Source organism: Nicotiana tabacum, chromosome 17 (assembly GCF_000715075.1).
Source record: "Nicotiana tabacum cultivar K326 chromosome 17, ASM71507v2, whole genome shotgun sequence".
Taxonomy (NCBI): domain Eukaryota; kingdom Viridiplantae; phylum Streptophyta; class Magnoliopsida; order Solanales; family Solanaceae; genus Nicotiana; species Nicotiana tabacum.
In genome coordinates this window covers 51,786,151-51,851,211 of record NC_134096.1, presented here as the reverse complement: position 1 = coordinate 51,851,211, position 65,061 = coordinate 51,786,151, and the positions used below count along the sequence as shown (strand labels likewise).

The window sequence follows — 65,061 nt, the reverse complement described above, 5'->3', positions numbered from 1 at the left end:
TCAAAGAGAAGGAAAACAAGTAATAACAATGGTTATTCGACTTTACAGTCTCACAGGACGGACCAAGTCACGATCCCTCATGGTGCACGCTCGCACGCACGTCACCTAGCATGTGCGTCACCTCCAAATATTCACATGATACAAATTCTCGGGGTTTCATGCCCTCAAAACCAGATTTAAGACTGTTACTTACCTCAAACCAAGTAAATCTCTACTTCTAAATGCCTTTGCCTCACAAATCGGTATCCATACGTCTCGAATCTAGCCACAAGTAGAACAATACAATCAATATAGGCTAAAGGGATCAATTCCCCAAGAAAAGTACTAAATTAAAGCCAAACATCCGAAATTGGCTCGAACCCGCCCCCCGGGTCCACGTCTCGAAATCCGACAAAAGTCATAAAACCCAAAAGCCCATTCACTCACGAGTCTAACCATACCAAATTTACTCAAATCCGATAACAAAATTCCATTCAAAATCTCAAAAATCCCACTCAAGAGTTCTTCCTCTTTTTCCCCAAATTTCTCACCCCAAATCACAAATTAGATGATAAAATTAAAGATGAAATCATGGGAGTTAACCAAAACCAAGTAAGAATCACTTACCCCAATCAACTCTACGAAAATCCCTTCAAGAATCGTCCAATTCTGTGATCTCTAGTTCAAAATATGCAAAATGGGTTCAAACCCTCGTTTTAGAAACTTTAATACTGCCCACACATTTCCTTAATCACCATCGCGGAAATAGCTTCGCGATCGCAAAGAACAGCTTCGTTGCCCCAGGATTTTTACCCTACGCGATCGTGGAATCAACCACATGATCGCGGATCACTGCCTCTCATACCTACGCGATTGCATCATGCCTCACGCGATCCCGTAGAGCATTGGCCACACCTCCCCTCCTGCTCAAATCCTTCTATGCGAACGCGACCTTAGCCACACGTTCGCGAAGCACAACTTCGTACGCATACACGATTGCGTTCCTAACTCTGTGATCGCATAGAGCAAATTCACCTCTACCCCGAATAAGCTTACGCGATCGCGTACAAGGAAAACAGAACATACAACAACCAGACTTCAGTTATCAAGCCAAGTCCAAAAATAATCCGTTAACCACCCGAAATTCACCCGAGGCCTCCGGGACCTGAATCAAACATACCAACACATCCCAAAACACCATAAGAACTTAGTCGAGCTTTCGAATCACTCAAAACAACATCAAAACACCAATTACACCTGATTCAAGCCTAAAGAACTTCTAAACTTTCAAATTTCACAAACGACGCCGAAACCTACCAAACCATGTCCGAATGACCTCAAATTTTTCACACAAGTCATATTCAACATTACAGACCTACTTCAACTTCCGAAATTAGAATCTTTCCCTGATATAAAAAAGGTAACTCCCCGATCAAACTTCCCAAAACTTCGACTTTCACCATTTCCAGCCTAAATTAGCTACAGACCTCAAATTCATAATCTGGACATGCTCCTAAGTCCAAAATCATCCAACAGAGCTAACAGAACCGACAGAACTCCATTCCGGAGTCCTCTTCACACACTTCTAACTACGGTAAAAATCCTAGGACTTAAGCTTCCATTTAGGGACTAAGTGTCCCAAAACACTCCAAAAATCAAAACGAAACCTCCCGGCAAGTCACAATAGCAGAAATAGATATGGGAGAAGCAGTAAATAGGGGATCAGGGATATTACTCTAAAAACGATTGGCCGGGTCGTTACATCCTCCCCCTCTTAAAATAATTGTTCGTCCTCGAACGAGCATAAAGCCATACCTGAAGTGGTGAAAATATGAGGATAACGGCTGCACATATCATGCTCGGTCTCCCATGTCACCTCCTCGACCGGCTGACCCCTCCACTGAACCTTTACAGAAGCAACACTCTTCGACCTCAGCTTTCAAACCTGCCTATCTAAGATCGCCACTGGCTCCTCAACATAAGATAAATCCTTGTCCAACTGGACTGAGCTGAAATCCAACATGTGAGACGGATCGCCGTGATACTTCCGGAGAATAGAAACATGAAATGCTGGGTGAACTCCTGCTAGACTAGGAGGCAAGGCAAGCTCATAAGCAACCTCCCCAACATGTCGCAATACCTCAAATGGACCAATAAACTTCGGGCTCAGCTTGCCCTTCTTTCCGAACCTCATAACACCCTTCATGGGTGACACCCGGAGCAATCTCTGCTCTCCAACCACGAATGCAACATCGCGAACCTTTCGATCCGCATAACTCTACTGTCTGGACTGAACTGTGCGTAGTCTATCCTGAATTACCCTAACCTTCTCCAGAGCATCCTAAACCAAGTCCGTGCCCAATAATCTAGCCTCGCCTGACTCGAACCAACCCACTGAGACCTACACCGCCTCTATCTTCTTCAGATCCACCTGAATACCCTCATTGGACACCACGTGTCCCAAGAACGCAACTGAACTTAGCCAAAACTCACACTTAGAGAACTTTGCATAAAGCTTCTCCCCCATCAATCGCTGTAACACAATCCTCAGATGTTGGGCATGCACCTCCTGGCTACGAGAGTACACCAGGATGTCATCAATAAGTACAATGATGAACGAGTCCAAATACGGATGAAACACACTGTTCATCAGATGCATGAACGTTGATGGGGACCCCATTGGCCTCTAGAATACCTGATCTACAGAGTATCCTCTGACACCTGTCCAAGAAACATTATGCATCATCTCCCTCTGCACCACTGAAAGATGGAGGCTAGAGTCTCCCAAATCTCTCCAATCTACGCTGCTCATCCTCAGGCATAGCAGGAACCACATAGTCTTGAGCAACTGCAACCGGCTGGGCTAGGGATGCCCCCGGTGTATGGAATCCCTATACCACCTGCTCTGGTGTGTGGGCAGTGGGAGTTTGAGCACCTCTCCCGGCCTGAGAAGTGGCTGATGTGGCCATAATAGAGGCCACCTGAGCAAGGCAGGTACACGCGGTCAGAATCTGAGTTAAGGCCTCCTGAACGCCTGGAATCAGAATAGGCACAGGTGGTGCTTGAGCTGGTCCCACCGGCTCATCCACAACTAGAGCTTGCTCTTGAAATGGGGAAACTGGTGAATCTACAGGTGCTGCCCTAGCTGAGGTGTGAGCTACACCTCTGCCCCTACCACGGCCTCTACCGCGACCTCGGCCTCTCGCGGCCCTGACTGGTGATTGCCATCTTGTCCCGTAGTACGCGTCCTCACCATCTGTGAGAGAATGAAACAACAGATGTTTAGTTACTAGAATTAACAGATTCGCACGACAAGAATTCAAGAATGTGGAGTTTCCTAAGGGTTCTACAGCCTCTCGAATATAAGTACAGACGTCTTCGTACTAATCCGCAAGACTCTACTAAACCTGCTCATGACTCATGAGACATATGTAACCTAGGCTCTGATACCAATTTGTCACGACCCAAAACCTAACCCGTCGTGATGGCCAGAACCGTACACACCTGGATCTGCACATGAAGTGCAGGGTGTAGCATGAGTACAACCAACTCAGCAAGTAACAGAATTAAATAAGGAACTGAGAAGCAGTGACGAGCTATAAAAATACAGTTCATTTCAAAAGTTTTCAGTAAATAGTGAACGTGCTTTCAAATCTGGTGGTGTAAGTCAAATCAGTTCGAGCTCAAGTAAAACAGATATGAATCTTCCAAAAATTTCACCACAACAACAGATAACAACTAAGTGCAATAATAAATAAAAGCAAGTACAGCCTCTCAAGGCAGCAGTCACTCAACTCATCTCAACAGCTCATACCCTCGGCTCTCAGCCCTCAATACACACTCTCGATAGGTACTTGCGCTCACTGGGGGTGTACAAACTCCGGAGGGACTCCTTCAGCCCAAGCGCTATATTGTTGCGGCGTGTAGCCCGATCCAATATTGTTGCGGCGTGCACCCGATCCAATATTGTTGCGGCGTGTAACCCGATCCAATATTATTGCGGCGTGCAACCCGATCCAATATCGTTGCGGCGTGCAACTCGATCCAAATATATATATATCCCGAAGGCTTGTTACGCCGTGTAACCTGATCCATATACCTCACACCTCGCAACTCGACACTCAGGCCCTATCTCAGTCACTAATATCTCCAGCCCCTCGGGCTCATAAACTATCATAATAACCACCCCAAACAGAAAATACAACAAGTATCAACAAGAAATGAGAGGAAACAGAGATATAACACACAAGTAAGACTGTGACTGAGTAAGAGTCAACAATTAGCAGTCAATTTAACATGTATACGACCGTTGCGGGTCCCAACAGTGATATCATATAGCCTAAGCATGGTTTCTAACATGAAAGGCAGTCAATTGCTCAAAGACAAGGAAAACAAGTAATAACAATGGCTATTCGACTTTACAGTCTCACGGGACGGACCAAGTCATGATCCCTCATAGTGCATACTTGCATGCCCGTCACCTAGCATGTGTGTCATCTCCAAATATTCACATGATACATATTCTCGAGGTTTCATACCCTTAAAACCAGATTTAAGACTGTTACTTACCTCAAACCAAGCAAATCTCTACTCTGAAATGCCTTATGCCTCTCAAATTTGTCTCCAAATATCCCGAATCTAGCCACAAGTAGAAAAATACAATCAATATAAGCTAAAGGGATCTATTTCCCAAGAAAAGTACTAAATTAAAGCCAAAAATCCGAAATTCGCCCGAACCCGGCCCCCGGGCCCACATCTCGAAATCCAACAAAGGTCACAAAATCCGAAAACCCATTCACTCAAGAGTCTAACCATACCAAATTTACTCAAATCCGATAACAAAATCCCATTCAAAACATCAAAAATCCCACTCAAGTGTTCTTCCTCTTTCCCCCCAAATCAAAAATTAGATGATACAATTAAAGATGAAATCATGGGATTTAACCAAAACCAAGTAAGAATCACTTACCCCAATCAACTCCACGAAAATCCCTTCAAGAATCGTCCAATTCCGTGTTCTCTAGCTCAAAATATGCAAAATGGGTTCAAACCCTTGTTTTGGAAATTTTAATACTGCCCAGACATTTCCTTAATCGCGATTGCGAAAATATCCTCGCGATCGCGAAGAACAACTTCGCTGCCCCAGGATTTTTACCTTACGCGATCGCGGAATCACCCACGCGATCATAGATCACTGCCTCTCATACCTACGCGATCGCATCCTACGTCACACGATCGCGTAGAGCATTGGCCACACCTCCCCTCCTACTCAAATCCTTGTACGTGAACGCGACCTTAGCCACGTGTTCACGAAGCACAACTTCGCACATATATGCGATCGCGTTCCTAACTCTGCGATCGCGTAGAGCAAATTCACCTCTGCCCCGAATTAGCTTACGCGGTCGCGAGTAAATCACCGCGATCGCGTACAAGGGAACCATAACCTACAACAACCAGACTTCAGCTATCAAGCGAAGTCCAAAAATGATCCGTTAACCACCCGAAACTCACCCGAGGCCCCCGAGACCTCAACCAAATATACCAACATATCCCAAAACACCATACGAACTTAGTCGAGCCTTCAAATCACTCAAAACAACATCAAAACACCAATTACACCCGGATTCAAGCCTAAAGAACTTCTAAACTTTCAAATTCCACAAACGACGTCGAAACCTACCAAACCACGTCCGATTGACCTCAAATTTTGCACACAAGTCGTATTCAACATTACAGACCTACTCCAACTTCCTTAATCAGAATCCGGACCCGATATCAAAAAATCAACCCCACGGTCAAACTTTTCAAAAATTCGACTTTCACCATTTCAAGCCTAAATTAGCTACAGACATCAAATTCACAGTCTAGATACGCTCCGAAGTCCAAAAAACCCAACGGAGCTAACGGAACCGACGAAACTCCATTCCGGAGTTTTCTTCACATACTTCCAACTACCGCCAAAATTCTAAGACTTAAGCTTCCATTTAGGGACTAAGTATTCCAAAACACTCCAAAAACCAAAACGAAACCTCCCGGCAAGTCACAATAGCAGAAATAGATGTGGGAGAAGCAGTATATAGAGGATATGGGCTATTAATCTCAAAACGATCGGCCGGGTCATTACAGATCATTTCATAAATTCAGTTAGAGTTCGTAACTCAGTATTACCAGTCTTGGAAGATTTTTAAAAAAACATTCCGTTGTTGGTTTCGATACATGTATTAAATTAAATCTTTATTAAAAAAAGTCTTGAATTGTATTATAATCAGCTTATCTAGTCTTCACGATGCATGTGGTAGGATTTTGGGTCGTGACAAGTTGGTATCAGAGCTCTAGGTTTATAGGTTCTACAAGTCACGAACAAGTTTAGTAGAGTCTTCCGGATCGGTACAGAGATGTCTGTACTTATATTCGAGAGGCTACATAGCTAGTAGGAAAAAATTTCACTTCTTTCATTCCTTATCGTGCGGTATTTATTCAATTTGAAGCATATATCTTATGTTCTTTTGCATCCACTCGTGCATGAAATTGCGCACTCGGTATCAACTATGCGTCAATGGTTCGTGATATTACAAAGGGGTTATAACGGAGCCAGGGTTGCTCAACCATTGTTACCACGTATTGTCCGGATCGAGGATGTGGAAGTATTGAGAGATCATTCAGTTGTGCACATGGGGGTGCAGCAGGTTCTGACATCTGGTTGATAAGTATGATCTTAAGAAGTTTTAATTAGTTGCCTAGTCGTCACAATCGTGGTAGGGTCATGAGGTAGATGTAGTTCTGAAGATAGTTGGTGGTATTAGAGACTATGTGGTTCGTATGGGATTTCTATTTAGTGAAGGGTACATACTAGCAGTCAAGGCATTGGAGGAAGCGAGTTTAACTGTCACGAGGATGACATACGCCAAATAAATTACTTGAAGTGTCTTATGACTGGTGTCGTACGAGCGGTGAAGGTTAGTATTGTTGATCATCAGATTGTGTCCTATGGCTTCGCGCCAAGTGAAGGGAGTCCACTATCAACGATCAGATTGCGGGATCATGTGTTATATGAGTTTTGGCCTGAGATGTATTTATGTGGTATTGAAAGGTTCTCCGAACCTTGTATATTATTAAGAGCTGAGATTTGTATGGGATGATGCTGGGACTTGCGGTATTCCCACGTCCTTAATAATTCTACATTTCAGTATCAACAGGGTCATGGAAACAATTTTAGAATACTCGGGGTGTTCCAGTAAGTTTTTTTAATGCACCACCGGTACGGGGTTCCTATAATGGTTATTCTAGTTATCCGGCACAGACTCAGTATGAGCAGCAGAACCCGTAGAGGGGTTGTTATGAGTGTGGTGATACTAGACACATCAAGAGAAAGTGTCCCAGACTTGGGAGAGGTGGATTTCATCAGAGCACTCAAGCTACAAGCTTTATTCCAGTTAATACTCCACGTGCACAACCAGTTAGAGGTGGAGAACAGGCGGGTAAAGAGCACCCTAGAGGGGGAGGCCCAGCCCGTTGATATATTTGATATGGTGTGGCTGAAGCCGCTACACCAGATGGTGTCGTTACAGGTATGATCCTGATATGTTATAAAAGAATATTTTTCCTTAATTTGATTCGGTTCTGAATATTGAGGCGAGTCCTTCTATTATGCTCCGTTTATGGGCGAGCTTCGTAACTTTGTGACCCACTTATATGTTTATCCATGTTGGGAGATTTGATTATGTTAGCCCGTGTATATCATTTTTATTTTTGTACACCATTGAGGGCTATAAGTCCAAAAGTGATTTTTATTACTCATTACAGTAGATTTGGTTGTGATTTCGGAATAATTGATTTTAATTTTATGAATTTTATGCCCTATTGGAATGAGGGGTTCATTATGTGTTTAGAAAATTATTTACGACATTTATTGAAAAGAAGAAAGAAAGGAAATTGAAAATTTTAGTTGGCACAATGTGCAAAATACTTGTGATTCGGAGTTGAGGACAAGATCCTCGCATTTTTATATGATGTGAAATATTTAAACTGGGCTACAAGCCGCGATGGAAGTTATATAAGGACGAGGTCCTTGTGGTGAAAAATTTATGAGCTTAAATTCTCTCTTTGTGAAATTAAATTTGAACTATTATATTAATGGGGAGTCATGCTTGTTAGGCTTATTTGATAATTCTTCTATATGTTTCTATGCATATTTATCCATATTCGTGCTATAAATATTGTGTTTTAGCCTATAAGGTGAGTGTCCAGGTAGTGTTAAATGCGACTCGTTGATTCGGATAAATAATTATGAGGTATTCATGCCTCGCGTGTTGCTGTCAGTGTTGCGAAAATTTGAAATGAGATTTTAGTTAATATGAGATTAATTGAGGAAGCTGGAATTAATTATAAACAGCTATTATGACCAGAGATGTGGCTATTGGCATACGTTGATGTGTGCGTAGGCACGAGTTGCAATAGCTTGTTGAAACTAATATCGTGTGTTGATGTGACAATAAGGCCTTTTGAAATTAATTGGAGTGTAAGAAGTTAGCTTTAAAGTTTATAAATGAGGATAAAAGAAATAATCTCAACTGGGATGGTGTTGTCGGACCCATGCTAAATTGTGGTGACGTAGAATCAACCACGAGTATGTGTGTAATAATACACTCAGAAATTTAATGTCCTCCGAATAATTCTTGGCACGTTCGAGGACGAACGTATGTTTTAAGAGGGGGAGGATGTAACGACCCGACTTGTCATTTTAAGAATTTACGTTCCGTTCGGTAGCTTAAGGTCTCGAGCAGCTTTGAAATGTGTATTAGGACTTGCGAGGGTGGTCAAGTTTGGTTTTCGGATGATTCAGGATTTAATGGAAAGAACAATTCTTGTTTTGGAAGTTTAAGTTGAAATAATTATCCGGATGGTGAATTATATGTAAACGACCCCGAAATAGAGTTTTGATGATTCCAATAGACTTAGGAGCGTGTCCGGAAAACTTTTTGCAACTCCGTAGTGGAATTTTGCTTGAAATAGCAAAAGTTGAATTTTTGAAAAGTTTGACCGGGGAGTTGACTTTTTGATATTAGAGTCGGAATCATAGATCTGTTATGTCATTTATGAATTGTGTGCAAAATTTGAGGTTAATCGAAATTGATTTGATACGTTTAGCCGCAAAATATAGAAGTCGGAAGATTTGAAAACTCATATTTCGATTCGATGCGCAATTCGTAATTTCGGCGTTGTTTGGCATGGTTTGAAGCCTCAACTAAGTTCGTATTGTATTTTAAGACATGTTGGTATATTTGGTTAAGGTCCCGAGGGCCTCGAGTGGATTTCGGAAGGTTAACGGAATGGATTTCAGACAAAAGGAGTTGCTAGAATTTTTCTTTTGAAGAAGCTATTTTTGGATAGCAACTAGTACAATCGCAGAGCTGAATTTGGAAGCTTATATCTCGAATTTTTTAAGGAATATGAAAATTTTCAAAACATAAAAGTTGTAGCTCTTTGGTTCTAGTTTCGAGAATGACAACCCATTTATCATTCGGGCAATTGTATAAAAAGTTATGATTGAATGGCTGAAGCTGGTACTGCAGTTTTTGGCTACAGCAGTGTGCATCGCCAGAAATTTCTGTTGCACAGGGCTAACTTTGGGAGCTTATATCTCGCAATCTATAAGGAGATTGTCAATGAGAAAAACATGAAATTGTAGCCCTTTGTATCTAGTTTGCAGAAATTTAAATCGTTTGGCAGTTGGAGTTGAGTACAAGAAGTTATGGTTGATATACTACAGGCTGTCGGGGAAGAGTTTGATGTTTTCAGCATAAGCATGTAATGATCCAAAGGTCTATTTTTAGTTCTAGAGATTGAAATTTTATTTCGAGAATTTTGGGATTTTGAAAATGAATTATAGGAGTGATCTAGAAAGTTTGGTCTAATTTCATCAAATCGCGATTGGGTTTTTAGCGCAAAACATGAGTTAATTGTTTAACGAGCAAAATTGGTATCGCATTGAGCAAATGAGCTCCGAAGTGAGTTTCAGTTAAAAGACTAGGTTCGTATTATTATTTGTGACTCATAAGAATAAGAATCATCGAATTCCGAGTTCGTATGATGGAGTTAGAGCCTTTTTAGTGAAAAGAATAATTGTTGGTGCAAGTTGTATTTTGTTGTGATATTTAGGCACTTGAGGTGCGATTTGTGAAATATTATGATATTGATACGCATGTGGTGGTATAAGGTTAGGGTGTTGAAACACATGCGGTGAGATAAGAGTGGCTTGTAACGCGTGGCTAGTTGGAGAACAACTAGAAGTCATGCGGTGTGATAAGGGTGGCTAAGACGCGGGATGCTATTTCGGAAAAAATAATTTCTTTAAATTAAATGTGAAGGCTCGCGCGGTGATATAAGAAAATGAGATATTGTCAATTTATTTATGATTTGGGACTACGAGGCGGTATCTCGGGAGTGCCCTGTTGATATTTCTTTATTTATGTTCTTGTCTTGGGTGATTTTGTTTCATTTAATATGTAAATTCTTGTCTTCTTTCGTGATGTACTAGTTGACTTTATTATTATGTGTTTTGTGCTTCTAGTTGTATTGTATTGTGTTGGCTTTGGCTTTTTAGCACGAGACTCTGAAGAAGTATATTTCTGGTTGTTTTTCTTACTAATTTTCGATGATTGAGTTGATTTAAATAAAAAAAATTATTATTGTATTTTAAATTAAATAGTTTTACATCCAAATCAGTAGTTTATATGATGCTTTAATTTAAGTGCAATCTTATTTTCTTCACCCAAATGATTTCTAAAATAAATTCATTTCTTTGTTGATTTCTTACTTAATTTAAAAATTGTAAACTCACTTTAGTGGAAATAAATTAATTGTGTGGATCTTATATATATTGATATTATTGGCACGTGAGTTGTCCGTGCAGTTATGATAGAAATATGGACACGAGGTACCGTAAAAATATAGAAATGGGTTGAGACCCAATTTATTTTATGATTATGAAATGAGGTGTCACAAGGTGACTTTTAATTGAAGGAATTATATTTCAAAAATATTATTTGAAAGAATTATAGTTGAAAGAAATTTATTTGAAGGGAGTATATTCTAAATATATATTTATTTGACAAGGTTATATTTTAAGGATTTTTATTTTTAAAAAAAACTTATATTTGGAAGATTTATACCTGAAGTACTTACATTGAAAAGACGTATATTTGATTGATTGGTTGTATTTGTGTTCCTTATTCGTTTGAGAAATATTTATGATGTTCTTGTTGCCTTGTTTACATCATTTATTTATTCTTGTTTCCATCATTGCCATTTGTTTCTATTATTATTATTATATACTGCTACACTGCACATGTTAATTGATTAGTGAGTGTCTTGACTGTACCTCGTCACTACTCCACCGAGGTTAGTCTTGATACTTACTAGGTACCGACCGTGGTGTACTCATACTACACTTCTGCACATTTTTGTGCAGAGCTAGGTATTAGAGATATCAGACTCGGGCAGAGTTAGTGTGTTGATCGCAAGGATTCAAGGTAGGGCTGCTTGATTGTCGCAGTCCCTTGGAGTCTTTCCATTTTATTGTACTGTTAATTATTATTCAAATAATATTGTATATTCGATCCTTGAGATCATTTCATAAATTCAGTTAGAGTACGTGACTCTGTATTACCAGTCTTGGGAGGTTTTTAAAAATAAATTTCCGTTGTTGATTTCTACACGTGTATTAAATTATATCTTTATCAAAAAAAGGGCTTGAATTGTAATTGTAATCGGCTTACCTAGTCTTAGAGACTAAGTGTCATCACGACGCCTGTGGTGGGATTTTGGGTCGTGACAATTAAAAATATTTTCTTTGTGTTATTATTGAAGTTGATCATCTTACAGATTGTGGCTACACGTACAGCATATACTGTGATGTATGACTCTTTCGACACAGCCAATGTTCTTCTCCATTATATTGTTGTTACTTCTTCAAGTGTTTTGTATAAATTATTATATTGGAAATTCTTCTTTCAAAATTTCCTCATACTTGTATTCTTGCAGGTTGAGCTCAACTTATATGATGCTCACAGCTCATCAACTGCATCTCTCATCTCTTGTTCATACCCAATGTGTGCTTCGATTGAGTGTTGGCTATTATGTGTCATATTTATTATATTCTGACACAGTCCTCGCGACCTCACTGATTGTCAACTCTTCAACACAAAAATCCAACTGAAATTATGTACCTATTTCAATTCTATGATGTTAAAAGCTATATTGTGGTACTAAACAACAAATGTATGTTCCAGCAGAATATCCAAAAAGCTGGAAAACCACCAGACAATAATAATGACAGAAACACGAATTGTAAGTATCAATTCCAACAAAAAATAAGTAATTTTCTTCTCTCTTTTTTGGTTTCTAATTGAGCAAATACCACAGTTTTTTCCTTCTCAATACTTTTATCTTTTGCTTTGCAAATTCATGAAATCCATCCAAGAAGTTGGTCAGGGAGAATCAGTGGAATTGTCCAGATAAAGTGATATGAATAAGCATCTCATATGAGCAGCTTATGCGGCAAAACAACATGGACTGGTAGAAGAGCTTTGTAGACAGAGTTGAGCAGTATGAAAGTTTTAAATACATCCTAAGGATGATTTCCACACAATTGAAGTGCAAGGATTACTTCAATAAAAAACAAAAAAATCCATGAAATGAATGATCAATGGAAATATTAATTTGATACATATATTCTTTATAATTAACTCAATTTATTTGTGACTACCGCAACAAATAGATACAACTTTAGAATTGTTGGGCCCATACGAAGCATGGCCAAGATTGTCTATTCTAGATTGATGTGCTTCTAATTTCTCGCATCTTTACCAGTGAAGTTTTGTTTAGTTACAAACTAGTATATATGTATGTGTGTGTTTATTTTAAAAATAGTTGTATAAATACTTGGTTTCCTGAACAATTAAAGTCTTCACAGTGCATTACTTGGGCTATTTGCTCAAATTTCCTTACTCTAAGAGTGTTCATATGTCGGTTTGATACGGTTTTGAAAGTTTTCGACTCAATATCTTTTTATTTTTAATATTAATGATATTATATCAATATTCTACTAAAATATATTCGAAATTATTTGGTTGGTTACTGTTCGATTTCGCTTTGTGTGGTTCAGTAACTTCAGTATTACTCTTTATTCTATTAACCAAACTTGTAATCGTGATCCTTGAAACAGATTTTCAAATTCAAGAAAAAAAAAATCACTAAATGAGATCAAATTGAATCAAAATATTAGTAATTATATTTTATTCAAAAATAGGACCATTGTTTTTTGCTTAGAAGAAAAGTAAAGAAAAAAACACCATACATAATATTATTAGAAGACAAATGTTATGGACTAACATGCTCCAGCTGTCTAAAACAAGGCCTACAACAAAGATACAACTAAAATAGTGAATCTTCTACGCATGGCTCATTCTCTCTCGACGCATGATAATTGTTACGCGGCGCTTTCCTGAAATTCCTTGGAAGGGCGACGTAAGGCTAAGCAACTGATGTCAGTGTGATTGATGTCCGCCAACTGAGGTCCCCTCCGTACGCTAGACTAGATTGTCAGTGTCGTACGGGAAAACCAATATCTTGATCAATTGAAAGAGATAGCCGAAAAGAGAATTGAGAATGAAAGAAAGGTTGATTGCATTGAATGAAAGATATTACAGAAAAATAACACGGTATCGGGGGGGAGAGACACCAGTACAGAGAACTGTTTGCTTGCTTGAAAGTTTGAGTCTTGGTCCCCCTTAATAATGCTTAAAAAAAATAAACCAAAGTTACATGACTAGACCTATGAAAGCTGGAAAATCACACTTAAAGAAAATGTAGCAAAACTATTCTATATTTACAATGAAAAGGACTTAGTCTTCTACAAAGCAGAAACAAGTCCGTTGGCAGCAACTTTGTCTTTAGCATCAGGGTCTGCGCACGCGGCTTTGTCTACGCGCGCGGCGCTGGCGATGGCTATCGGTGGGGTGACAGAGGCACATGCGCGCTTGTCACTTGGAGCTGCCAAGACCACGGGGCTGACCGTGGCGACGAGCATTGGGAAGCTTGGCGCGTCCAAGGGGTCATGGGGCATAGTTGGAAAGCCGCCCATGACATTCTCCCCTACCTGAGTTGGCGACGTCCTCGGCGCCTTCCTTGCAAGGTAATCATCAATCAGGCTCTTGTAGGCTTTGAGGTTTGTTCCCCTCTCCCAAGTATTTTCATCTGCATCACATCCCTGCCATTTCACCAAGAACTCATGGTGATTTTTTCTTAAGGCGTGAATCACTCGATCATCAAGAATAGCTTCAGCACGCCTTTTTTCGGTTGAATTGGGACCTCGAATACTTGGTATTGTGAGTTGGCTTCGTGAAGGATCCTCCATATCTTCCCGAAAAGGTTTCAGGAGACTAACATGGAAAACAGGATGGATTTTTCACCAAGCTGGGGTATCCACCCGGTATGTAACTTTCTCAATGTGCCTTTCAATGGACAAGGGTCCAATATATTTTTGTAATAGGCGAGGGTCATGGACCCCTGCAAACAAGTACCGCTTTGGGATTTTGACCATCACTTTGTCTCCCACTTGGTATTCAACAAAGCGGCGATTCTGATCAGCAAGCCTCTTCATCCGCTTTTGGGCTTTGACAAGATAGCTCCGCACTATTTCCAAATTTTGCTTCCATTCTTTTAAGAAGCTAGCAGCCCGAGGAGATTTTGACATGTTTGGTGCGTTCACTGTGTGTGGGAGTAGCGGCTGCTATCCGGTAATAATTTCAAAAGCACTTTTGTTGGTACTTGAGCTCTTTTGTGAATTAAAACACAGTTGAGCAGCATCCAGAAGCTTCACCCAGTTCTTCTGCGATCCGGTCATAAAGTGCCGGAGATATTCCTCTTAATGCCATTGAATCGCTCTGTTTGGCCATCACATTGCGGATGAAAACTTGAGCTATGACTCAATTTTGACCCGAGACACTTAAAGAGTTGGGTCCAAAAATTGCCAGTGAAGCGTGAGTCACGATCACTAATAATGTCTTTAGATAGGCCCCAATATTTGACAACATGAGAGAAGAATAGTCGAGTTGTATCTTCTGTTGATATATATTGTAGGGCTGCTATAAAGGTAGCATACTTGGAAAATTGATCCACCACAACCAAGATAGTTGTGAGATCTCCGACCTTGGGCAATCCGGTGATGAAGTCCAGGGAAACGCTTTCCCAAGGTCTTTTGGGGACAGCTAGTGGTTCCAAGAGCCTTGCCTACGTCAAGCGGTCTGACTTATCCTTCTGGCATACTAGACAAGTCTTCACATACCGAGCGAGGTCATCGGCCATTTGAGGCCAATAATATGCACGGCGAAGCAATGCCATGGTGCGTTCCTCACCGGGATGACCGGCCCACAAAGTATCGTGGCATTCCTCCAGAAGAGCCCTTCGCGTCGGTTCTCTTTCACTTTCAGGAAACCATCTTCGGTGTAGAACTGGCGAGTCTTGCCTTGTCCTACCAAATCAAACAAATACTGTGCAGCAAGATCCTTGATGAGTAGATTTTGTATCTGGTCTTTTATGGTGGTGGTTACTTCGCTTCCCTTTAGGGCGGCGAGTACACATACCGATGCTAGATCAGCTCTCCGACTGAGTGCATCAGCAACATGATTGGTCTTCCCACTTCGGTACTCCAGGTTGAAGTGAAATTCCGCTAGGAGTTCCTACCACCTAGCCTGTCGACCATTCAGCTTTGGATGGGTCATGAAATGTCTAATGGTTGTGTTGTCTGTCTTGACCATGAATGGGGCTCCCAGTAGATAATGCCTCCAAAGGCGTAAGCAATGAACGACAACCAATAATTCTTTCTCATGGGTGGCATAGCGTCGCTCTACATCCTTCAGTTTTCGGCTCTCGTACGCTACGGGATGCCCTTCTCGTAGCAATACTCCACCAAGTGCATAGTCGGAGGCATCCGTTTGCACTTCAAATGGCTTGTCCAAGTCAGGGAAGGCCAAGACTGGGCTACTAGACATAGCCATTTTCAATGCGTCGAAGGCCTCTGCCCGTTTGGGTCCCCAATCCCACGGGGTGGCCTTCTTGAGAAGTTCTGTCAGCGGCACTGCAATGAGGGAGTAACTTTTCACAAAACGTCGATAGAAGTTGCATAGGCCAAGGAACGACCTCAAGGCATGGATATCCTTAGGAGGCGGCCATTCTGTAATGGCCTGAATCTTCTGCTGGTCCATCTTGATCCTCCCTTCCTTGATGACATGTCCGAGGAAGTCAATTTGTTTCTGAGCAAAAGAGCACTTGGATAGCTTCGCATATAATTCGTGCTCCCGCAATCGTGCTAGGACCTTCCGCAAATGCTCCAGGTATTCTTCCAGTGTCTAGCTATATACCACAATGTCATCCAAATAAACCACGATGAATTCATCAATGTATTCTCGGAAGACTTGGTTCATCAAGGTGCAAAATGTGGTTGGCGCATTAGTCAAGCCAAAAGGGCATAACCAGGAAGTCGTACGACCCATATCTTGTCACACATGTCATCTTGTGCTCATCACCCTCTACAATCCGAACTTGCCAATAACATGTCCTCAGGTCTATTTTGGTGAATACCGTCGCACCACCCAGTCTATCAAACAAGTCTGCCATTAGCGGAATAGGGTACTTGTTTTTCACGGTGATTTTGTTTAGAGCCCGGTAATCCACGCAGAGTCGTAAACTACCACCATGTTTCTTTTGGAATAGCACAGGGGACCCATATGGGGACTTGGAGGGCACGATGATCCCTGTGTCTAGCATTTCCTTCAATTGTCTTCGAAGCTCGGAGAGTTCGGGTTGTGGCATTCTGTACGGCGCCCGGGCAGGTGGCTTCGCACCCGACACCAACTCAATCTCATGGTCCACAGTTCGCCTAGGCGGAAGACGCTTTGGAATGTCTTGTGGCATGATGTCTTCAAATTCCAGAAGCAACTCCTTCATGGGTGCAGGAATAGGACCCGAGGAGCGTTCTAAATCCTCCATGCAAGAGGGTAGCCAGGAACGTGGGTTCATGTCTTTTTACCCCCTTCTTCAACTGCAAGGCCGAGATGTTCTCGGCTGCCATCTTTATGGGAATGCACGAAATAATGTGGGGCTTAGCTCCATTTTTTCCCATCATCAGTAGCAAGTCTGCATACGGTGCGGGCATGGTATTGGTCTGTCTCAGGAATTCCAACCCCACTATCAACTCGAAGTCATCTATGATTACCACGCGCAGGTTGAACTTTCCTTCATAAGGGCTAAGTTTCACCGGTACATATTTGGCTATTCCACCCACTGGTTGAGGTGGTGAGTTGATAGCCTTGACACGACCTTTGACCTTTCCTACAACTAGGACAAGGCGCTCCACCTGAGTCGAGGCTAAGTAGTTGTGGGTAGCACCCATGTCTATCATCGCCCGAATGGTCTTGCCATTTACCTTCATGTCAATGAACATTAAGGTCCTCTCTTGATGAGGAGGAGTCCTCTCGTTTACCTTCTTTTTCCCTTTCTTGGCGATTGGACAGGAGTCCTTCTTCTTACGGATATCGGCACTAGTTCCCGCTAGGGGCTCAGAAATAGAGCTAACAATGGCATTGAATACACCAACTGGTTCGGTCTTGTCCACATCATCGTCATCGTCATCCGTCCCATCCTCAAAAGCTTGATGGGGTGCTCATCTGTGCATGTGGGCATTTATTATTCCAATGTGGTCCACCGCAATGACGGCATCCTGAGGGGGGTTTCCTCCCCCCGATCATTGTTGTTAGATGCAGCGCTAGTACTACTTAAGGAGGGAGCCTTAGATTTGGTTGCACTCCGGTCTCCTCCACTTATGCTAGGGCCACCAGTGTTCGGCTGGCCTCCTTTGTATCCTCCTCGGACAGGCTGTTGAGGTCTGTCCTTCTGGGCTTCCACCTGATAATCCCCAAGGCACTCTACTACTTGGATTGCCTTAGGTAACGTGTCTACCCTTTGTCTTTGCAACTCCATGCGGGCATAAGGTTTCAACCCTTCCAGGAAGGTGAAGCATTTGTCTTTGTCGCGGATGTTCAGCATGAGCACAGAGAATTCCCGCACGTAATCCTGCACTTATTTGGTCTGGCAGAGCTCCCGTAGCTTTCTCCTAGCATTGTACTCAACATTTTCGGGGAAGAACTGTAGGCGTATGGCTGCCTTCAGTTCTGCCCATGTCTCGAGGGCATCTTCACCAGCCTTGATGGCTTCGTATTTCACCCGCCACCAGAGTTTGGCATCACCCTGAAGGTACATGAAAGCAGTTGCTACCTTCTTAGCTTCTTCTAGGCCCCCACGGCATCGAAGTATTGTTCAATGTCGAAGATGAAGTTTACCACTTCTTTGGCATTCTGAGCTCCATTGTATGGCTTTGGCTCAGGAATTTTCAGCTTTTTGGGCCACGGGGGCGAGGTTCAGAATACCCCCGATTTGTTTTCCACCTCCTCGAATCAAGCCTTGTAAAGCAGCATTGACAACGTTGAGCTGGCCTGTCAAGTTGTCTATAGTTTGTTGCATGGAAGTCACCATGTCTGCCTCTTGTGCCCTGTTGGCTAAATCCTCGGCGCGCTCCTGTTGGAGGACCTCAAATTTACCAAAAATTCCAGCTGCCTCTGTGGCTGCTGTTTGCCGGTCTCCTTCAGAGTCGCGACTGATGTTTTCTATGTCAACTTCGGCCTAGATCAGTCTGCGGTCCAGGTCGTCCAACCTTTGCACTAGGCTGGTCTTTAGGTCATGCACCATTTCCACGATGGGCCATAATGCGTCAACCGTTCCCTCAAGGGTCGCGATACGATCCCCATAATTTACCATGGTCAGAAATGGTGGTAATTGCAATGTAATCCCTCGTCCGATGTCGAGCCTAGGCTCTGATACCAACTGATACGCGATGCCTTCCTGAAATTCCTTGGAAGGGAGACGTAAGGTTACCGATGTCAATGCGATTGTTGTTCGCCAACTGAGGTCCCCTCCGTACACTAGACTAGATTGTCAGTGCCGTACGGGAAAACCAATGTCGTGATCAATTGAAAGAGAGAGCAGAAAAGAGAATTGAGAATGAAACAAAGCTTGATTGCATTGAATGAAAGCTATTACAGAAAAATAACACGGTGTCGGAGGGAGAGACACCAGTACAGAGAATTGTTTGCTTGCTTGAAAGTTTGATTTCTTGGTCCCCCTTAATAATGCTTAAAAAAATAAACCAAAGTTACATGACTAGACCTATGAAAGATGGAAAATCACACTTAAAGAAAATGCAGCAAAACTACTCTATATTTACAATGAAAAGGACTTAGCCTTCTACAAAGCAGAAACAAGTCCGCTGGCAGCAATTTTGTCTTTAGCATGAGGGTCTGCGCGCGCGGCGCTGTTAGCATCTGCCTGTGGCCGGGCGCTGGCGATGGATATCGGTGGGGAAACAGAGGCACATGCGCACTTGTCACTTGGAGCTGCCGAGACCACGGGGTCGACCGTGGCGATGGGTGTTGGGAAGCTGGCCAGGACGCCACGGGGCGCGTCCAAGGGGTCATCTGCGCATGGCTCATTCTCTCACGTCGCATGATAACTAACGTGAGCCTGCCATGGGAAAAGAGCGTGTGTACCATCACAGAAGCTACTAATGGCTTAAGCTTCCTCTTCGCTATTTCAGAGAGGACAGAAGAACACTCAAAGTTCTGCTCAAACCCCAATTGCATTCCAAATTGGGGGGAAACCTAATGAAACAGTAACAAGGAAACGCGAGGCACAAAAGCAACATGCAATTGTTCAACAGCAATGGGAGGAAGTCATTAATGAACCTATTAGTGAATCATCGAGCAGTGGGAAGAAATCATGGGCAGATCAAGCTGAGGAAGAGGAGAGAATTGAGAAGACGAACTCAATTTGGGACAATTTTGATATCTCGAAGATATCAAATGCAGGATTCAAACTGGAATACATCTCCCCAATTAAGCATGGTAAGTCCACTATTATTGAAATTGATACAGAGGATATTGCAACTGAAGTGGAATTTTGGAAGAATTCTATTATCTACTATGTTTTAGGAGATTTTCCCCCTTTTTCGGTTATGAAGGGATATATACAGAGGTTATGGGCAAAGCATAGTTTGAATAAAATAGTGACGCTGAAAAACGGAATTCTACTTGTTAAATTTGATAGTGCTATTGGTATGAATGAAGCTATACATGGGGGAATATACCACTTCGACAATAAGCCATTTATCGTGAAGAAATGGAACCCTGACATGGAGTTCACAAGAGAAGAATTATACACGGCCCCAATATGGATCAAACTTCCAGGCCTAGAATTTAAGTACTAGAGTCAAAAGGGGTTGAGTAAGATAGGAAGTCTAGTAGAAAAACCAATGATGGTGGATCAAAACACTAAGAAGAAGTGGGACTCAGTTTTGCTAAACTGTTAGTGGAGGTGGACATGAAGGCAGACCTTCTAGATGTAGTGTTATTCAGGAATGAAAAAGGGGATGTGGTTAAACAAAAAGTCCTCTATGATTGGAAACCAACACTCTGTAACTATTGTAAAAAGTATGGGCACTCTGAGGATGTTTGTAGGAAAAAGAACCCTCCAAAACCTGTTGAAAAATGCAGGAGGAAAGGGTGCAGGATAACAATCAGAAGAAGAAAGAAGAGGATAAACAGGATAGAAACCAAGACAAAGAGGTAGTGCAATTTGCAAACAAAGATAACAGTAAGAATGCATACTGGATCACACCTTTGATGACAGGGAAAGCTCAGATCATAGGCTCTCAGCAGGTTGCTAGGGCAAATTCCTTTCAGGCACTTGATAAACCAGGAACTAGCAAGGCACAAGAGATGGTTACAGTGGGCAAAGTGGGAGGACAATCCATTCCTTTGTCAGGGAATGGTTAATATTCTTTCTTGGAATGTGAGGGGGCCTAATGCTCCCAATAAGCAAAAGGAGACTAAACTCCTTTGCAATGATGAAAAAGTTGGTATGATAGGATTACTAGAAACAAAAATTAAGAAGGACAGAATTGAGCAAGTAGCAGGAAAACTATTTAGTGGATGGCAGCATGTCACAAATTTGGAGGCTCATTATAATGGGAGAATATGGATTACTTGGAGGCCAGAGTATTACAGAGTTACTCCAAAAGGCATCAATGTACAGGGAATAACATGTGAAGTTTATTATGTCCCTCTCCAAATTCAGTTTGCTATTACCTTTGTGTATGCATTTAACGTTAAGGAAGAGAGAAAGAGCTTATGGAGTTGTTTAATTGAACAAAACTCAGAATGTAAGTTGCCTTGGTTAATCACAGGTGACTTCAATTCAGTTTTAAACATGGAGGACAGGATATGGGTAATCCGTTACATGGGCAGAAGTAGCACACTTTAACAATTGCATGAGAGAATGTGGATTTTTAGAACTACCATACCAGGGCAGTAAATATACCTAAAATGATAGACACTGTGGGCAAAGAATATATTCTAAAATAGACTGGACCTTCATTAATGAGGATTGGTTAGACCTTATGCCATCATGTAAAGCCAAGCTCCTACCTGAGGGTATAAGTGACAATTATCCTATAAAGATAACTATATCACATGAAACTCATAGGGTTAAAAGATCATTCAAGTACTGCAATGCTTGGGCACAACACTCTCAGTTTAATCAGATTGTATCAGAATTATGGAGAACACCTATAGAAGGATGAAAAATGTTTCAGATTGTTAAAAAGCTGAAGTTATTGAAAAGGAAGCTTAGGGAACTCAACAGTCAATACTTCAGCAATATTGAGAAAACAACTAAAGTTGATAGACAAGCATTGAAACAGGTGCAGGAGAGGTTGCAGACTGATCCTAGTAATCCTGATCTTCAACATGAAGAACATGAGAAATATCAAAAGTTGAGAGAATCATCCTACCTTGCTGAAATGTTCTTACAACAGAAAAGTAAAGCTACATGGTTAAGGTTGGGTGATGACAATACATGGTACTTCTACTCAATAATAAGGCACAAAAGATTATAGCTAGCTACTATTCAATTGAAAGATGACCAAGTGGTATGGCAGAGAGAACCAGAAGCAATTGTAGATTTATTCCTGAACTACTATCAGGAGCTGCTTGGGCAAAATGCCAGTATTAGAAGGAGAGCATACAAAGGATTCATACAAAATGGTCCCTTACTGACAACAGAATTACAACCGAAACTACTGAAACCTATTTAGGAAAAAGGAAGTCAATAAGGTATTATTCCAGATTGATAGCAATAAAAGTCCAGGGCCTGATGGGTACAACAGTGGGTTCTTTAAAGATTCTTGGCACATTCTAAGCAAGGATATTACTGAAGCTATTCTGGATTTCTTCAGGAATGGAAGATTGTTAAAGCAGATTAACTCCACCAGCATTGCTCTAATCCCTAAGGTAACTGATCCAGAGTATGCTAGTCAATTCAGACCAATTGCATGATGCAATGTCTTGTTCAAATGTATTTCAAAGGTGATTTGTAGCAAGCTTAAAGGTGCAATAAAGTACTTAGTAGCAGACAATCAGTCAGCATTTGTGCACGGTGATCTATGATGCACAATGTGCTCATTTGACATGACTTGCTTAGGCACTATACTAGGAAGACATCACCTAGATGTCTAATGAAAATTGACCTCCGAAAAGCTTATGATATGGGCAGTTGGGAGTTCTTAGAAGAGATTTTGCTTGGCTATAGATTTTCAGAAAGATTTGTCCAATTGATTATGGCTTGTGTGACTTCACCAAAATTTTCAGTTACTGTAAATGGTGAACTACATGGATATTTTGAAGGGCAAAGGGGACTTCGACAAGGTGATCCAATGTTATCTTTACTTTTTGTGTTGGTCATGGAATACCTCTCCAAAACACTAGGGGATGGGTGAACTTCCAGGCTTCAAGTACCATCCAATGAATAAATAATTGAAGTTGAACCATCTCATCTTTGCTAATGATTTAATGGTTTTTTGCAAAGGTAAAGAGACATCAGTAAATAGAGTAATGGAAGCACTAAAGCATTTTAGTGAGGTGTCAGGTCTAATAGCAAACTTGGACAAATCTAACATATTCATGGCAGCGGTGACTGATCAAACTAAGGAGAGACTGTTGGATGACACAGGGTTCTGAGAGGGCTCTTTTCCTATTAGGTATCTTGGCATGCCTCTATCACCTAAGAAGTGGAGCAAGTTGGAGTGTCAACAACTGATAGAGAAGATCACTCATAGAATCAAAGTAACATATGCAAAGAAGTTATCATATGCAGGAAGGCTTCAAGTGATAACTGCAGTTTTGTTTTCAATATACAGCTTTTGGGGTGCAGTGTTTATTTTACCTCAGAGTGTCTTAAAGGAAGTCGATAAACGATGTCGAGATTACTTATGGGGTACTTCAGAAGATAAGAGAAGAGTTCCATTAGTTTCATGGGAGAAGATATGTTGTCCTAAGAAAAATGGTGGCCTAAATATCAAAGGATGCAGTAGTTGGAATAAAGCTTCAGTTGGGAAACTGTTGTGGCAGCTAACTCACAGCAAGAACTCATTATGTGTCAAATGGGTGCATGACATCTACATCAAGAATGATCCTAATGTATGGTCTCACACTGTGCCCCAAGATTTCAGTTGGTATTGGAAAAAACTGAACTCCCTCAAAGAGAAGATGCAAGAATGGTATGTGCAGGGTAAGTATATACTAACTCCTAAAGGGGACTATTCTATAACAAGCAGCTATAATGCTCTACTGGGAGGCCAAGTGAAGATGGAGAATGCGAGTCTAGTTTGGAGTAAATTTGCACAGCCAAAGCACAGATTCATTGCTTGGCTAGCAACTAAAAAGAGATTGCTGACAAAAGAAAGATTAGGCCAAATGCGGATTATAGTTATAGATATGGACTGCTGTTTATGTGATGATCAAGAAATTGAGACTAGCCAGCATTTGTTTGGTAACTGTCCATAGATACATGCTATAAGAAGATCACTTTTGCAATGGACAAATACTCAACTGCATGCAGGGGAGCCTAAACTGGTATTTGATGTAATTAGAAGGAAGCATTGGCAGAAACTCAAGAAGGAAGTGATGGCTGCCATATGGGGAGCAACTATTTACCACATATGGACTGCCATGAATAAAAAATTGTTTCAAAATAGAAATGTACAGGTGGATACTATAGTTACACAGATCAAGAAAGAGATCAAAGAGAGAATAGGCATGATTAAATTGTCAAATAGAGGAAGTAGGAGTAGAGGATTCATACAGAGACTATTGTGTAATAAGAGATATGCAGTCCCGGTTTTTTTGTGGAAGCTAGGAGCTCTTTAGGTGTATTGCTTAATTTTGTTATCAATGGTAATATTCACAGTTGTTATAAAAAAAAATGTCACGGACTATCAAATTTAAAACGAATATATTTGCCGTCATTCAACAAATTAAGTTTTGGATAACCATGTCTAATACCAGTGAATCACACAATAACTAAATGGTCTTAGCAAATTCTTGTACCACGACTAAAGATACACATGTATAGAGAGAGAGAGAGAGTAAGAGCAATGACAATTGTGAGGTAATCAGATAAGAAGGCACAAAGACAAGGAAGAGCTACAATTCTGGAAATAGTACTAACTAACTCATAATCTTGGTTCAAATTAGAGGTGTTGAAAGCCAAAGACCAGAGATTTGGCAAAAGAAAGAGGAGAGAGAAACACCCTTCTTTTTAGGAAGCAAATGTTGTTTGGGGGGTTGGGGCTGGGGAAAGGGGTAGACTTTCTTTGTAAGAACGTGAAAAAACACAATGCTGAGATTTCTCTCTCTATTCCATTTCACAACCATTCATTCTTGTTCTTCTTTGAGGTAAAAAACCCTTCTCTTTGCATGTTTCTTTCTTTCTCTTTTCTTTACAACCAGTTTCCATAACTACATTAATGTGAGAAGTACCTTGATTTAATATGCTATTTTCATGCAAAAAAAATAATATATCAGCTTCCACCTTATTAAAAGATAATTAACACTTGTCTTTCATTGTTATGGCAATATCATAGGGACATTGAATTGTTGAGAAGAGCAGTTAACAGGAGATATTGAGTTTCCGGCAGGTGTGTATATAAGTATTGACATTGAATCTTGGCCGGAAGTTCAACGTTGGTGCAAAAAACAAAAGAAAATGGATTCATCTCCTGATACTGCTTCCTCCAATAATAGTACTGATTCTAGTTCTAGCAAGAGTAGCCCTCCTTCTTCAGATGGACCTCCACCACCTTCACCTTCTTCAGATTCATCTTCATCACCACCAAAAAATGATTCTACTACTTCATCTTCACCACCAAAAGATGAATCTCCTCCGTCGTCACCACCACCACAATCTCCTCCTCCTTCCCCTGACGCACCACCCCCCCAAAACGATTCTCCTCCACCAGCATCACCACCACCCAAAGATGATCAATCTTCTCCATCGCCACCAGAAGATGATAATAACCAATCCCCTCTTTCACAATCACCACCTGTACAATCTCCTCCACCATCATCCAACACTACACCATCACCACCTGCTCCTAAGAATCCAGGGTCTCCTCCATCACCTGTATTTTCTCCACCACTTCCTGCTTCTTCACAATCACCTCCAGCTCCTCATGCAGCACATTTGTCTCCTCCTCCACACTCTGGGCCCGATCGACCATCCGATAAACCACCTGGTTCCTCTGGAAATAACAATTCGCCGCCATCTTCTGATTCTGATTCCTCTTCAAATAATGTGGCTGTAATAGCTGGACTTGCCGTAGGCGGATTATTGGTTATTGTGGTTATCGTTCTCTGCGTATGGTGTAATAAAAGGAAGAAGAAGCAGAGATACTATATGGGTCCACCTAAAGGTTTGTTGAATGGAGTAGTATATTCAATTATTTTAATTTAATCCTTCAACACATTTTCTTTTGGATTTTAATATTACACTGGTTTTGAATAATGTTTTCTTGTAACCTAGCATGTGAAGCACTTCAATGTTATAGAATGAAGAGCTCCAAAAACATAGATCTAAATAACAACTCTGTATATTTTGGGTTAAACTAGGAGGTGATCAATATGAAAATTATAACAGTCAGTGGAACAGACGTCAGTCTATGGGGGATCACGTCATGAAGGTACCACAGGGTGAAATGGGGATTCCTCAAGGTGGTTGGGCTGCAGCTACTCCACATCAGGCAACTAATTCAAGCAGCGAATTCGGTTCAGGTTTTTCAGGACAAGCGCCAGGCCAAGGGCCATTGCCTCCTCAATCACCTAACATGGGTGGACTTGGTGGTTTCTCTCAAAGCCAATTCAGTTATGAGGAGTTAGCTAAGGCTACGGATGGATTTGCTCAGGCCAATCTGTTAGGCCAAGGTGGGTTCGGGTACGTGCACAAAGGTATTTTGACTGATGGAAGAGAGGTTGCTATCAAGAGTTTGAAAGCAGGCAGTGGACAAGGCGAACGAGAATTTCAGGCTGAAGTTGAGATCATTAGCCGAGTTCATCATCGTCATCTTGTGTCCCTTGTTGGATATTGTATTGCTAATGGACAGCGCATGTTGGTCTATGAATTTGTTGCCAACAAAACCTTGGAGTTCCACCTTCATGGTACATGCTTTCCTATTCAAAATGCCTTATTATCTTATTCATTCTTAATTAAGATTAATTAGTCTAGTTAAAAGTTCAATATTTATATATATTTGAAAGACTTCTTTAGAGACCATGTAATATGAAATCAAAGTATCCTTTTCTAGTAAATCTCTGAATTTCTTATTTGTAATTGTGATCGGATCAATTCAGTAAAAAGAATCGATTCAATACATTTCTTAATTCTATGCTTGTTAAGGGTGAAGTCAAATTTATTGTTGCAGGGAAAGGTCAACCTGTCATGGATTGGGAAACCAGACTTAAAATTGCTTTGGGATCAGCCAAGGGACTGGCTTACCTCCATGAAGATTGTATGAACATTCTGTTCCTCTCTCTCTCTCTCCCTCTTTCTCTCTCTCTCTCTCTCTCTCTCTCTCTCTCTCTCTCTCTCTCTCATATTTCTTGCTTTATTCATGCAGGCCAACATAGAATTATCCATCGCGACATCAAGGCTGCAAATATTCTACTAGACTACAATTATGAAGCCTTGGTAAAATGAGTCACATTTGGTTTGTGTATAAACTTACATTGTCATGTGTTTTTATTTTTCACTGGATATGTATATTGAAATAAGCAAAATGAGTTTTGATTTAAGACCGCGTAATAGTATTATTTAAGAATGATTTAATAACCATAAAGTTGACCTGAGATTTAAAGGAATGTTTTTTGTTATCAGGTGGCAGATTTCGGATTGGCTAAGCTTACTTCTGATAACAATACTCATGTCTCGACTCGTGTTATGGGAACATTCGGGTGAGTCAAACATAACTTTTTTCTTGGTGAAAGTTGTCATATAAAACTTCTATTCTGAAATTGAACAATTAGAACCAGTTATATACAGAAAGTTGGCTAAATAATAAGTCTCTAAGCAAGAAAATTACATTGTAACAACATATTGCAGGTACTTGGCTCCTGAATATGCATCCAGTGGAAAGCTAACAGAGAAATCAGATGTGTTTTCATATGGAGTCATGCTGTTGGAACTCATAACCGGGAGGCGACCTGTTGATCCTAATGATAAATACATGGAAGATAGCTTAGTAGATTGGGTTTGTTCTAGATCAAGCATTACGATTTGATTGTGATAAGATGTTAAATTATGTGCTTAGACTTTTATCTTTTGCTTTAGTTACTGATCTGATATATGGCTGTATACAGGCTAGGCCGCTTCTTACAAGAGCACTGGAAGAGGGAGTATATGACGGATTGGTAGACGTGCGTCTTGAAGGAAACTATGATACAGATGAGCTACATCGCATGGTAGCCTGTGCTGCTGCTAGCATTCGCCATTCTGCTAAAAGACGCCCCAAAATGAGCCAGGTGTGATTGCCCTATCTAGAAGTAGAAATAATACTTTTTTCACTACAATTAACATGTTGTAGCAGATAGTCTTCCTTGTTTATTTCCAGGTAACTAGTTACGTTCCACTTATAAATTTTTTGTTCTGAATAGATTGTACGTACCTTAGAAGGCAATGCATCATTGGAGGACTTGAACGATAGTGCAAGACCTGGAAAGACTCCTAGCTTTGCCGCCTCAAGCGGGGTGACCCAGGCCTATGATACTGCTATGTATAATGCTGACATGATGAAATTCAGGAAAATGGTTATGACAACCCAAGAATTCAACAACGGTGAACATGGAAGTACTCCAAGTGAGTAAAGACTCAACCCTTACTCTCCTCCTCCGGCAGAGATTTTGGTGCCTCGGGGGGGCAAGAGATAGTAAAAGGAATGCACTGCTGCTTTGCTAAAGGTTCAACTAAAGCTTGACATTTTTTTTCAAATGGTTCTTGACTGGAATCGGTAAACAGAGATTTGAGATTAATTACAACAATGTCTATATATGATGTACATTTACTCATATCTTGATTTCAATAACAAAGTTTATAGGATCAGAATACATTTATACTTTTTTGTTTAATTCAATTTGTACAGCAGTTCACATACAATTTCTACTGAAATGCTAAAAACCTTTCAGTTTACAATATAGTGATATGCCTTCTAGTAAACTACTATTGTTATGAAATATAACTCAAAGTAACAATATAGAACAAGGAAAAACAAGCTAAAAGATATAGAGAGAAAGAGAGGAGAGATTCTTATTTCTTCTTCAATTGTGTGTATTCTCCTATCTATTACAAGGCCGTTATTTAGGCATAAAAAGTGAAGAAAAATATGTTATTAAATATGTCATTAAGCATAGAAATATGTCATTGAATATGTCATTAAGCATTTGAGAAGATCATGGAGGAAGAATAGACATCCACCATAATTTGATTATTCTTATAACACTCTCCCTTGTATGTCCATAGATAATGTGCCTCGTTAAAACCTTATTAGGAAAAAACTCAATGGGAAAAAAATACTATTGAAGGAAAAAGAGTACACATGTTTAGAAATACGCCTTTTGGTTGCCTCGTTAAAAACCTTGCAAGGAAACCCCAATGGGACAAAACCTTATAAAGGAAAAAGTGTACAACGCGTATTAACTCCCCATGATGAAAGCATCAATTCACATCCTTGAGCCTTTGCATCCCAATCTTGTATACTGGTTTTTTGAAGGTTGACGTCGGTAGAGATTTGGTGAACAAATCAGCCATATTATCACTTGAACTAGGGTTGGGCGTCGGTCGGTTCGGTCGGTTATTATGAAAGTACGGTTTGGTTTATCGGTTTTTCGATTTTGTAATTTTAATAACCAAATCAAACCAAAGTATTTACGGTTCGGTACGGTTTTTCCAAAGTTCGGTTCGGTTTTTTGCGGTTTTAATTTTTCGGTTATTAACGGTTCAAGATTTTTATATCCAATGTAGACTACTTATGTAACTGAATATAATAGACGTGCCACTGATTCTAAAAATTGGCAGAGATTATAATAGACGTGCCACTGATTATAATAGACGTGCCACTGATTGGTGTTTTTTAAAATCAAAAAATTAGAAATTTTCATTCCACTGGGGGCAATGTCCACTGATTCCATTCCAATTTTCATATGAAAATCAGAAAGCTATAACAAAGACTAATTATTCTAAGAATTGAAAGCATTTTTGCATCTCTTTGGCATGCATTCTGATTCTGTTATTCTGAGTATGATTAACCAATGCATAATCAGACAGACCCCTCTAAGATGAGTAAATATCCATTAGCAATTAAATAAAATCACCAAATGGCTACCAAAGAGCAAACAATTACCAACAGTTGGTTCAAAATAGTGACATTACCAAACAACAAAATCATGGATGAGGATCACCAAACAACTACCAAAGTCCAAATCAAGTCTAGAAAATAGAAATACCATCACGACATCATCAAACAACAAAACAGTGGCAAACTAGTCACAACCCACATACCACTAACCCGAGGAAGAAGGATGAGCGTCGGCACTCGGTAGCACTACAGCAGTCGCATACTCACATAGACTTAGAGTGACAAAGGAGGAAGTGACGAATCCTAATTTCTAATTTCTAATGAGTAAGGAAGGGAAAATGGGAAAAGGAAAGCGAAAGTGTATAATGTAGGCTAATTAGGCTTGGGTTTGGGTAAATTGGGTGGGCTGGTATTGGGCCTTCAAAAATTAAGATGGAATGGACTTCAGAACATTAAGTTTAGTAGTTTACATTTTACAACATAAGTTTTGAGCATACCCAAAATTTCAGTTTTTTGGTTTAATCAAAAACTGAAACACCAAAACCGTAAACCGCACCAAAAAACCAAAATCTAATAATTTAAAAACCGCAAACCGACCGAATAACCGATTAAACCAAAACCGAAAAACTAAAATTCACGGTTCGGTCGGCTTTTTCGGTTCAGCCTGTATTATGCCCACCCCTAACTTGAACGGATCTGTTGCACATTGATATCACCATTCTTTTGAAGATCATGTGTGAAAAATAACTTGGGTGAAATGTGTTTTGTCCTATCCCCTTTTATGAATCCTCCCTTCAATTGGGCTATACATGTTGCATTATCTTCATATAAAATTGTGGGTAGTTTGTCACACTTCAAACCATATTTGTCTCGAATAAGGTATATTATAGACCTCAACCATACACATTCTCGACTTGCTTCATGAATAGCAATTATCTCAGCATGATTAGATGAAGTAGCCACGATTGATTGCTTAGTCGATCGCCAAGATATGGAAGTGCCTCCAAATGTAAACACACCGCATGTTTGAGATCGAGCCTTGTGTGGGTAAGATAAATACCCAACATCGGCATAACTAACAAGATCGGGCCTGCAATCATTGCCATAAAATAATCCCATATATGTAGTCCCTTCTAGATACAACAATATGTATTTGATTCCATTTCAATGTCTCCCTGTATGAACAGAGCTACATCTTGTTAAGACATTAACTGAAAAAGTTATGTCAGACCTTGTAATGTTAGAAAGATATATTAGTGCACCAATTGCACTAAGATATGGTACTTCGGGATCAAGAAGTTCTTCATTATTTTTATGAGGTCGGAATGAATATTTATTTATATTGAGTTATCTCACAACCATCGGGGTACTCAATGGATGTGTTTTATCCATATAGAATCGCTTTAAAATCTTTTTAGTGTATGCTGATTGATGGACAAAAATTCCATCTTTCATATACTCATTTTGTAGACCAAGACAAAATTTTGTCTTTCCAAGTTCGTTCATTTCAAATTCTTTCTTTAAATAGTCTACTGCTTTAGGAAGCTCCCTAGAAGTTCCAATAATATTTAAATCATCAACATACACGCCGATTATAATAAATTTAGATCCAGATCTTTTTATAAAGACACAAGGACAAATTGAATCATTCGTGTAACAGGTACTCACTCAGGCGATTATACCACATGCGCCCTGATTGTTTCAATATGTATACGAATTTTTGAATGCTTCAGAACAATTTAAATCCTTCAATGATTTCCATTATACGCATATCACGTTTTTCTTATATTGCCAGATTAAAACCTGAAATGACGACATCCACCACAGGATAACATGTCTCTATATAATCAATGCTGTGATATTTACAAATCTTCTGGTGACACAAGTCATCTTTATGTCTATCGACTTGACCTTTTTTTCGCACAAGAACACATTTATACCTCCACTGGCTTTATACTTTTAGGTGTTGGGACTATCCGTCCAACTTCATATTTTTCATGTGAAATCAATTTTCATTGCGTGTTTTTCATTTGGCCAATCATTTATCTGTCTAAATTTTATGACATATTTGAACTCAAGATCCTCGTCAATATTAATAATATTGAGTGCTACATTATATTAACAATATCATCGACGATCATTTAATATCGGTTCTACTATTACCAAATAAAGACATAACTTATTGAGATCTCTTTATCTTATTATTTTCAGGTACCTGAGCCTCTCTCATGAGGTCTTATGAAGTGTTATGCCGTGGTGCTCTTCTAGAGCACTTGCCTCCTTATTATGATCATCTTGAACATTTTCTTCTCTCCTTCTTCAAGGAGTTTTATCTTTGAAACCGGTTAGTCTATTATGCTTCATGCATTCCATAGACTCTACTCATTATGAACTTTATTTTATTTGGAGCATTAGCAGTTGAATATGACATTTAGCTTTTGGTCAGCAAATACGCCTGATAATATTTTGCAAATGAATTATCACTTGAACTTCAAGTTCACATTGTTTCGTGCGAGGATCTAGATGTACTCCTAATAATTCATTACATGCATTACTTTTTCAGCTACTCATTTTCTCCCCCTATTGTTGGGATCATCAACACATATCCCTAGTCTTATTTGGGGATCCATCTTTGTACATTGTGGTATAACAATTAAATCATATAGCACATTCATATTTCTAGATGAATATTATTTGGTTCCTGACCCTGAACCGATTGTGATAGGGAGAACTTATCATAACTTGGCTAGATGCGTACAAGTGTTATTGTATATTAAATAACACATCACATACCAACATTTATTTTGGCAGTTTTTTTCTCATGACTAATGGTTTAGATATAATTGGAGGCATACAATTTCTGCTAAACCAACTTGGATTTAAACTAGTATTATCAAGATATATCATCATAATTTATATTATGGAAACGTGTTCTTATAATTTGAGCAATCAATCTTGCAAAAACCAAATTGCAAGTTGATAACAAATGAACATGTGACCATAGAATATATGCATCTATTAAAATCATATAATAGTAAACGGTCCACATGGCAGGTGACTGTGCCCATATATTTATCACTTTTTATTTGTTCGAGAAATCAAGGAATTCAATCCCAACCTTAACTGGTATATCACGAAAATAAGCAACACAAGAGAAATCTTGAAGAATCTTCTATTTCTTCAATATATGCCAATGTAATTTTTAATTAATTTTTCGCATCATAATTGAACCGGGATGGTCAACCGGTCATGCCAACTAATATTTGTTTCAGTAAACCTCTAATTTACTTGTGACATATGATTCCATCATCATGCTTATATTTGTGTAGTAAAAATAGAAAGAAATTCGGGTAACCTTTCATATTTACCCGTTATGATTATAGAAATATGAAGATATTCAATATTCCTTTCATTTGTAGTCTCAATATGCCAACCACTTTGACATATACATTTGAAACTCAAAAAGTTTCTTTTGAGACTTTACAATATCAATGTCGTGAATAATTTTATTCATCCGGATAGTAATAAATTAATTTTTCCGGAGCTCTTAGCAACTTTTGTACTATAAAATCTTTTGTCACACTATTCATATAGTAAATGTCTCATTCACAGAAAAAATTATATCTTAATAAATTATCATGGTTAAAATCATCATAAGCAAAATCACTTCTTGCTTTAATTTTGCCTTTAATAACTTTTTATAAGGCACACCAAAATATTTTTTTTGGCGTATCACATGTACGCGACCAATGACATATTCATGTAACCACACAATAATATTTATTCTCTTTATTTCACTCAAGCCTCTCTTAGAGGTGAGTTGTGTGGTATTCATCTAATCATGCATTGCATGTCTTTATTTATTACTTTTATCACATATTTTCACATTTACCTTTAGGAATATGTCTGCATTCTCAATGCTTATCACAAGTCACATCCTCTTCAAGAAATTGATCATAATCAATGGCATGCTTTATTATTTTTCATACCAATTTGATGGTAAATATTGCCTTTACATTTTGAAAGACTATCTTGAGAGCCCTTGTTGTTCTCCTTTTATAATCATAGTGATGATTATTATTATTTTGATCTTTGGAACGCCCACGTTCATTATTCAACCACTTGTCTTCATTTAGATTTATTATGCGCCGCTACCACATTTACTTCAAGAATTGAGCAAATCAAGTGGGACAATATTCATGCATTTTCATGAAAAATATATTATTTTTCTTTATTCATCCTTATATCATCAATATGGTATAGTGGGACTCAACCCAATATCTTACCAATATAAGGTATGTTAGGCCATAATGAATTGGGACTCAAACCCAACTCTTATCATCATGGAGCATCAGGACTTGATCCTGATGTCTTACCCTCATGGTACATTGCGACTTGAACTCATTGAAGTTGATATCATTAATAGCAAAGGACAAAAATAATTTTAAATACGAAGGAAATGCTTGCCTCTTGAGTTAAACTCTTCATAATGTCATTTGGATATAATTCTCAACAATAGACTTTTATTTACTCAAATCAGCTAAGTAATTAGTGTCAAATAGATATATGAAAATATAAAATAATAATAAAAATTTACATGTAGTCTTTGCTGCAATAAGCTTACTTCAAGATGAAATTAATATGACCATACCATTAAAGAAAAATGATGTATCAAATAGAATAATATAGTACTACTAGTTACCATGCACTTTTGTGGAAATTAAGTATTATGCTCTCTAGAAAAATAAAGAGATATAGCAGAACCTTTAGGTTAATCAGGGAATCAAAAAAAAAGAGGGGACAAATCTCCGTCTACTATCTACTACTATATGCTTTCCATATAGAAACGATTCAACATGTTAATTTGATAAGAACTATTCAATGAAAAATTTGGTGTAGTACATACTTCTTGTACTAATATTTTATTTTATTAAAATAAAATATTTACGAGTAATATTATTATTATATTATATTTGACAGTAAACTAATGTATAATCATTATACTAGGCATACTAAAATCGTATTATAACGTAAAACCATAAGCATACATAATAAAGTATAATTTTAATTTTGTAGATTATTTAGTATACCGCATGCCACATATTATTTAGTTCATGAAAATTTAAGAGGGTGACGTCCTTAGCAGCCATATAAATACTAATTTTCTAATAACCATACCATTGCTTATTCCAAATATTGGTATAAACTTATCTGGTTTAAAGCTCGAACTTGTTGCTGTAGCAGAAAGACGTGCCTGTAACACAGAAGTGGAATTCAACCTTGAGGTTAGTGACGTCGTGCTGATAACGTGTTATGAAATATAGCTCAAAGTAATATTATATAACAAGGAAAAACAAGCTAAGAGATATAGAGAGAAAGAGATGAGAGATTCTTATTTCTTCTTCAATTGTGTGTATTTTCCTGTCCAACCTTTATATAGGCATAAAAAGTGAAGAAAAATATGTCATTGAATATGTCATTAAGCATTTGAGAAGATCATGGAGAAAGAGTAGACATCCACCATAATTTAATTTTTCTTATAACAAGTATATATTGTATTTTATGTTTTAAAGTTTTTTTCTCTGTAACTACAAAATAATTTATGTACCAAAAGCTTGTCTATTATGAATGATTTATTTTTTACTTTATCGGAGGTTTACTGAGGAAGATATCATTGTGCTCACAAAGATGCACAACAGTTTCTACCTATCAAAACAAAAAATAAAACTGTTGTCACAATATCTGTGACTACTGTTATTATATCTTGCTAAACAATTGCAGTCTACATGAAATATACCCACTAATAGATTCAGAGGAGTTAATTCTACAGATACTTATCAAACCAAGGGTTTATTGCAACATAATCATATACAAATGCATAATTCATCCCTATAACTAGTTACTAATTACATGAGTAATTTCGTTAGAAAAAATACATCATTCGTCCTAATAATTCACACAACATGTTGTCAAAGAGTTGATCGTGAATTTTTCGTGTTGTCAAAGATTTGAACAATGAAAATAAATTGCAAGTGTTTGATTGAACTGGTCATGTCATGTAGCTTGTTCAAGTTAACCAGTCACGACGATATGAGTCGTTTTCATTACGATATATGCAGCTGAATCATCCTAACAAACTAGTAAACTTGAATCTTTTTGCAACATTGTTTACTCGAAAAATCGGATAACATAGATTTGTGTATGGTTCTAAGGATATGCAATACAATTTGATATAAATCGTGTAGAGAAATAGAAATATGTATATTCTTGACTATGAGAATGAGAATAGTGAGCAAAAAGAACGAATAAGATAAAATAAAACAAGCACAAGGGGATATCTTTCAATGTGAAAAGCCTTGTTTTGTTACAGTCCATGTCCCTCTTATAGTAGAGGGATCCTACTTTATATATATTAAAAAATACGTAGTGGAGAGCCCATGGTGTATTGTGTCTTTCTCGATTTTCGCCAAGATTCTCTCCCATAGTGCGGTTGCAACAGCCCTAGTCTGCGAGCTCGATACTGGCTCGAGCTCGGTACTGGATCGAGCCCTCGGCCTTGGTCCGAGTTCGATTCTGACTTGGAATCTCGGTATTCAGGGTGAGTGTTGATCGGTCCATACATCTTCGATAATCCTCGCTTTGCCTCGTAGTTCGATTTGGATATGAGCTCGATAATGATATCGAGCTTGTCATTAATCGGTCTTAGATCTCGAAGCTCGTCGCCCTTACTTCGTACCTTGGCCGAACTTGTCATGCAGATATTCTTTGATCGAAGCATTATAGTCTTGACCAGTCCATACGACTGACTCAGATCGGTTTTGACCGTACACAAACATGACTTAATCAATTTGATCATAGATTAAAGGACAAAAGGTAGTTAGATCAAATATTTATTTTTATAGCTGTTACGACGGCAGATCACCAGAAGTGAAGTAAACTCGGCTCCTGATATAGCATTCATTCGGACCATTCGACGTTTGATTCTTTCTATCAGGGTAAATCCATCATCTTGGTGCCAAAATTTAGAATCAAGTTGCCACATAAAATAAAGTGCCAAATAAGCACCTCCACATCATCAATGTTTCGGAATATATGCATAAAAAAAGTTTATCCACACTCGGTGTTTACCAAACTTATGAAAGCATATGATGTATCTTTGAAATATATTTTTATCACTTGCTCTCCATTTTTCTCTCTCTCTATATATATTAAAGTAAGAAAGTTACCATATATAATTGATATTGTGGTTAAGCCAATTGACAAGTTATTAGAAATCCATTTGGCATTCTTAAAGTGAATTTATGGGGAGATTTTCAAATAAAAAATAGAACTTATATGGAATCCCATTCAATGGAAGTCTTAGTTTTTTTTAAAAAAAATTTAATTTTGACTCTTATATGGCAATCTTCAATTCAATTTTGTTATGGATCTTTAATTGTTTCATATCCGGCTAAATAGTTTTTTGTCCCGACAAATATGAAAAATGGAAAATTAGGGATTTATTAAATTAAAAGTTGCATCAATTTACTATAAAGATGCAGATATCATATAAAATACTATAATTATGGCAACAAAAATAAAATCCATCGAAACATTCATGGATATAAAAAAGCTATAGGAATTACTTTAACAAAAAGAAGACGAAATAAATAAAGCTATATGAACTGTTAAAAAAAGAAAGAGTAAATTGCTCTTCCACACAGTAAACATCGAAAATTTAAAATAAAATTAAAACTCAATATTCTATATTGAAAATGCCACATAATAATAAAAATAAGAGGTAAGTAAGTATTACCCAAAAGATATATTGATAAATTTAGACAATTAAATAATTTTAAACATAAAAAATAATAAAAATATTTTCAGAGTGAGAAAATATATATATCTATGTTATATTATAGAAAAATAGTGACAAAATATTATGCCAATTGACAAGTTAATAAAAAGTTTCATTAGTAAATATTTAGTATTAAGTACTTACTAATTTAATAAAAATAAATTATTTATTTAATTATCATATGATATGTATCCTTTAATTATATAAATTTTGTTATATTTTTGTACACTGTATTAAAAATAAAATAGCAACTAAAATTTATTAAAATATTATGATAATTAGATCATAATATTATGAGATTCTTTAAGTTTGTCCCTCCCAGATATAACACTAGTTTATCATATAACCACAGTAAATTAATAATTCCAACTCAAAATTGCTACAACAGGGAGAAACACAATTCAAACGCCTCAGCAACAGACGCCCTCCAATCCTAATTTCGATATTACATCAAACTTCGCAGGGCAATTTCATAGCATCGATTTCCCGCCCATTTGGTCTCTCCTGCACGGCATGGAAAGAACACATAGTAAATATTAAACCCCACACCCACGCGCGCACACTCCCCAAATAGGAGCAGTATTCTGCTGCAAAATTCCCTACTCTACTCCATTTTCATTACCGCCCATTCTCTTTGAATCTCTTCGTCTCTTCCATTCATTCCGATTTTCCTCTACGTTCATACTCGAAGTTGAATAGGTATATTCCTTTTTCTTTTCCAAATTTTTTTCGTCATTATGCGCTATTTTCTGAATATTTTTGTTAGATTTCAGTCTTCGTATTTTGGTTCCTTTTATCCGAGAGATAGAAAAAGAGGTGTTTGTTCGAGTTGCTAAAGTATTTGTTTAATGAAACTTTTCGCTGATTTGGTAAAGAAATGTTTTTTAGGAGCTTAGGGTTTGGACAGTGAGATGGTTGCTGACGCAGATAACGGAGTGAAGGACGTTACTAAAACGGATTCTCCTGTTTCCGTCCTCGCAGATGAGGTATATTGCTTTTTTTATTTTCGTTGATTACTTGTATAACTGAGTATTTGAATTAAATGAACCAAAATAGAGCAGAATGGATATAGAGGATTCATATAATTGGAACCCGATTAGTCTGGGATTGAGGCTTAGTTTTAATTGTTGCTTCTTGCTGATGGCTTTCACCTTTAGGTACTGCGACTAGTAGTTAAGTTTTTAAGCTTTTGAAACTTATTACTCTTTGTTGTGTCTTCATCGTGTAATGTAGTCCCATTTGAGGGGGGAAGTAGAAGTAAGATACTGGAATGAGAAAAAAAAACTATGTGTCGTATTTAAGTGGAGAAGGGTAGAGGGGCAGACCCATTATCCCTAAGCTTCAAAGGATGCAGTTGGTCCTAAAGGTTGGGCAGACCCATTATCCCTAAGTTTCAAAGGATGCAGTTGGTCCTAAAGGTTGGCCTAGGACAAATTTCTCGGTCATAAAAAAAGATACTGGAATGAGAAAAAATTGTATTGTGTTGTTACTGTCGATTATCGGTAAAAGCTGATAAAGTTTCTTTTGTTTTTTGGGTGGGGGGTGGCAAACAACCCTTTAAGCTAATTTTGAAGGAATCTAGCTTTCTTTTCAGGGTGGGGGTGGATGGGTGGGTTATAGAGTCATATGGCTGCAGTAGGTACTAGAATGAAGAAATGATTTGTATGGTGTGATATTTTACTCTACTTGTCATTAGTACCAATGTCATGTGGTTTTGTTAACATGCTTTTTTAAAAGCTAGGTAATTGGATAAGACGAGAGTGACAACATATTGATTCTTGAAAACTAATCAAAGCAAGACTTTGAGTTTATGTGTTTTGAGTCACGTGCCAACTGCTTTGGCGATTTACCAATTATTTCTTATTGATGTACTTGATCCGTATACACCTTGTTGATAGAGTTTTAAAGTTTGTACATGTTACAGTTTGAGGGTAAATGTGATTTGTTTGGGTTGGAAATGGAATTGTATTTGGCCTTTAATTTTGCTGATTTCCATGTTAGATGTTTTTTCTTAAGCTTCTAACTAATAATATCTTTGTTTCCTTGTCCGAATGCCAGTTGCTGGCTCGGAGAGATGCTTAGAAAAATTTCATTCAGATTTTACTTGTGCATTACATCTGTGTATTCACAACTTGAAGGATACATGCAAAGAGGAGGTATCTGTCAAATTGGAGGATGAAGTATTTCTTGATGCAAAAAATGGGGATGTCTCTCTTTTATCTGAATCCATGGCGAAGGAAGAGGAAAACTTGATGAAAGCACGGGTAAAGGAGGAAGAAGTAAATGAGCCCAAAGAGGCCCCCAACTTGAATGACCTTCAATTTAGTAAGTTGGACGAGCTTCTTACACAGACCCAACTTTATTCAGAGTTCCTGCTGGAGAAGATGGATAACATCACAGTGGTATATCCTTGTTTCCATGATGAATCTTGACTGTTGAGTGCAAAAAGTCGTCACTACTTTGCTAACCCAGTTCATTTCTGCGTTTTCACTAGCAGAATGGAGTGGAAGATGAAGAAGAAAGTGGTAAAGACAAGAAGAGGGGTCGTGGCACAAAAAGAAAGGCATCCACAAGTTATAATAATGTATTCCTTCTCTTGTCCTCCTTAGAAAATGGGTGTATATTAAAGTTTTTCCCCATCTTTTGTATCATTATGCAAAGAACCTCAGTTAATTAGTTGAGTATTCTTAGATATTGGGAACATGACATTTTGATTGGGTGAGTTCTATTATTACCTTTCAATCGCTATTTAACTTTTCCTTTCTCTCTTGCAAGAATTGTAAACTTATTGTTTTGTATGGCTTTTGAATATCACTTGCCTGATTCCAGAAGTCTTTAGTTTTTGATGTTTCGAGGCTCAAAGTTAATTTGAGAGCTTTACTGGAGCTAGTGTTTCTTTTTTGTTGGATGGGCTAGTGAGTTTCTATGCATCTTGTCAGTTGTTTCCCTTCTTCCATTCTGTGAAACAGTTTCACATGTCTATGCAGAAGAAGGCCAAGAGAGCTGTTGCTGCCATGCTTTCAAGATCTAAAGAAGGTGGTTGTATTGAGGATTCAACCCTCACAGAGGAGGAGAGAGTTGAGAAGGAGCAGGCTGAACTTGTGCCCTTGCTGACTGGTGGAAAGTTGAAGTCTTATCAACTGAAGGGTGTCAAGTGGTTGATTTCATTATGGCAAAATGGGTTGAATGGGATTCTAGCTGATCAGATGGGACTTGGAAAGACCATTCAAACTATTGCTTTTCTTGCACATTTAAAGGGAAATGGGTTAGATGGGCCTTATTTGGTCATCGCCCCCCTTTCAACTCTTTCAAATTGGGTGAATGAGATAGAAAGGTACATTATTATCCTCATTTTGTGCAATTAGTAGAAGTGCTATTTGTGTCTAGTTGATGCAGGTGAGTCATTTTGTATTCAGTCTTCTGTTATTAGTCTGCAACTAAAGGGCCAAAAATCATCATTTTCTTGTGCTTGATAGGTTTGTCCCATCAATTAATACAATCATCTACCATGGAGACAAGAAACAAAGAGATGAGTTAAGGAGGAAGCACATGCCGAGGTCCATAGGTCCCGAATTTCCCATTGTAGTTACTTCTTATGAGATTGCGATGAGTGATGCCAAGAAATACCTGAGGCATTATCATTGGAAGTATCTTGTGGTTGATGAGGTACATCTGATTTAGAGTTTACTCTTTATCCTTGAACTTATATTTATACTACTGTGTTTTAATTTTTAATCTACAGGTTTATGCCTTAACTTATAAGGCAATTCGTCTGTATTTCATGCTGATATTTTGTTTATTGGTTCTTTCCAAGGGGCACAGGTTAAAGAACTCGAAGTGCAAACTGTTCAGGGAACTTAAGCTGCTGCCGATTGAAAACAAGCTTCTATTAACTGGAACACCTCTGCAGAACAACTTAGCTGAGTTGTGGTCATTGTTAAATTTCATCTTACCAGATATATTTTCTTCCTTAGAAGAATTTGAGTCATGGTAAGCAGCTGATTAGGCCATTCTCACCATTTTTCTTGAAGTGCTTGTTTTGACGGCTAACTGTTTCTTAATTTTAATTTATGCTGGTCATGTTATTTTCTTGTAATGTGCCTAACTTGCTAGCAAAGTTTTCATCTTCATCCTGCAAATGATTTGGCTCTCTTGTCTGGGTTATTACTGCCCTGAATTCTGAAGTTCCACACATTGGTATTGATGGTTAATGTATTGACCATAGTTTTCAGAAGAAATGCAGTACATATGTGGTGAAACCAAATTGTAAAAATGGCAGATCAAGTGAAGCAGACGGTTCTATATTGGTTTCCATTCTATGCCTAACACATAGGGTAGACCTAAGTTGCTTAGACTCGGGTGCGGGTATCCGATACGGGGACGGATCCGAGTATCGGATTCGGCAAAATCTAAATTTTAAGATTCGAGGGTGCAGATCCGGATATGGATATGGGTGCGGGGATTCGGCTAATAAAAAATAGAACTATAAAATATTGTAAATTTTGAGAGATATTCTGTGAAACACTTACATGAGTAGAATTCAATCTTTCATTCTCTAAGATGGACATTATTCTTTCATTCTCCTAAATCTGTTTTATTTTTGATTTTGAGAAATCAAAATCTCAATTTCTCTCCCAAATTTGTCGATGGACTACTGTCAAAGTGTCCGAAGTCATTTGACCGAATCCGGGACATATCCCGCTCCCGTCCCTGTTAACTCGTATCGGGACCGGGACGGCACCAAAATCGAAGAGTCCGAGCAACTTAGGGGTAGACTAGTCACAAATATCTAGGTAATTGTACTGGTTCTTATCAGAGTTCGTAGCGGAGAATGTGGTGCACTTCCCTTATCCTAGTTCACAGTATCATTTGGAACACTTAACTCACTCTTCTCCTCAAATGGTGGTGTAAAGAATTTAGTATGAAACGATAACCTGGTTTCTATTTGTATATCAGGTTTGACCTAGCTGGGAAGTGCGGAAATGAATCCCAAAAGGAAGAAATGGAAGAGAAAAGGAGGGCACAAGTATGATTGTTGTTCAATAGTATTGCCATTTCTTTTCCATTTTATTGTAGCTGATATTTGATTACGACTGTCGTAATTGCAGGTTGTTACGAAACTCCATGCAATTTTACGTCCTTTTCTCCTTCGGAGATTGAAAGTAGATGTTGAACAAATGCTTCCCCGAAAGAAAGAGATAATTTTATATGCTACCATGACTGAGCACCAGAAAAAGTTCCAGGACCATCTAATTAACAGGACATTGGAGGGTTATTTGCATGAGAACGTGTCCCGCGGTAATTAGCATACTTGTATAAATATCTTAAGTATCTACTTCTGACAGAAATAAGTGTCTTTTTTTCTCATTTGATTTAAGATTTCAGTTCCATATCCTCTATCCGACAGTTGCACTTTCTTAACCAATTTTTGCTCTCTTAATTGCTACTGAAGCGTTGATGGATCCAAGGTTCCATTCTCTGACAAATACTTTGTTTTTAAAAGGGAAGTTAGATTGTCAATGGTAAATTTAATATATTTGTTTGTATAGAACTTCAAATGTTTTCTCAACTGGCAAGCAGATATTGATTGTACTCGAATTTAGTTATGATTATACATAAATAAAATCTATCCTGTCTAGCTTGATTATGGCGTCTGTTGTTTAGCTTGAATGCATTCATCTTGTGGGTTATACTGTGAAGCAATTTCTTTTTATTACCATTTTCTACATGGGTGGATATCTTCATGACATTTCAGGGTTTGCAGTATTAAAGTTCATTTTCTGAATGTGCAGGGCATGGTTTTAAATATCTCACTAATTTGATGATTCAACTTCGCAAAAATTGCAATCATCCTGACCTCTTGGAGTCTGCATTTGACGGTTCTTGTATGTGGCATATGGTTTTTTGAACTGATTATTTGTGATGAGGTGTGTTGACAATGGCTTTACATTTTGTCATTTCGTTGGCAGTTTGTTATCCACCTGTAGAACAAATAGTTGGGCAATGTGGAAAGTTCCGCTTACTGGACAGGCTTTTGTCAGAACTGTTTGCTCGCAAGCACAAAGTATGTGTTGTCCAGCGCTTCATTTTGCTTTTCTGTGTGCCCTACCTTGCTGAAACTTTTTCTATTATTTTTTACTTTTTGTCCGTACAGGTGCTGATATTCTCTCAGTGGACTAAAGTACTTGACATAATGGATTACTATTTTAGTGAAAAGGGCTTTGATGTTTGTAGAATTGATGGCAGCGTGAAATTGGATGAAAGAAAAAGACAGGTGATTGGTACTTCGATTGTTATGGAGATTGAGTATGTTGTTTATTAGCTTCCTTTTGTGCCTCGTATCATTTTCGCTGCTCATTGATGATGTCAATTGTTTTATGAATCTTGGGCTCTTTAACTGCTAGTTGCAATAATATGAGAACATTGGCTACACAATGATTCCTGAACGTCTGTCTATTATCTTCTGGTTCTCCAGAACGCTACTTGTGTATAGAACTTCATTGCGGCTGAGGAAGAAACCTGATGATATAGTACTATTACTGGTCAGTCTTATCATATAGGTTTCTGCCTACGTCCTGACTTCAGATCTTGTTATTGGATGTTGAATTCGAGTAGGGAAAGTTTCATGGTACACCCATTTGTAAGACCCACTTTCATAATATACCTAAGTTTTAAAATTACATCAAATATCTCAAAAGTATTAAAATATACCTCTAAATCTTCCTACATCTTCTGAAATATACTATAATATTCTAATTTGGAATACATTATTTAAACCAAATAGTTACCACAATATTCTAATTTGGAATACAATATTCAAACTAAACATACTGCAACACTCTAATTTGGAATACAATATCCAAACTAAAATATCATAATTTTTTAATTTAGAATACATTATTCAAACCAAACATACTACAGTATCCACAATTTTCTAATTTAGAATACAGTATTCAAATCAAACATTCCAAATTTTTTAATTTGGAATACAATATTCAAACCAAACATACTATATTATTTCAATTTGGAATACAGTATCCAAACCAAACATACCAAAATTTTCTAATTTAGAATACAATATTCACACCAAACATTCCACAATTTTTAAATTTGGAATACAATATTCAAACCAACCATACTATAGTATTCTAATTTGGAATACAATATCTAAAACATATCACAATATTCTACTTTAAAATACATAATATTTTATTTTGGAATACAATAGGTATACAGGGCAAAATAAATTTATAAAGTAAGTATACAGAGTAAAATAAATATTTTAATTATATATGGTGGTAACTAGTGTTTCCAGTAGGCATACCGTGTAGATTTCCCATTCAAGTATTTGCATTCGGCAGAATCAGTGAGGTTCATGGATGCGTTGGTTATGTATTCTTTTTGGACTGAAAGTTACTTCTTTCTTCTTTATTGTATGTAAACCGCTCCCCGCCTTGCAATTTACTTGATCTCACTTTTAAATCCTTTGTCCTAAAGTGGCATGGTTTTTCATCGATATGATTCAAATTGATAATACTAATCTAAAAAAAAGGACTTCGTCATGATAACAAATAATAATATTTGAACTGGTTAAGTAAATTGGCTAGGAGGGAGCATTAAAAAACTAGGTTATCTGGAAGCTTTTGATTAAGTTGACCTGATTATACTCTTTTTTTATTAAGTAAAAAATCTGATTATAATCGCTTGTTTCTCTGAACAGATCAAGGAGTTCAATGATGTTAACAGTGACTGCAGGATATTTCTTCTGAGCACTAGAGCTGGTGGCCTTGGCATTAATCTTACTGCTGCAGACACCTGCATTTTATATGACAGTGACTGGGTACCTTCCTGTGCCTCTTCTGATATCCTTTGTTTCCATCCTTTTATGTGGCTAGATGACAGTTTATCAATACTAACAATTAAGGTGATGTAAGTATGTAACATGCAATTTTACAGGCACTGCTGAATCGTTTTGTTTAGGATAAAGAATAACGTTATTACCAATGACACTCTAGAGAGTAAGGTCTTAGGATAAGTATAAGTAAGAACATGTGTGCTGTAAGATCTGCTAGCGTAAGAAGAATTAAATTGAGTTGAGATTAGATGAGATTGCGATGCCTAATGCAGACAATCCAGTTTTTTAGGCTGAAATTTTCAGGAGAAAAGCATGATAGACTTAGATGTAACATGTCGAATTAAATAGGATAGCTGAAATAGATGAGTGCTGCATGAATATTCTTATGTGGTAGCTGACAGAGATATACCTAATTAAGTGAAAGATAACTTCGATAGGATGGTTGTAAGACTAATAATGCTGAGTGAGTCATAGAAATACTCTCATTGTTAAGGGGAAAAATGAGAGTAGTTCACCTAGATGGTTTGGTCATATTCTATATTGACTTTCAAGTGCACTGGCCACTTGATGACACCATATTTTCTGAAGATATAAAAAATGAATGAGCTAGACATAAAATCTCATGGAGGGAACCTCTCGAAATTCATGTGGACTTAGTGAAAGTCAGAACACAATGGAAGTTCTAATGTAGGCAGTAACAATTAATTAGGATTAATATTTAGTCATTTTTGGTACCTTACATTAGGTCTCGTGCTTGGCTGGAATCTTTTTAGTTTGTTAGAAATTGTATGTCAGTGAAGAGGTAAGTATGAGATCTAGACAATCCTTAATCATCGAGTGTTAGAATCATGGAGTGGAATGTATATTTGAGGATTTATATAGCCGAACCTTACTAGTTTGGGATTGAAGTGTAATTGTTATACGATATCATGATATTACTAAACTGAAAACACATGCATAATGGGACCACTTCCAGAAAATGGTATGATTTCAGCATGAAGAAGCAAGTTTAAGTATCAAGCTTGTATAATCGCTCGCCTTATGTTTGGGGGTGGGGTGGTTAGGAAACTACTGGATTTACGATCCACTTGATCATCTTATTTGATACGACACAGTGTGGTGATATGCCACTTAAGTGGAGTTCGTTTGAAACAAAGTTATCACAAGCTCTTACTGCATGTTGCCTTGCCTCTTCATATAGGATCACTTCATTGATATGCTGTGCTTGAATCCTTCTCACTTCAGAAGCAACGTTTCCACATATTTCTTTCATTCATATTCTGTTCTTTTACTTACTATTTGGATGGCCAGTTAGATCAATCAGTAATTTGCACTTCTGTTTTCAGAATCCCCAAATGGATCTACAGGCTATGGATAGGTGTCATAGAATAGGTCAGACAAAACCTGTTCATGTTTATAGGCTTGCAACTGCTCTCTCGGTGGAGGTACTATTCAGTCTGTTTCTAAAACTACATCTTAGCAGCTCTTTATACTCTTTTCTAATGAGGTAAATGTGCGCTTTAGGGTCGAATCCTCAAAAGAGCTTTCAGCAAGTTGAAGCTTGAGCATGTAGTGATTGGAAAAGGACAGTTTAAGCAAGAAAGAAATAAGCCTACTACAGATATCATGGAGGTTTGTGTTTCTTACCCCTGCAAGATGCTCCTTTTCTTTTATGTGTAGCAGTGAGTTGTTTTCTCTGGTTGTAATTGAATTTGACATCCTTTAAATAGTGTACGTTTTTATAACATTGCCTACATTGGTGTGAATGATTTTTCATTCTTTGATTCAGCGGGAAAAAACAGTCGTAGCTTGGTGTGCCAATTAGTTATGCTACCGTAGTTCCAGTGAAAAGCATTTTGTTGTCCATGTAAACGTCATTTTTCTTACACGTTATTAATCCTGTGATAATGAAATGGATTGGATAATCTTTGGTAGTGAAGTAGAAGAAAGTAGCTGGTGATTTTTGCTAATAGTGATTCTTGTGTATCAGGAAGAGGACTTGTTGGCGCTTTTGAGAGATGAAGATAGCGAAGAGGACAAGTTGGTGCAGACAGATATTAGTGATGAGGATCTACAGAGGGTTTTAGATCGAAGTGATTTACTTGCTGGCCCTCCAAGTGAAGATGTTAGCCCTGAATCAAGTGTAAATGCCCTTCCTCTTAAAGGACCTGGTTGGGAAGTTGTTATTCCAACTGCAACTGGAGGCATGCTTTCTACGCTCAACAGCTGATAAATTGACTCATCAGCCTGCTTTATTTGCAGAAATTAGATGTTTTTGGGAGCTGCACAATGTTGATTAAGTTAATCTAATTTTGCAAATTTATGGTTTAGGAGCACATAGTTGTGCATTGAAGTACCTAATGGTAACATTGGCAGCATTCTGTAAATCTTTATCATATTTGCAGATTATTTATCTTAAATTGATGAGGACTATGTTCCATGTGTTTTTCCTAGCACCATTTTCTTTTATTTCATTTTATTAGAATTACCTTCTGGGTCAGCATAATGTTACCATTCCATGCACTACACACCCAAAGCTCTTAACCCCTTTCTGTAGTTAGCATCTTCAGAAGGAACCTGTGCAAGCTGGCTGGGTTGGATTTGCCACTGTGATCAGAGAACTTCTCGAATGGAAGGGACAAATTTATGGTAGGAAATAATTTACTTTCCTTAATGAGCTGACATGGCTGCTACGCTCATCTAAGGTGTATTTAGTATTTAGAGAAATAGTAGAGAACTTGATTATCAAACTACAAAAAAGGCCAAACTAGTCCCTTTTTATGTCTGGGAGATCAAATGGAAAAGGGTGGTTCAAGCCAAAAAGGGGAAAAAAATCAAAAAGGCAAGCGAGAGAGGGAATCGCCACCGGAGATATGTTTCTGTCATTTTTATGACGAAAGAAAAATGAATTTCCGTTACCGGGAATCGAACCCGGGTCTCCTGGGTGAAAGCCAGATATCCTAACCGCTGGACGATAACGGATTAATGGTAATCACTGATGTACAATTATAAAAGAAGCATAAACAGAGGCAAATTCAACGATATATATCTAGAATATTGACAGCAACTCAAGCTAGACTACATCCCATTTAAAGGTGGATTTTCAATGTTTTCTCAAGGATAGGGATGTAGAAATTTTAATATTATGATTATTTTTAATCCAAAGAATTTTCATTATTAAGGCTTTAAATGATCTTTTAAATGAGCACGCCATTTAACTATTTATTGAAATTACTTAAGTCCTATTAATTTGAATCTTGAAAATAAAGTATTTTATCTATTACAGTATCTTAATCTTGAAAAAAACAAGGATGAAGTAAACTATTAAATCTGAAACTATGAGTCTATACGTGTCATGCAATACAAAGAAATAAACTTAGGTGGCCACTTGTAAATAATTCGAGCGGACACACTTGTCAAAAACAAACCATACGTGGGAAGCTACGACAAACCTTAGAGTTCATGTCCAGAGCAAGACCAGGACAAAATTCACTCTCTGTTCTGTTGAAACAGATCACCATTTCATCATCATTTTCGTCCCCTTTTATACACACTTCTAAACTGCTATAATATAAATCGAATTATCAAAGAATCGAGCTTGAAGATGATCAACGCAATAAGATTAGCCACAATTAGAGCACAACCACCGGCTGTATTCTCAAACCCTTTGCCTTACCATATTGGTCGAAAGTCCTCTGAAATCAGATTCAGACAAGTCGTAACCTCGGCTGGACAACCAGACAACAGCAACAAGATGGATCAAACTAAGAAACCTGCAGACGAAGCAGAGCACAAAGCTGCGTAAGTTTCCTTGTGTTTTTCTTTTTCAGTAAAACTGCCCTGCTTGTAGCGGGCTAGAAGCAGATGTACCTAGTATTTTCTAGGAACAATCATTCTCTGCCTTAATTTGTACTCCATCCCTTTTCCTTTCTTTCTGTTTTTGATTAGACAAGAAGTTTATAAACGGCAGAGTCCGGTGCACTAACCTCGTAACTGCCGGACCACGTAGCCTTACCCTACATTTTAGGATGTTTTCACGGCTTGAACATGTGACCAGATCACGTGACTAACAACTTTTCCGGTTATGTCAAGAAGGCTTCCCTTCCAAGAAGTTTATAAAAGAATAAAAGGATTGCGATACACATGAAAAATACTATGTACTAGTACTACTATTGAAACTTCTCTAAGAAAGTGTATATGTGGTAGTGAAATTTTTTGATCCATGTTTTATGACTCTAGATGTGCCTTTATCTGTGGTGCGGACAAGTCATGCCCTTTGTGTTTTTTCCCTTTTTTTTTGGATCTCTATTCGAGTGTTTGGACATTACTAAGAGTGTAATTCGTATTTATTGGATTGAAGGGACACAATGTCGAGCAGCTTTGGAGATGGATATGCGACGAGATCTGATGAAGAAGGTTTTGGAGGCATCTATGGAGGAAACAAAGAGGATGAGGAAAAGATAACCCATGGAAAAGCCCCTGGTAAATTACTTAAACTTAAATGGTTTATGTTCTATATTAGTCTTCTTGCTCTTAATATGTCCTCTGATGTTAAATTGCTGATGAAAATAGAGTATGATACTAATCAAGGAAGTGAAGTCAAAGAGAAGGAGAAGGCACGTAATCAGCGTCAAGCAGCTTGAAGAAAATTGTCATTCCTGTTTAGTTTAATTACTTCTAGTCGGTGACATAGAAAATTCCCTGCCTACCTTATTTAATATGCGATATATCCTCCTTCCCTTTTCCCTAGTATTAAGCTTTAGTATGTAAATTGTACTCCTGTTTCGGAGTGTGTGAATGCTAGAGGTTTTTACCTAACTCGTTCATGTAAATTCTTTCACTAATTTGCGGTTTTTAATTTTGAATGTTGTACAATTTGGATGGAACTCATGTTGCCGAGCGGATTAATTCGCCAAATAAGTAGTATCTGAACATTGTTTGGAGATTTGCATTTAAACCGTTTGTTTACGTAGGGTGTGTTTAGTGAAAAATGTTTTCATGAAAAATGAGGGGTTTTATCACTTGTTTGGTTGGATTTGGTTGGTGAGTGAATTTGTTTTTCTGGAAAATACTTTTTAGTAGTTGGTTAGAGAGTAGAAAATATTTTTTGATGTTACTCTCCTTACCACTTTTCCCAAATCTCCATATTTTCTTGGTCTCCTTCCCCTAAATACCCAACGTTTTGAAGACTATGTTTTCTCTAATAATTTAATTATTCTTTTAAAATTTCAGACAAAAATGAACTAATGTGATGCTTTACTTTTTTATTTAAAACAATTTTGAAATTTATGATCCATAATTGTAAAGGAAGTATTTTTTTTTAGTGAAAAAGAAAGTACTCTTACTTTATGAAAATAAAGTAATTATTTTATTAAAATAAATAAAAATATTTTTTTTACATCATGAAAAGAAAATATTCATTTTGACAGAAAATATTTTTTCTACGTTAAAGTATTTTTTTTTTTAAAATGATTTTTTTTATATCATAAAAATAAAATACTCATTTGTTGAAATATGTAATTTTTTTTAAAAATCTATAACATAAAAAAAAAGTACTATTAATAGGGGTGGAGTGTGGGGTGGATTGGTGGGGATGGTGAATAGGGTGGGGAGGGTAGAAAAAGAGTTTTGGAAAATATTTTGCTTCTATTGATAGGGAAAATATTTTCCTTCAATTAGAGTAAAATGAATTCATGAGAAAAATATTTTACAAAATATTTAAGCCAATCAAACATGAAAAAATTGGAAAATATTTTCCGAAAAATATTTTTCTTTCATACCAAACACACCCATAATCATGTGTGTTTTTGTAATTAATCAAAGCCGGTGGTTGAGTTACGTAATAGAAAATTCATATGTCAATTAATCCTTGGATTTGGAAGGATCACCTAGTCATAAGCAAGCCATGTTAAATGCTTATTTCAAAACTAAATGGCTAAATTAGCAGTAAAACGTATCCATGTTTGCAGGTTGCTACCCGTTTAGCAATTTATCTGAATGTAAATATGTTAAGTTGCATATGAAATAAAAGTATAGAGTAAGCATTGAGCACCGCTGAGCTTATGTATTATCTAAGTCGTGCTCGATGTTTGTGGCGGACTCTAACCCTCATGTGAGGATGAATGATTTTAAGCGATGAAGAGTAGGGTCTCATAAAAATCTCCCAAGATCTTAGGCTTTATAGTGCCAAGAGTAAGTTAAAATGTTCGGCGTAGGGTTGAAGGATAAAAAGTTCACAGCGAAATGTATATCGCACAATGTGTCGCAAAGTGGTCAGCGGTGAGAAGAACTAGCTTGAGAGGATGATCCCACGGTTGATTATGCAGACCATACCGCAAAATCGTTGCAGAATGGGTTAAAAGGGTGTCGTTTTTGGGGGTTTTTCGCGGTGAATTATGCGGATCACATATCAGTTTAGCGGAACGCAAATTCGTCGCGAAAATGGTCGGGCCACCCGAGAAATTTTTGAAGGAAAATCTGCAGTCTAATATGAAAAGTGCCGATCGTAGAATAGTCGTATATTCGATTAGTACATTTCAAGAATTTGGAGGATCATTTTGCGGTCCTTTTTGCTAACCGTAGAAGCAATATGTGGTTCTTTTTGCGATTGCAGATCTGTTTCAGAGGGGCTTTTAAAAAAAATCTCTTAACCGATTCTATTTTTAATAAGAGCCTTAGAAATTGTTTTAGAAAGAAGAATTTCACTATTTTGAGGGGAATAACTATCCTTGAGAGAGAAGGAGGAGCTTCAACACTTCTATACTTCAAGAGTTTTAGCTCAATCCTTGGAATTTTAAGGCGCCATTTACTAGATCTTCTTCTATCAAGATAAGATTTCATCCCAAGTTCTTTTGTAACTTTCAATAATGAAAATTTTAGATAGAAAATTGAACATTGGAGTCTATGGAATGATGATTGGAAGCCATAAGCTCTCAACCTTGAGTTTGGGTATTCTGGAGAATAGGGAGAAGGTACTTTTTTATGTAGTTGTTGGTTGGATGTAGGGGTGACAAATAGGCTGTTTGAGCTGAAGTTGGATGGGTCAAAGATGAGTTGAGTAAATAAATGGGCTAATGTCCAAACTTGTCCAAAGTTCATTTGGATCAAGATGGGTTTGGTCTAGATGGGTTTGATTCACACAATTTTCTACCATATGTAGTTCAATTTCATTGTTTTTACTTAACAGAATTGAAAGTACAAGAGATTCCTAGAGGCATACCATCAGAAAAACTTCCTTGACCGATTAAGTAGATCAAGAAAATTGCTAAACAATATGTTGTACCCAACTCGCTCAACTTGATCCAAATCTTTATAATTTTGTCAACTTTTAAACAAATCAAAACCCAATATGTTTTAAAAAATTAAAAATATATTCACAAATAATCTGCTTTGACTCAAATCATGATATATTGTGAATTATACTGAGATACCTAAAAAAATAGCTCAGTACCCGTCATTTATTTTATTGATATAAATTTTATTTGTTATTTTCTCTATTGTGATAATGTGTTTCTTCTCTTAATAGGGAAATAGTTTCCTCCAATTGGAGAAAAATCGAGTTCACAAGCAAATTACTTTCCAAACATGAAAAAATTAGAAAATCTTTCATACCAAATACACCCCGAAGCTATAACATGGGTCAAAGTAGAACTCCAAGGTTGGGCATCATCCTGTGTCCATCTGGGCTGATGATTCTTGAGGTGGGAGTGGGTGGGAGTGGGTGGGAGTGAGTTGGTGGGGACGAGGAAAGTTGAAAAAGAGTTTTGAAAAATATTTTTTCTTCTCTTAATAGGGAAAATATTTTCCTCCAATTGGAGAAAAATCGAGTTCATAAGGAAATTACTTTCCAAATATGAAAAAATTAGAAAATCTTTCATACCAAACACACCCCGAAGCTATAACATGGGTCAAAGTAGAACTCCAAGATAGAACATTTTCATAGGTCAAGGTTGAGCATCATCCTGTGTCCATCTGGGATGATGATTCTTGATGGGTTAACTTGGGATAGCCCGAAATAACTCATTTTTAAAATTGTTCTCACCCAAACCCATTAAAATTTCGGCGGATAAAATAGATTTGGGTTAGTTTTTCCACCCCTAATTGGATATAGTATGGGTGACCATACATGTATTGTTGAATGTCATATACTACCCAAGGGTGGCTATGAGTATGAATGTGGTCATGAAAGGGGTGTGAAGGATGAGAAAACACTGTTACTAAGGTGGTAGAGGGTTGTGCCATCGAGATATTTGATAAAATGTTTAAATGACTTAAAAATATAGAAACCCTCACTAATGTTTGTTCAATTGAATTTTGTGGTGTAAATTGAAGTACGAGTAGTGGAATATAGTATAAACCCTAAGGAGGCCTAATTAAGGTATGTTTGGCTAAGCTCTTCCCATAGAATTGGATTTCATGAACTCCTTATAAACTCCAAGCATATTTTGTTCAAGTTCCTATTTCCTTTGTTCTAAATTGCTTCACATAATTGAATTACCAAATGCTTATGGCCTCGATTCATGTTAAAATTTGCAATTGTTATGCTTTCATCTTTGCAAATATTTCTAAGTGTTTTAAGCTTTCATGTACTCATGTGTTGGTAGGTATGACTTTCCAATGTTTTAAATACATTTTTATGACTTTCGATAACCCAATACACATGAATGGAATGAACTGATGGATATGATATGTGGCCGCTTGTGCTAAGAATGAAAATTATGATGTATGTACAAAAGTGTCAAGGAAAAGTAAGATTTTATGAATGGCTATAAAGAAATATTTTTGAGAGTATTATTATATTACCGAGAAGGTATCGGCCGTAAAGGCCTATACCCGAAACTACAGTTGCCCGTGTAGGAAGACGATTGGGAATAAGTCCCTTCGTACTATGATGTACTATGTCCCTTAATTGGGATGGATGTATTTCTACCAAATTTACGTAAATCAATACGACTTGTGTCACGAATCAAAATTCCAACCTGTCGTGTGATACCTAACACACTTGCTAGACAAGCCGACAACCACATAATAACTAACCATTTGAATAAAACACATTTTAATAAATAAAACAACGGAAAAACTCATAAACATATGATACAAATAATTGAAATGCTACTACAACCATCCCAAAATCTAGCGTCAACGAGTACATGAGTATTACTAAGTATCAACATAAACCAAAACTCTAGTACAACTGCATGAGTAATAGAACAATACTGAATAAAATAAAAGGATAGAGAATATAGTCAGAACCAATATAATGACAACACATGTAAGATAATGACAATGATAGTAAATAACTCAGAGAAACTTCAATTTTTTAACTAATTCATGGTACAGAAATTTAGACATGTTTTCAATTTCACAATTAAAGACCAACACTAATAATAACATGTCAAATATAGCTATCATGGGGAATGATACATCTCTATGCCATGTTAAATATGCATGCCAAATATAAGGTATCACAATGATATTCCCAGGTACTCACACTCTCAGAGTACTCAATCTGTCTACCTCAATTCCCACTCATCACACACACAATCACTCAGCAGTGTACCGGTGCCTGGAATAAATACCCTCACCAAAGCACATGTAGATATCACTATGCCTGCGCTCACTGCTGGAGTGTCAGACTCCGATCCATAATAATACTCATAATCCTACTCTCAGGGTCCACCTCAGTCATCAATCTCTCAAGGCTCAAGGGCTCACAAATCTCGTACCACTCAGCCCAAACAATAATAACATGTGATGTAACAATGATTGATAACCGAGACTGAGATATGATATGCAAATGAAGAATCATGACTGAGTACATAATTGCAGTTAAAGCACATAACTCAAATTATCAGAATGAACCTCATTAGGTCTCAACCGAATAAGCACATAGACTAAACATGATTTCTAACATGAATAACAGTCCAGTTACTGTAACAAGTAAGGATTTCATGGATAGAACAAGACTTGATAACAACATAGTACAAAAGAATCAACCGGATCATAATTATCATGGCGGACACCCACACGCCCGTCACCTAGCATGCGCGTCACCCCAACATAACACAAATAACACGTTTTCCAGAGATAGATACCCTCAACTCTAAGTTTAAAAATGTTACTTACCTCAAAGTGCACAACTCACTACTCCAACAAGCCCTTGCCTCGCGAATCGACCTCCTAGCGAATCGAATCTACTCACCAACAACCTAGTATAATCAATACAAGCTATAGGAATAGATTCTATACGATAAAGTTAAGATCTTTAACCAAAATCAAAAAATCAATCATGGCCCACACCTCGAAATTCGATAAAATTATAAAATTCGGACACCCATTTAATAACAAGTCCAACCATGCCAAAAATTATTCAATTTCAATCACAAATCGACCTTCAATCCCCAAATCTTACTCTGCAATACATAGTCTAAAAATCTCTAAATTTCGCCTCAAACACACATAATCTAGGTTTAAAAATCTATGAATAAACAATAATTATCAATAAAAAGTATGAATATTCACTTACCTCTTCAATTATAATGAAAACCCTCTCAAATATCATCCCTAGCTGAGTTCATCAAGTCCAAAAATTAGAGAAAACACGAAGCCCTCGTTTAAATCCTCCTGCCTAGGCATCTCGCATCTGCGGACTTAGCAGCCACACCTGCGATTCCGCTTTTGTGGAGAAATCTTCGTTTCTGCGAAGTCCACTTAAGCTCTCGATCTAGCGCACCTGCGGTCCACCCTTATCGCACCCGCGTGACCACTTTTGCGGTCCATCCACCGCACATGCGGAAATCCAACATCTGACCGGCCTCCGCTTCTTTTGCGTTCAAAGCTTCGCTTCTGCGGGCTCGCGGATATAGAACTTCCTCGCGTCTGCGCTTCTCCACAAACCTAGCCTATCCCGCTTCTGCAATCCCTAGCCCGCTTCTGTGGACTTGCAGATGCGTAATACGTTCGCACCTTATCTCCCAGTCAGTCTCATAAATTCTTTCACCTGCGCACACTCTCCACTTCTGCGGCTCCGCACCTGCGGCCAAAACCTCGCATGTGCGGTTACACTAAAACTGTAGTCAGCCAAAAATTCCTTAAGTCCAAAACTCAACCCGATTTCAATCTGAAACACCCCCGAGGCCCCATTCAAACATACCAACACATCCTAAAACAAAATAAGAATTTAGTCGAAACCTCAAATCACGTCAAACAATGTTAAATTCATAAATTGTACCCCGGTTCAAGCCTATTGAAACTAATGAACTTCCAACTTCTAAAACCAATGCCGAATCACATCAAACCAACTTCGATTGACCTCAAATTTTGCACCCAAATTATAAATGACACAACGTACCTATTCTAACTCATGGAATCAAAATTCGAGCCCAGTATCAATAAATTCAACTCTCGGTCAAACTTCTCAACCTTCCAAACCTTCACTTTCCAACTTTCACCAATTCAAGCCAAAATGACCTACGGACCTCCAAATCAATATCCAGACATACTCCTAAGTCCAAAATTATAATATGAAGCTATTAGAACCATCAAAACTCCATTCCGGAGTCGTCTACACAAAAGTCAAACCCCGGTCAATTCTTCCAACTTAAGCTTTCAACCTTGGGACTAAGTGTCCCGAAACCAAATCAAGTATCCCGGCAAGTCACATAAACATAAATGAACATACAAGAAGCGATAAATGAGGGAATATGACTACAATACACAAAACGACCGGCTGAGTCATTACAACTTGTGGTGAGATGACTTTTAGCAGACCGGGTCGAGATCGGACGCCATGCCGTGCACTTGGTGGTTATACGTCCCTATGTCGTTAACTAATGATCTCCTAAATAAAGCGATAATGTTTATTTGAAAAGTTTTAATCATGTGCATTCTCTTCTTACTCCCTCCGTTTCAATTTATTTGAACTTATTTCCTTTTTAGTCCATGCCAAAAAGAATGATCCCTTTCCTTATTTGGAAATAATTTACCTTTATATAATGATTTATAGTCACACAATATATTTGCGCCTAAATTGAAACGCAGGGAGTATATTATAACTCGTTGTCGTATGTTTCTATTGATTTACTCCTTCTTCATGCTTTCTATCCTTATGTTGACATTTCATTTCATGTAAAGGTATTTTATCTTTCATACTGGTACTATTTTATATGCACTAACATTTTTTTGGTAAGGATGCTACATCTTTAATAGATGCAGGTGATGCCCTAAAAGGTAGCACAAATTCGGGATAGGGGTATACCCTCTCTTCAGCTGAGTGCGGTGAGCCCTAATCTACACCGGGGTCCTCATGTTGTACTTTCATCTTTTTGTATATTGTTTTTTGTTTATAGTTGGGGTCTTGTCAGTTTAGAGGTTCCGTATGTTTGGGAGAATTTAAATGTTATTTTGTCATTTTGCTTCCACTTAAAACTATGGACTTGTAATGTTTTGCCAGCTATCAATGGGATTCCTCAATTAATGGAAATCAATATTGCGTAATTCATACTTTTTTTTAATCATAATATTAAAGACATTGCGATAACATTATAATATTTAGGGCACCGCAATTTTAATGGGTAGTTTTGAGCACGTTACACGTGGTTTTAGTTTATTGATAATATTGTAAAATTTTCTTTACATTTTTAAATTTATACGGTAAACTTAATAAATTAAGGTACATAAGATGAGATGGATAGAATAAGGAGCAACCAAACTCCTCTTTTAGTCCGGTTAGCGATTCACTAATTTAATGTACCGAGTACTCTATTTGTCACGACCTAAAATCCACAATAGGTCGTGATGGCGTCCAACATCGCCGTTAGACAAACCAACAGTGAACTACCAACTTAATTATTCATTTTATTATTTTTGAAATCATGAATCTTATTAGATAAAGAGATCAATGCATTAAAAATCGTAGATACGTACAATTTAAATAAAATATAAAGTAAAAGTATGTCAATGTAAAGCAAACCATAAACAAATTCTAGAACACCCCAAAATCCGGTGTCACAAGTGCATGAGCATCTATTAGAAAATATAATAACAATACAACCTCTGTCTAGAATACAAGATAGACAGGATAAAGTAAATAATTATGATGGAAACTCTGTGTGATGCGAATCGTAGCATGGAATGCAGCTCACCATAAAGTCCCCTCAGCAGTTGCACCTATGCGCTCAAATGACCACCAAATGAACCTGTCAGATGCTGCACATTTAGTGCAGAAATACAGCATGGGTACGTAAATCAATGCGTACCTAGTAAGTATCTAGCCTAACCCCTGTAACGACCCGACCGATCGTTTTAAGTATTACAACCTTTCTTCCCCCTTTACTGCTCAAATTGTACTTTACAGTTATTGTGTGAATTGCCGGGGTAAATGGTTCAGGTCCGGTGAGGTTTTGGAATGAATTGGAACACTTAGTTCCAATGTTTAAAGCTTAAGTTAAAATAGTGATCGAATGTCGACTTATATGTAAACGACCCCGTAATGGAGTTTTGATAATTTCAATAGCTCCGTATGGTAATTTTGGACTTAGGAGCGTGTCCGAAAAATTATTTGGAGGTCTGTAGTAGAATTTGGCTTGAATTGCCGAAAGTTGAATTTTTGGAAAGTTTGACCGGGGGTTGACTTTTTGATATCGGGGTCGGAATCCAATTCTAGAAATTGAAATAAGTCCGTAATGTGAAATGTGACTTGTGTGCAAAATTTGAGGTCAATCAAACGTGATTTGATGTGTTTCAGCGTAAGTTATAGAATTTGAAGTTTCAAGGTTCAATGATTTCGAATTGAGGTGTAATTCGTCGTTTCGATGTTATTAGGTATGATTTGAGGCCTCGAGTAGGTCCGTGTAATGTTATGGGACTTGTTGATACAATTGGTTGAGGTCCCGGGGACCTCGAGTGAGTTTCGGACGGTTAACAGATCAAATTTGGACTTAAGAAAATGCTAGGACTGCTGCCTACTGGTGTGATCGCACCTACGAAGGTTTTGATCGCAGATGCGAAGCCGCATGTGCGCGAGATCAGCCGCAGAAGCGGCCAAGAGTGGGACTGGCAATGCTCGTAGGTGCGAGGAATTTACCGCATATGCGAGGCCGCAGGTGCGAAGGTGTCGCGCAGATGCGGACTGGGGCTGGCGTGAGGCGACCGCAGGTGCGAAGGGGAATGCGCATCTGCGAAGCCCGTAGATGCGAGATTTTAGAGGCCGACTATTTTCCGCAGGCGCGCATTTTTGTCCGCAAATGCGGAAATGCCTGGGTTGTGTTTAAAATGAGGTTTCCGAATTTTTTTCTCATTTTGGACATTTTGGAGCTCGGTTTGGGCAATTTTGGAGAGGAAATTTTTTACACAACTTAGGGTAAGTGTTATTAACTCCCTTGTGATTATATTCCATGAATTCATCTTCATTTTTGGTGTAAGATTAGTGAATCTTCAAGAGAAATAGAAGGAAATTTCTATAATGTCACAAAACGAATTTTTCAAGTTTGAATATCGATTTGAAATCGGATTTGAGTGAAATTAGTATGGTTGAACTTGTAATTGGATGTGTTGTCGTATTTTGTGAGTTTCGTCGGATTTCGAGACGTGGGCCCCACAGGTGATTTTTGGGGCGTAATTTCGGATTTTGTGGAAAATATTAGCATTTTGATATGGAATTAATTCCTATGAATTGTGTGGACTAAATCAAATTAATTGTGGTAGATTCGAGCCATTCGGGGGTTGATACGAACATAATGCAATTTCTGGAGCATTGTTTAGCTTGCTCGACATTGGATTCGGCTTGTTCGAGATAAGTAACTCTTCTAATCTTGGAGTTGAGGGTATGAACCCTGAATATATGTATTTTATGAATTGTTGAGAGGTGACGCACATGCTAGGTGATGGGCGTGTGGGAGTGCACTATAGAAATTGTGACATGGGTTATCCGGAAATAAAATGAAACATCTTATTTATTTTTGACAAGATTTTGGGAGGAATTTAATGTTTTCAAACTATTCACATTTTTGGCAACTCCGACAAAAGATTTGAGTTTTCACTGATGGATTTGAAAGGAAGAACTATTATTTTGAAATCATGATTTGGCTAAGCATTTTATTTTTGAGTTACTTCTTGTATTATTTGCTTATTGTTGTTATGGACTGTTGTGGACTATTGGTTTTGGACCCGACCTTGGTGGAAGCTCGTCACTACTTTCAACCTATGGCTAGGTTTGTTACTTACTCAGTACATGGGGTCGGTTGTACTGATACTACACTTCTGCACATTGCGTGCAGATGTTGGCTGTTGTTGTTGCTGTGCTCGATGGTTGCGGGACTTGAAGATGTACCTGCGTTCCTATTGTAGCTGCCTTTTGTTTAGAGTAATCTTAGATTTATAAAAGCTCTGTTTATGTATTATTTAAACAGACTATGTATTTATTTCATTTCCGCTTTGTATACTCTATTCTTAGAAGCTCATGATTTGTACTACCAATTCTTGGAGATTGTACACGATTAAGACCTTTATTTACTTAAGTTGCTTTAATAATTATTATTAAAATTGGATAGTTTGTAGTCGGCTTACCTAACGGGTTGGGTTAGGTGCCATCACGACTAGTTGGATTTTGGGTCGTGACAACCCCGAAGAGGTAGTGACGAGGGGTCGACATTGACACTTTCTAGTGGTCCAGTAAATCAAATATAATAAAGTAGATAAGTATGAAACATGGTAAGTAAACAATGAATACATGTATAGGCACATAATACGGTCTACTGTTGAACAATGGACACAAAGTCCTAAATTATCGGACATCTCTTCGAATGGAATACATAATGGTCAATACCAAATCAATGGTCACATCTCAAGTCAGGAAAACTCATGAGTACACGGACTCCTTATCAAGTATTTCGCACTATTCTGCCGAGGCGAGTAGACCGATCCCATAAGAGTGTATTACAATAATCATGCCGAAGCGAACGACCCAATCCCATTAGAATAAGAAGTTTTAACGGGTCCTTGACCCCACTTCGACTATACGTGTGAGTTATGAAATTTAAGGAAACTTTTCGATGAATACGTACAACACGAAAGAAATTCGTAAGGGAAGCACAATTTTCCACGGCTAATCGAGTAGCTCGTCGAGTATCTAGAATGGCAAGTCCGATATTCTACGCGAGTCTAGTCTCAGGTTGAATGTAAATTAAAGCAATTAAGGAGGAGCTGATAACTTAATTATTGAAAATAAAGCATGGCGTGAATCTAAGTTTACCCGGACCTAATCAGGAATTCTAGCATACGCACGGATACTCGTCACCTCATACGTGCGTAGCTCTCACAACATGTAGCACATAACAAATATAACACCTACATGGTAAATTTCCCCTCACAAGGTTAGACATGAGACTTATCTCTCTCTGAAGTTCCATAACCGATTGCAACGCCTCTCTAGCACCTCAAACCAATGCCCATCGATCCGAAACTAATTAAAAAATCATGAAAATCAATAAAAATATACTCCAACACTCATAATTAATCAATTTATAACAATTTCCAACTCCGTTCGAAAAGTCAACACTTAGTCCCATATGCCCGGATTTCAAAATTTTTCGAATATAAACATTACCCATAACATCACGAACTCAAATCTATAATTTATTCCTAATCTCATGTCCAATTTCGTGGTCAAAATCCAAAAATATCAAATTCTAAGTTTCTTCCAAAATCCCACAATTTCTACAAATTTTCATGCTAATATCCGTATACAACTCATGTATATAGCTTACAACAAGTGGTAATAGCTTACCTCGTGATTGATGATGAAAATCTCCTATTCAAGAGCTCCAAAAATCGCTCAACCAAGTGAAAATAAAAGAAAATGAGCCAAATCCCGTATTAAATCAAATTTGCCCAGGCCCGTTTTTCTTCGCGATCACGAAGGCCAACTCCTCCGAGCTGCCCAGCTACCCTTCGCGTTCGCGACCTCCTAATCGTGTTTGCGATGCCCAGCTGACCCTGCCCTTCGCGTTCACGCTATACACCTCGTGTTCGCGAAGGCCTTTTGCCTCACAACAATCCCCCTCCCAGTCTTCTTTGCGTTCGCGATCAAGCCTACGCATTCGCGAAGTTGGGCCAGGTCCTTCTCCGCGTTCGGGTGAGCCTTCTCGCATTCGCGAAGAGAAAAATAGGGGCCCTTCATCAGCTTTCTTCGCGATCGAGACTACCTTCACAATCGCGAAGCGCACCAGCAATGATAAAACAAGGAGAATTTGTCCGAAACCATCCTGAAACACACCTGAGGCCCCCGTCGAATCACACAAACAACTCCCAAAATATAACACGAAACCGCTCGAGGCCTCAAATCACACCAAACAACATTAAAACTACGAATCGACGATTGAAATCTTTCTTTAAACTTTTAAACTTCAACGAACACGTTCGAATCATATCTAATTCTGAAATAATGCCAAACTTTACATACAAGTCACAAATCATAATACAAACCTATTCAAAGGCTCGAAATCCCAATCGCACATCAATAACATCAAAGTACTCTTCAAACCAAACTTAGGAAATTCTAAAAACCATCAAAATGCCAACTTTCCACAATAAGCGCCGAAATGCTTCCGGACCTCCCGATACTCAATCCGGACATACGCCCAGGTCCGAAATCATCATATGAACCTATTGAAACCTTCAAATCCCGATTTCAAGGTCGTTTACTCAAAAGTCAAACCTTGTTAAACTCGTCCAAGTTAAAACTTTCGAATTGAGAATCTTCCTTCTGAACTTTCCGAAATTCAATTCCGACTACTCGTATAAGTCATAATACATAAAGTGAAACTACTCAAGCTCTCAAACTGTCGAACGATATGCTAGAGCTCAAAACGACCGGTCGGGTCATTACACTATGGATTTGAGGAGTTTGATTTGAGTATTTGAGTGGCGACTTGTTGTTAGATTTTGGTAAAAATAATGTACAAAATAATAGGAAACAAATAATAATAATAATAATAATAATAATAATAATAATAATAATAATAATAATAATAATAAAAATTATAATTATAAAGAAAAAGTATGCTTGGATAAAAAATGGAGTTGTAGTTTATCAGTTGAAATTTTCATCCTATCGTCCTATAATTTTGCACCATTTAGGTGCAGGACTAATTAATCTCATGAGCAAGCTTCTCCTCTTTTCTCATTTATTTGTGTTTGTTTAGAAGCGACCATTTACTAACCCCTGTCCCCTCCCCAAAAGGAGAGATCTAGCAAGTGATTGGGCTTTTAATTTGTTGGGCCCGTGTGATCATTGCAAGTAGCTAAAGAATTGAAAATGATACTGTATAACCGTTCTAAAAATAATAATCGATATATATATATAAAATCTGTACATATTTAAAAAAAAGTTTATTTTGTAGTTAAAGTACATACAACTTCAAACTTTTTTCCCTTTCCTCTTCTTCTTGGTTGCTTTGAAAATAAAATTAACGGTGGATTTACATGGTGTTTTGTGTGCCGATTTTAAGGTGGTTTATGGTATTTTACAATAGTGAGGTATGTGACGCTCCTCTCTTTGCTAATGCTTAGGTCTTCTTCCTCCTCTTCTTCTTCTTCTTCTTCTCATTAGTTATAAAATGTGTTTGTTAGATTTGTTATTGTTTTGACATATTGATGATTGAGATTTATTCTTTATGATATTTGAAAGTTATGTTTTAAATTTGAGCTCATTTAGAGTAAATTTTGATGTCGAATCATGTGCTAGATTGTTGAAATTTGAAGAACAAATTTTTGTTTCTGCGCAATTTGAAATTTTGAGTAAAAAGTCTTAAATGTATGCAAAAATTAGACCAATTAAGTTTTAAGTACATCTTAAGTGAAATTTTTACACTTAAGACTAAAAAGTTTTTGTTTCTGCGCAATTTGCAATTCCGAGTAAAAAGTCTTAAGTGCATGTAAAAATTAGACCAATTAAGTTTTAAGTGCATCTTAAGTAAAATTTTTATACTTAAGACTAAAAAAGTCTTAAGTGCATGCATAAATTAGCCATACTTCAGACTAAAATTGTCTTAAGTGCATTTAATTTTGCAACTTTAGACGTATTTTTTTAACTTCAAACCCGCTAAATCTGAAGTTGATAATCAAAGCAGATAAACTTGTAAATTTTTATGCTATACTGATAAAGTTTCAATGGTGATTCAGAAATTGAGTATATAGGCAAATTCCCTTAATAAAAGTGAAAGAATTTGAACCTCCAATAGAAAAGGTAAGGTAGCTGTAAGTTTCTTTGACACAAAGTTTAGGATACAATTTGAATGTGAGATGTAAAATTTTTAACTCAAAATATTGAGGTATGTTTACCCGAAAAATCAGATAGCGTTATTTAGATATGGTTTTAAGGGTATGCAAATTTCTTTGATACAAAATGACAATACAAGTATTTTTACTATAAAATGGGAATGATGGACGGGAAGACTGAAATGAATTAGAAAAACAAGCACAATAAAATCTTAATGTATCTTGGAGGACATGCCTCTATTGCAGTCTACCCCCTTTTTATAGTAG

At 37.7% G+C, this 65,061-nt stretch overlaps 4 protein-coding genes and 1 non-coding gene across 6 annotated transcripts; 4 read left to right on the top strand and 1 right to left on the bottom strand.

Annotated features, from left to right (window-relative positions):
- The first annotated feature begins 23,195 nt into the window (after nucleotides 1-23,195).
- Nucleotides 23,196-24,353, top strand: LOC142171846 (uncharacterized). Its single transcript, XM_075235550.1, has 2 exons — nucleotides 23,196-23,976; nucleotides 24,046-24,353. The coding sequence occupies exons 1-2, from the start codon at nucleotides 23,196-23,198 to the stop codon at nucleotides 24,351-24,353; spliced, it is 1,089 nt and encodes a 362-aa protein (XP_075091651.1).
- Nucleotides 24,354-24,774: 421 nt separating this feature from the next.
- Nucleotides 24,775-28,387, top strand: LOC107801475 (proline-rich receptor-like protein kinase PERK15). The gene is made up of 9 exons (XM_016624808.2): nucleotides 24,775-24,881; nucleotides 25,070-25,897; nucleotides 26,094-26,639; nucleotides 26,903-26,989; nucleotides 27,098-27,168; nucleotides 27,355-27,431; nucleotides 27,580-27,727; nucleotides 27,837-27,998; nucleotides 28,131-28,387. Exons 2-9 carry the CDS (start codon nucleotides 25,192-25,194, stop codon nucleotides 28,338-28,340), a joined length of 2,007 nt encoding a protein of 668 aa, XP_016480294.2. The 5' UTR covers nucleotides 24,775-24,881; nucleotides 25,070-25,191; the 3' UTR covers nucleotides 28,341-28,387.
- A 9,789-nt stretch (nucleotides 28,388-38,176) lies between these two features.
- On the top strand, nucleotides 38,177-47,971 carry LOC107801485 (ATP-dependent DNA helicase DDM1-like). 2 transcript variants are annotated; one of them, XM_016624820.2, is made up of 16 exons: nucleotides 38,177-38,363; nucleotides 38,553-38,650; nucleotides 39,803-40,066; nucleotides 40,162-40,248; nucleotides 40,652-40,998; nucleotides 41,141-41,330; nucleotides 41,479-41,654; nucleotides 42,621-42,690; nucleotides 42,773-42,962; nucleotides 43,457-43,549; nucleotides 43,634-43,728; nucleotides 43,819-43,938; nucleotides 45,385-45,504; nucleotides 46,866-46,964; nucleotides 47,044-47,151; nucleotides 47,510-47,971. In XM_016624820.2, the coding sequence occupies exons 2-16, from the start codon at nucleotides 38,576-38,578 to the stop codon at nucleotides 47,747-47,749; spliced, it is 2,274 nt and encodes a 757-aa protein (XP_016480306.2). In that variant the 5' UTR covers nucleotides 38,177-38,363; nucleotides 38,553-38,575; the 3' UTR covers nucleotides 47,750-47,971. The 2 variants fall into 2 exon arrangements, with proteins under 2 accessions (XP_016480306.2, XP_016480302.2); XM_016624816.2 differs by having other exon boundaries at nucleotides 38,187-38,363; nucleotides 40,159-40,248.
- Nucleotides 47,972-48,429: 458 nt separating this feature from the next.
- On the bottom strand, nucleotides 48,430-48,501 carry TRNAE-UUC (transfer RNA glutamic acid (anticodon UUC)). The gene has a single exon. It is a non-coding gene; the product is annotated as a tRNA-Glu (tRNA).
- Nucleotides 48,502-48,920: 419 nt separating this feature from the next.
- Nucleotides 48,921-50,337, top strand: LOC107801466 (uncharacterized). Its single transcript, XM_016624797.2, has 3 exons — nucleotides 48,921-49,320; nucleotides 49,880-50,001; nucleotides 50,092-50,337. The coding sequence occupies exons 1-3, from the start codon at nucleotides 49,124-49,126 to the stop codon at nucleotides 50,160-50,162; spliced, it is 390 nt and encodes a 129-aa protein (XP_016480283.2). The 5' UTR covers nucleotides 48,921-49,123; the 3' UTR covers nucleotides 50,163-50,337.
- Nucleotides 50,338-65,061: the final 14,724 nt, after the last annotated feature.

Coding starts and splice junctions, on each gene's coding strand:
- LOC142171846 (XM_075235550.1), top strand. CDS start 23,196: ATGCCTCTATCACCTAAGAAGTGGAGCAAGTTGGAGTGTCAACAACTG. Junction 23,977..24,045: donor GACTAGCCAGCATTTGTTTG/GTAACTGTCCAT, acceptor AACTGCATGCAG/GGGAGCCTAAACTGGTATTT.
- LOC107801475 (XM_016624808.2), top strand. CDS start 25,192: ATGGATTCATCTCCTGATACTGCTTCCTCCAATAATAGTACTGATTCT. Junction 25,898..26,093: donor CTATATGGGTCCACCTAAAG/GTTTGTTGAATG, acceptor GGGTTAAACTAG/GAGGTGATCAATATGAAAAT. Junction 27,728..27,836: donor AAGATAGCTTAGTAGATTGG/GTTTGTTCTAGA, acceptor GGCTGTATACAG/GCTAGGCCGCTTCTTACAAG.
- LOC107801485 (XM_016624816.2), top strand. CDS start 38,576: ATGGTTGCTGACGCAGATAACGGAGTGAAGGACGTTACTAAAACGGAT. Junction 41,331..41,478: donor AGTATCTTGTGGTTGATGAG/GTACATCTGATT, acceptor GTTCTTTCCAAG/GGGCACAGGTTAAAGAACTC. Junction 41,655..42,620: donor TTAGAAGAATTTGAGTCATG/GTAAGCAGCTGA, acceptor TTTGTATATCAG/GTTTGACCTAGCTGGGAAGT.
- LOC107801466 (XM_016624797.2), top strand. CDS start 49,124: ATGATCAACGCAATAAGATTAGCCACAATTAGAGCACAACCACCGGCT. Junction 49,321..49,879: donor GAAGCAGAGCACAAAGCTGC/GTAAGTTTCCTT, acceptor ATTGGATTGAAG/GGACACAATGTCGAGCAGCT. Junction 50,002..50,091: donor AACCCATGGAAAAGCCCCTG/GTAAATTACTTA, acceptor TGATGAAAATAG/AGTATGATACTAATCAAGGA.